The sequence below is a fragment of the Salmo salar genome, chromosome ssa13 (genome assembly GCF_905237065.1).
Source record: "Salmo salar chromosome ssa13, Ssal_v3.1, whole genome shotgun sequence".
Taxonomy (NCBI): Eukaryota; Metazoa; Chordata; class Actinopteri; order Salmoniformes; family Salmonidae; genus Salmo; species Salmo salar.
In genome coordinates, this window is record NC_059454.1 from 84,238,751 (window position 1) to 84,298,637 (window position 59,887).

General features: G+C 42.6%; 2 protein-coding genes and 1 long non-coding RNA gene across 4 annotated transcripts; 1 reads left to right on the top strand and 2 right to left on the bottom strand.

Annotated features, from left to right (window-relative positions):
• Positions 1-1,495: 1,495 nt before the first annotated feature.
• LOC106567834 (sodium channel subunit beta-4) lies at positions 1,496-29,000 on the bottom strand. The gene is made up of 6 exons (XM_014137608.2): positions 28,710-29,000; positions 28,064-28,395; positions 6,406-6,569; positions 5,971-6,193; positions 5,641-5,770; positions 1,496-5,452 (listed from the first exon to the last, which is right to left on the bottom strand). Exons 2-6 carry the CDS (start codon positions 28,164-28,166, stop codon positions 5,356-5,358), a joined length of 717 nt encoding a protein of 238 aa, XP_013993083.1. The 5' UTR covers positions 28,167-28,395; positions 28,710-29,000; the 3' UTR covers positions 1,496-5,355.
• A 4,050-nt stretch (positions 29,001-33,050) lies between these two features.
• On the top strand, positions 33,051-35,612 carry LOC123726089 (uncharacterized). Its single transcript, XR_006758370.1, has 3 exons — positions 33,051-33,124; positions 35,447-35,538; positions 35,585-35,612. It is a non-coding gene; the product is annotated as an uncharacterized lncRNA (long non-coding RNA).
• A 450-nt stretch (positions 35,613-36,062) lies between these two features.
• On the bottom strand, positions 36,063-58,316 carry mpzl2 (myelin protein zero-like 2). 2 transcript variants are annotated; one of them, NM_001141083.1, is given in 5 exon segments: positions 36,071-36,531; positions 39,673-39,860; positions 39,964-40,174; positions 40,372-40,541; positions 58,053-58,264. In NM_001141083.1, coding segments are annotated over 5 exon segments (786 nt in total). In that variant the 5' UTR covers positions 58,108-58,264; the 3' UTR covers positions 36,071-36,369.
• Between the last annotated feature and the right edge of the window lie 1,571 nt (positions 58,317-59,887).

Here is a 59,887-nt window from a genome sequence, read left to right on the forward strand (position 1 = left end):
ATATATATATATACACACACACACACACACATATATACATATACATACATATATACACATACATACATATACACACATACATGCATATACACACATACATACATACATACACTATACACACACATGCATATAATATACACACACATGCATATAATATACACATACATGCATACATATATACACATACATGCATACATATATACACATACATGCATACATATATACACATACATACATACACACATACATACATATACACATACATACATATACACATACATACATATACACATACATACATACATATACACATACATACATATACACATACATACATATACACATACATACATATACACATACATACATATACACATACATACATACATATATATACATATACACATATACATACATATATATAAACACATATACATATATCACATATACATACATATATATAAACACATATACATATATACACATATACATATATACATACACATACACACCCATTGATTCTTAAATTACATTCTTTATCAATGCCTCGTAAACTGAGTTTAACTGTTGTACCCCATCTGAGCATAATATACTTTGTTGCCAAAGATTAAGCTTGTTTTAAGCCAAAGTAAATATACACAAACATATAGTCTTAACATGGTTCAAAATACAATTATGATATCATGGAGGTCAGCCCCATCCCTCACCTTTTTACTGAAATGGGTGGGGATTTGGCTTTGTTATTGTTTCAACTGCCGATTGCCTCTAACGCATCCTCTTTCTTTCTCTCGGCTCAGTGTGGTTGGTGGAGGGCAAAGTGGACACGTATCAGGTAAAGCTCCTCCACCATTACACACAGGCCTACAAAATGTCTACCTTCAGTAAGTTAGCTAGACTATCACACTGGCAATGTAGTCACACTTCGCATTGATCTGTCTTCTAATGCCATTTCTTTCGCTTTCTCTCCCTCTTTCTCTCCCTCTCTCCCAGGGTGACAGTGGGGGTCCCCTCGTGTTCCTATCCTGGTTTTGGCAGCTGGTGTGGGTGGTGAGCTGGGGGGTGGGCTGTGCCCGCCGGGGCACCCTGGGGTCTACTGCAGAGTATGTGATGGATAACAGATACCTCATTGTGTTGCATTCCCACTTTTACAGGTGTCGTTGAAATTCCTTACCTGATATGATTTGGTTCTCTCTTTTTTTTTTCCAGAAGTACTAATGAAAATCCAGTTTCTCTCAGCGGTAACTACTGTAAACTGACTGGTATTCTCTCTCAATGAGCGCTGAGTGGTTCTGGAAAACATTCACACAGTCAAAGGACATACACATTGCACTTACTCACAATACTGACCTGTAAAGTTTTTGTATTCTTATTTTATATTATCTCAGAGATGTAAGTACTGTATGAGTTATGCATTTAAAATTTGTTAAATATTTTATGGTTGATTGATAATGATTTGTCCAATTTTGACAGGCAAAAAAAAAAAGACAACGTACTGTTGTATTCAAAAGTTTATTGGATTCTTGTGGCTTTTTATAATAAATAAAATTTGAGCGGATATGCATGATGGAGAGATTACATGGGAGGCATCATTTGAGGGAATAGGAGAAATATGGCTGTACATTCATATTAGTTGGAAGAGGAATATGGGACTAAGGGGTCAGTAATGTCTGGGTACATTATAGATTCAAACATTCTGTTGTCTTAAGTGCAATAATGGATGAGGTCACTATTTCCGCTACTACAACTTGGTACAACAAAGTGTTCTCAGAATTTCCAAACCACAAAGATTGAACTTTTGCTTCACCTATCCAGTTTTCAGTACAGTTGTCAAAATAAAGGGAACAAAGAAGACAGTTGGTACTAGGTCATCCAGAGCTGTGTAAGGGCATTTCAACAGAACATGAGTCACTTTCACAGTTCGGCTTTGTTTAGAGGTTATACATGTAACATTTCCACCTGCAACTAGTGCCAAATGTCAATGGATAGATATCACAAGAATAAAATCTACTTTTTAGAATGCTGCGTGACGCTGCAAATTAGTTGTGTACAACTTCCTGTATTACGATTGGTTCTCGTTTGTGAGGTTGACAACAATAGCAAGAACATTAGCAGTACAAAACTTATTCGTCCTTGTAACAATCTTTTTTGTATTGTGATAAGGTAAGCTGAACTATGTCATTTTTAAGCAGTCTCCTTTAAAAAAAAACATGATGCAATTGGATTTATGGCTTAAATCTTACATGTTGCTCCTTTAAATTACACTGTATATTGCATAGCTCCATAGGTTCCAACATTCAGGAACCTTTGAAGGTCTTTTCACACATCACAACAGACCTAAACTAGACATGAGAAAAGACACCACTATGTGCCTTCCAAACATTGACAAAAGGGCCACATACTGTAGTAACAGAAAAAAGAGGCTAGCTTCCCAGAGTGAGAAGGGGAAGCTTATACATCAGTGCATTACAGGCAAAATAAGTATTCAAATCTGAGCAGCGAGGTCTGCACTATGTACTTCTCCTTTGTACTTAATTGATTGGCCAGAATCTCTTTACAGGTGATTTCACAGGTCTGAACCAGACAGTCTCCGTTTAAAAACAATGAAAACTAGCAGTGCCGCAGCCCAAGGACTGAATACCCTTGCACTATAAGCCTATGTTTCCTCATCTACCCTGGATCAACTCCATTTCCCATATGCCACTTTGATTACTGTTGCTCTTGTCATTTTTATTGCTTAAATTATCACAGTAAAAGGAACTCAAAATGGTTTATTGGAATCCTGCAGTAGCTACAGTATAGTCATGTTGCTGTGATGTCAGGGCAGCTTTGAGAAAGCAAATCCCATTGAGGGAACTGCAGCAGCCTGTCCTACAGTGTGTGGATGTCTTCCTCTCAGTAGTGGTGTTTGTGTTTGCATAGTATCACTGTTATCTTAGGAGAGTATGAATCAGCCAGGGATTCAGTGCCACAAGCTCAAAGCCATGTCCAACCAGAGATAGTACATGTACTACTGTCGATGGCCTAACCATGGTGTCGGTCTGTTCTCATCTAAGACAGCAAAGGTCATTCATTCAACTTTACCCTCATGTTAAATATACATTTAGGTTCATTCACTCACTGCTCCACCGATACAACACATCTGTTTACACACGTCTAGCACAGCCGAAGAATATACATATCTAAGGTAAAGTGCCCAAAATATCCTCCTGCTATTGCTACAAGCCAGTGCATTTATTTGAAGGGCTATGCTATGGGAACAGCAACACCAGGGGTTGTCCACATTAGAAACAGGTTCAGCAAGTGATTGAGGGAGGTATATTTGTTATGTTTATACAATGACAGATTCAGCAAGTTCCTGGACAATGGACATAGACGTGAACTTCTTCCCTGAACATGGTTTTCCCTCAATTCTGTCACACACTGGAAGTATCTTCAAAACAAGACATTGTGTGTTAAAAACACCACTATTGTATCTTGACATTGTAGTTCACTAGCAATGGGTTTCCATAGTAACCCAATGACATTCCATTCCTGATCAGATATGGGTTTCTCAGGGTTATCCCAGTCCATTCCTAATCAGATGTGGGTTTCTCAGGGTTATCCCAGTCCATTCCTGATCAGATGTGGGTTTCTCAAGGTTATCCCAGTCCATTCCTGATCAGATGTGGGTTTCTCAGGGTTATCCCAGTCCATTCCTGATCAGATGTGGGTTTCTCAGGGTTATCCCAGTCCATTCCTGATCAGATGTGGGTTTCTCAGGGTTATCCCAGTCCATTCCTGATCAGATGTGGGTTTCTCAGGGTTATCCCAGTCCATTCCTGATCAGACGTGGGTTTCTCAGGGTTATCCCAGTTTGGCAAAATAATTGGCTGAATATGGGATATTAGTTATGTGTCTATTCTACACTGTCCAGTAAAGATCTGTTCCAGTCTTTCACTCTACCTGCAACTTAACTGCTGCCCCATGCATCTCTTTATGGTATAGTTAGTGGAGGTATCCATAATGACTGTAGCTGATCGATATCTGTTTTTTGCAGATGGTGAATTTGTGTTGAATCATGAGCCATGAATGAACCATCATAAATTCTGCTGAGTACTTATTGCAGTGTGTAAAAACATGAATGTGTGTGAATGTGCTCTGTACAGCAAAGAGAGATCCATTTGTAAATGACTTACTATAAGAAATGTGGCAGATATTTCTGTTGGGGGGGGGTTAATGTTCATGCCAGAAGACCCACTTTACCAAATAGTGTGCATAGCCTTGGCACACTGGATGTAGCAGGGGTTGGCATGATATGAGGAGATTTAGATCCAGGTTCAAAGCAGACAGAACTTACCACATTACATGTGGTTAAATCTTGGATTCCGGAAAGGAACACAAGAGAGAGTACATGTCTATTGTCAAGCATTGTGCCTCTAAATCCGCCCTGGGGTTTCACATGCTTATAAATGCATTAAAAAGGTTATTTGTCTTAAAAGCAGCATTATTAGAGGTTCATTTTTTCTAGGGGGTTGGTTTCAAGGGATTGTCTATAATTTCATTCATCAGCTTGCAGTATTATTCTCTTGCGTTTTTCTGCGTTAGGTAAATGGTTTTGCAGTATTTAGTCTTCCTATCAGCAGAGGAAGATAGAAGCGCTAACAGGCACCAGTGCTTTATATCAAGCAAAGAAAGTGTATTAAGTTCTGAACTGGATCCTTTCTCATGTCTCACCACAGCATCACCCTTTTAAAGACCTTTGTTTCTAAATATTATAAAATAGGCTAAATTAATCACTTTTGGATAGGCAGAGTTAATATCATTGTATTCTATCTAAACAACACTAAACTCAACTCTATGTGAATCAGAGCATTACTGAATAAGCTGAATCTGAAGTGGCAAAATGTCACTGGAAATTGAATTAGACTATGTGTTTCCACAAAACACAATATTTGAATTTGTAGACAGTTTCAGTTAAGCCCAGGGTAGTGCGGTTGGTGAAGAGAGGAGCAGGATCCAGCACAGTTTAAACAACATTATTACATCGCGTTATTCCCTGTCTCAAGCGTATATTCAATTCATCTCTTTTTCTTTTTTTTATTATCATATGAAAAACAGTCCTAGGTTTAAGATTTTTTTTAAACAATATATCAACTTAAACATATGTGGGAGGTTTCCCGGACACAGCCTAAGCTTATTGGACTAACAAACACTTTCAATGAAGACTCTCCATCAGACGTGCTTCTCAGTCCAAAAAACCTGCCCAAGAAACCTGCCCATGGAGTCACATGAGTGCATACACATGTTTGTGCATATAAATATATGCATAGATATAACTGTATATTTATATATGGTTGTACATACATGCAAGTACTCTCATTTCTTCTTTGGTGTCGTTGGTTTCGAAGTTTTGGATCCTGAGACATTGTTTGTTTCATCTGCTGAGGAAGATTGTACAAGGCACTCGATCTTTCTGTGGACGGGAAGAGTAGAGGGGAGAGGAGGGTTAAAAGAGACACCTGCGTTTTCTACGTATTTGATATTGTAGCCCGACTTTATTGATGCTTTGCTACAGTTTGGACGCACCAAGATGAGCTAAAGGTGTTTCTCTGTGTGGATGGCCAGTTGGCTACTCTCTGTGGCCCTATCGGTCTTACTCACTTCTTCTCCTCGATTTTGAAGAGAACGAAGAGGATGAAGTTCTTCACCAGCATGAAAGTCATCAGCAGGGCGATGGCTCCGCCCACTGCAGAAGCAATTATGATGGTGAGAGTGTTGTCCACCACTCGTACTGCCGAGAAGGAACCAGGGAGAGGAGAAGGTGGAGGCTGATCAGACAAACAGTACCTACCTACAGTGCATCGTCTACAGCACAACACATCTAGACGTTGTGGTCCATATAGTATCCGCCCTGCCCATTGGCAGCACCAGAGGACCTACAGTATATGATCTGCCTGCAGTAAAGCAAAGAGAACGCTAGTTAATACTCACACTCGTCCACCACGACAAGGGTAAAGATAGCGCTGTGGTTCTTGCCCTTCTCTTTGGGGTTGCGTCCGAAGCAGGTGTACTGGCCCTCGTCCTCAAAGGTGATGTTCCAAAGCAGGATAGAGATGTTGTTGTGATCACCGGTGCCGATAAACTCCACCCGCTCCCGGTAGATACTCACTGGATGGGGATCCATCCCGTCTAACGGAATCACAGACTCACACACCTGAGAGGACCAGGCAGTCGACAATCATCTGACACTCACAATATCTGACCACAACTCCAATCAAAACACTCACATTAGAGATATCACTTACTGATGCAGAAAAACCATTGGGTCTTCACCACAAATTAGAACACTTGAAAATATGATCTCCCCACACTGACTTTGAATATCCCTGCCGCTATCTGTGTGAGATCTGGGCAGCTCTGACCCACCTTCTGCATAGTGCCGTTGTCGTTGTACTGCCAGTTGAAGTAGAGGTTTTTGATGCCGATACAGCTGGCGTAGGTGCAGGGTAGAAGTACAGTACTGCCGTTCAACGCCTCCAGGAACGGGACCTTCCCTGTGGACATCTCCAGGCCCTGAGCAGACCACACACCTGGGAGGGAGGGGGCAGGGGGAAATTAAAAAGGTAGTACACAATACTACTTAGAAATACAGAAAATGAAAAGACAACACACACCTGAGTGAGAAATGAAAGTACACAGTCTACTCATGTGGTTTCAACATTTCAATGGATACCGTTTCCAGAATTAAATCCTTCCCGAAATATAATCTATTTTACTTAACAAGTGCATAACAAGCCAGCTCCTCTCTTTTACAATCCTGTCAAATTGTGCTGCATTTTGTGTGAGAGAGAGATGTACTCATCCCTGGCCCATTCCCAGGTTACTATAGCTCATCCATTGACATACTGTAGAGCTGTCAAAGAATGAATGATTGACGTCTATTGTAATCCCCTCTACCCCTATCCCTTCTTAACTGATCCTGCCAACTATCAGGGATTTGAAGACTACGGGCTCTATTCAACCTGTATCGCTGAAGGAAATGTAAAAGTAAATTTCCTATTGAGCCGACATCTGCAGCGTTTACCGTGAATGCAGTCTCCGCTAATGAGGGAACATTGCCTTTAAATTTCAATCACGCTGTAACACTGAATAGCAATACGGATTAAATAGAGCCCTACGTCTGACCTAAACTGAGGGTCAATATCATATCTGGTTCTGATGTCTTCCCTTTGACCTTAACCCAGATAGTTGCTGACAAAAGGATAGGAACAGCAAAATATATGAACAATAACCCATTTTACCAATGAAACATACACTTCGTTTTTTTCAATCGCTAATATGCATTGGTCAAAACCGAAGTCACATTGTCAAAACTCTTCACAGTCAGTGAAACAGAAGTGTATGTGGACCAAACTGTGAATCATTTTCATTGCTTTCACACAAAATGCATTCAATAACCACATTCTCCGAAATCAATGAACTTTTTTCTCAATCATACTCCACCACCTGCAAAACAAAACATTTGCAGCACGTTTTCAAATGCTAACACACTGTTTCCAAAACTGTTAAAAACACGATGGCAAATGTCATGCATTTCTGCAGTAACCAGATTGAAATATATAGAACATCTCAGCAGAATATTTAATCATTCCAAAACACAGCTTATTGCAATTTCAGCTGAAAGTCTACCCAAGTGTCCTGTTTTTAGTCTCGTTACCAAAACAGACAAAAGAGGACAGCTTCGGAATGATTTAGTTTGGAAACATGGATCAAGGTAGACAGGTTGGTGGGGAAAGAAGAGTGTCAGGGAGAGGGAGAATGCGTGGAGGACAAAGGAGAGGAAGACCAAGAGCAGTGGTCTCTGATGAGATAAGAGCCACAATTATTGATCATGTTGTTATAAACCATGGTCTCACTTTGAGAGAGGCCGGTTTAAGGGTGCTGTCAAGCCCTGATCTGTTTCACCTGTCCTTGTGCTTGTCTCTACCCCTTCCAGGTGTCGCCCATCTTCCCCACTTATCCTCTGGGTATTTATACCTGTGTTGTCTGTCTGTGCCAATTCGTCTTGTTTGTCAAGTCAACCAGCGGTTTTGTGTCTTAGTGCCTGCTTTACCCAGTCTCTCTTTTTGTCGCCCTCCTGGTTTTGACCCTTGCCTCTCCTGACTCTGAGCCTGCCTGCCTGACCCTGAGCCTGCCTGCCGACCTGTACCTTTGCTCCATCTCTGGATTATTGACCCCTGCCTTCCTTGACCTGTTGTTTGCCTGCCCCTGTTACAGTAAACATCGTTATTTCACACAGTCTGCACTTGGGTCTTACCTTGATACCTGATAGTACGAACTGGACATGACTGACCCAGCAGACTTGAACCAGCTCCACAATGCCATCTCCTCCCAAGGAGCCACAATTGGTAGGCACGAGGAGTTGCTTCGCGGTCTGATGGAAGGGTTCCAGGACGTGGCCTAACGTCACAACCTAGCCTTGAAGGAGCAATTCCGTGGGTTGCCTACAAGACAGCCTACCATGACGGTAACCTCCCAGACCCTCTGTAGCCCGGCTGGTAGCAGCACAATCACCCCGGTTTCCCGGGAACCCCGCTTACATCCCCCAGAGCACTACAATGGAGACTCCAGAATCTGCCGGGCCTTTCTCTCCCAGTGTTCCCTCATTTTCGAACTGCAGCCTTCTTCGTTCCCCTCAAAGATAGCGTACATTATTACGCTGATGTCCAGGAGGGCACTCACCTGGGCCACGGCAGTGTTGGAGCAAGAATCTGCCGTCTGCCTCAGTCTGGAGGTATAGGTGGCGGAGGGGAGAAAAGTTTGAGGCTCCGGTGTCCGGGAGAGAGGCTGACCGGAAGTTACTCCAGCTTCGGCAGGACACCCTCAGTGTGGCAGACTATGCGGTGGAGTTCCACACGCTAGCAGCGGAGGGTGCCTGGAACCCGGAAGCGCTGTTCAACACGTTCCTGCCGGCTTATCGGAGGTGGTAAAGGATGAGCTGGCAGCTACCGACGAATTTCGACTCACTCATCGCTTTTACCATCTGGATCGATGGTCGACTACAGGAACATAGGAGGGAGAAGCGGTCCGATTGGGGTCCCAATCACTCACTCAGGGATCCCAACTTGCAGCTGATGAACTCTGGAACTCTTCGGCGTCTACGTCCCCGAGAGGATCCGCGCTTACCCGAGTCCCTCCAAGAGCCTCCGGAGACTGCCGATTCACCTCTTCCCAAGCCGATGCAGCTCGGCAGACTTGAGACCAGAGTTGTCTGTATTGCGGTACTGCCGGTCATTTTGTGTCTACCTGTTCCTTCAAGAGATCTAGCTCATTCGTTGGAGTGAGTACACTGGTGGGTCTTAAAGATAGTTATTCTACTCTCCTTACTCGCCCCTCTCTCCATGCCACCCTGCTATGGGGTGACCAGTCCAAGTCTCTTGTCATGACGTTGCCCTCTTTGGGTTTTCTATGTACCATCCCCCTACCTCCCCCTACTCATGCCCTGTGAGCGAGGTCGTAAATTCCTAAGAAAATGTTCCGCCTCATGGCCACAGTATACAGAGAGAGTGGGTTTCATAGAAAGAACCCAGGAATTCTTCCACCTCACAGGACTGGAGAACCAAACAACATTTATGTTCTGGAGAAGGTATAAAAGATCGGTGAAGAATCTAGCTACGAACTGGTCCGTTTGGTACAATTTTGTGAAACTCATGAGAGACAATACGGCCACATTACCATGGCTCTGTTTATATCATAGCCTCAGTTGTGAGACTTACGTCTAATGGTTGTATACAATTAATGAATAAGGATAAAGCTATTTGGAATATGTTGGGATGCTTGTAAGATGTTAACCTCTCTAGGCTAGGCGGGTTGAATTCGTCCCACCTACGTAACAGCCACTGCTATCCTGTGGCGCGATTTTCAAAACCTTAAAAATCCTATTACTTCAATTTCTCAAACATATGACTATTTTACAGCCATTTAAAGATAAGACTCTCGTTAATCTAACCACACTGTCCGATTTCAAAAAGGCTTTACAACGAAAGCAAAACATTAGATTATGTCAGCAGAGTACCAAGCCAGAAATAATCAGACACCCATTTTTCAAGCCAGCATATAATGTCACCAAAACCCAGAAGACAGCTAAATGCAGCACTCACCTTTGATGATCTTCATCAGATGACAACCCTAGGACATTATGTTATACAATACATGCATGTTTTGTTCAATCAAGTTCATATTTATATCAAAAACCAGCTTTTTACATTAGCATGTGACGTTCAGAACTAGCATACCCCCCGCAAACTTCCGGGGAATTCGCTAACATTTTACTAAATTACTCACGATAAACGTTCACAAAAAGCATAACAATTATTTTAAGAATTATAGATACAGACCTCCTCTATGCACTCGATATGTCAGATTTTAAAATAGCTTTTTGGTGAAAGCACATTTTGCAATATTCTAAGTACATAGCCCAGGCATCACGGGCTCGCTATTTAGACACCCGGCAAGTTTAGCACTCACCATAATCATATTTACTATTATAAAAATTTCATTACCTTTTGTTGTCTTCGTCAGAATACACACCCAGGACAGCTACTTCAATAACAAATGTTGGTTTGGTCCAAAATAATCCATCGTTATATCCGAATAGCGGCGTTTTGTTCGTGCGTTCCAGACACTATCCGAAATAGTAAAGAAGTGTCACGCGCTTGGCGCAATTCGTGACAATAAAATTCTAAGTATTCCATTACCGTAAATCGAAGCATGTCAACCGCTGTTTAAAATCAATTTTTACGACATTTTTCTCGTAGAAAAGCGATAATATTCCGACAGGGAATCTCCTTTTCGGCAAACAGAGGAAAAAATCCCAAAGGCGGGGGCGGTCGGGGTCACGCGCATAAGCTAGTGTCTCTTGATGGGCCACTTGAGAAAGGCGATAATGTGTTTCAGCCTGGGGCTGGAATGACGACATTCTGTTTTTTCCCGGGCTCTGAGCGCCTATGGACGACGTGGGAAGTGTCACGTTAGAGCAGAGATCCTTAGTAAATGATAGAGATGGAAAAGAAGTTCAACAAATGGTCAGACAGGCCACTTCCTGTAAAGGAATCTCTCAGGTTTTGACCTGCCATTTGAGTTCTGTTATACTCACAGACACCATTCAAACAGTTTTAGAAAATTTAGGGTGTTTTCTATCCATATGTAATAAGTATATGCATATTCTAGTTACTGAGTAGGAGTGGTAACCAGATTAAATCGGGTATGTTTTTTATCCAGCCGTGTCAATGCTGCCCCCTAGCCCTAACAGGTTAACCTGTCTGGGCCAGTGGGACGCTTACGCTTGCGTCCCACCCTAATCAACAGCCAGTGGAATCGCTAAATGCAAAACCTCATAAATGCTATAACTTCAATTTCTCAAACATATGACTATTTTACACCGTTTTATGGATACACCTCTCCTGAATCGAACCACGTTGTCCGATTTCAAATAGGCTTTACAGCAAAAGCAAAACATTAGATTATGTCAGCAGAGTACCCAGCCAGAAATAATCACACAGCCATTTTCAAAGCAACTAGCATGCATCACAAATACCCAAAACACAGCTAAATGCAGCACTAACCTTTGACAACCTTCATCAGATGACACTCCTAGGACATCATATTACACAACACATGCATTTTTTGTTCGATAAAGTTCATATTTATATATAAAAACAGCATTTTACATCGGCGCATGACGTTCAGAAAATCTTTTCCCTCAAATGCTTCCGATGAATCAGCGCTACAATTTACAAAATTACTATTCGAAAACATTGTTAAAATGTAATGTCATTCAAAGACTTATAGATGAACATGTCTTGAATGCCATCTCTTTGCCAGATTTAAAAAGAACTTTACTGGGAAATCACACTTTGCAATAAACAACGTGGTATGCCCAGAAAAAAAGTCTAGGCTATAAATGTTGGAGCCATCTTGGAACGATCAACCATCAAAAATACTATTGTAAATAATCCCTTACCTTTGATTATCTTTATCAGAAGGCACTTCTAGGAATCCCAGGTCCATTACAAATGTAGTTTTGTTCAAAAAAGTGAATAATTTATGTCCCAATAGTGTTAGCGCGCTCCGAAGGCTAGTGAAAATGTACCGTGTGCGTCTGACTTGTCGTCAGGAATGAGCAAAAAAAATATATTTAAGTTCGTTCAAACATGTCAAACGTTGGATAACATAAATCTTTAGGGGCTTTTTCAACCAGGGCTTCAATAATATTCCATTGGGACGGTTGCATTGTCTTTCAAAACGTTTCGAAAAGGGAGAGTACCCATGGGCGCCGACGTCACAATGGTAATGGCCCATCCCCTGTGACCAAGATAAACATCCTCTCTTTCAGTCAATTTTGATAGTAGGAGACTCAAACCACTTTGTAAAGACTGGAGACATCTAGTGGAAGCCATAGGAAGTGCTAAATGATTCACAAGCCCCTGTGTGTTTCAATAGCAAATGTTTGAAGTGATATCCACACATCAGATTCCAGTTTCCTGTCAGGATTTGTCTCAGGGTTTTGACTGCCATATGAGTTCTGTTATACTCACAGACACCATTCAAACAGTTTTAGAAACTTTAGGGTGTTTTCTATCCAAATCAAACAATTATATGCATATTCTAGTTACTGGGCAGGAGTAGTAACCAGATTAAATCGGGTACGTTTTTTTATCCGGCCGTGCAAATACTGCCCCCTATCCCCAACAGGTTAACCTCTTAGGGCTAGGGGGCAGTATTTACACCGCCGGATAAAAAACGTACCCGATTTAATCTGGTTACTACTCCTACCCAGTACTAGAATATGCATATACTTATTAGATATGGATAGAAAACACCCTAAAGTTTCTAAAACTGTTTGAATGGTGTCTGTGAGTATAACAGAACTCATATGGCAGGCAAAAACCTGAGAGATTCCTTTACAGGAAGTGGCCTGTCTGACCATTTATTGGCTTTCTTTGACATCTCTTTCCAAAACAAAGGATCTCTGCGGTAACGTGACACTTCCCACGGCTCCCATAGGCTCTCAGAGCCCGGGAAAAAGCTGAATGTCGTCATTCCAGCCCCAGGCTGAAACACATTATCGCCTTTGTCAAGTGGCCGATCAGGGGACAGTGGGCTTAGGCGCGTGCACTGGTCGCCCCCGTCTCTTTTTTTTCCTCTATTTACCGAAACGCAGATTCCCGGTCGGAATATTATCGCTTTTTTACGAGATAAATTGCATAAAAATTGATTTTAAACAGCGGTTGACATGCTTCGAAGTACGGTAATGGAATATTTAGACATTTTTTGTCACGAAATGCGCCATGCTCGTAACCCTGATTTACCATTTCGGATAGTGTCTAGAACGCACTAACAAAATCCGCTGTTTGGATATAACGATGGATTATTTGGGACCAAACCAACATTTGTTATTGAAGTAGAAGTCCTGGGAGTGCATTCTGACGAAGAACACCAAAGGTAATATCATATTTGTTATAGTAAATCTGATTTTGGTGAAGGCTAAACTTGCTGGGTGTCTAAATAGCTAGCCCTGTGATGCCAAGCTATGTACTCAGAATATTGCAAAATGTGCTTTCACCAAAAAGCTATTTTAAAATCGGACATGTCGAGTGCATAGAGGAGTTCTGTATCTATAATTCTTAAAATAATTGTTATGCTTTTTGTGAACGTTTATCGTGAGTAATTTAGTAAATTGTTAGTAAATTCCCCGGAAGTTTGCTAGTTCTGAACGTCACATGCTAATGTAAAAAGCAGTTTTTTGATATAAATATGAACTTGATTGAACAAAACATGCATGTATTGTATAACATAATGTCCTAGGGTTGTCATCTGATGAAGATCATCAAAGGTTAGTGCTGCATTTAGCTGTGGTTTGGGTTTATGTGACATTATATGCTAGCTTGAAAAATGGGTGTCTGATTATTTCTGGCTGGGTACTCTGCTGACATAATCTAATGTTTTGCTTTCGTTGTAAAGCCTTTTTGAAATCGGACAGTGTGGTTAGATAAAGGAGAGTCTTGTCTTTAAAATGGTGTAAAATAGTTATATGTTTGAGAAATTGAAGTAATAGCATTTTTAAGGTATTTGAATATCGCGCCACGGGATTAGACTGGCTGTTGCGTAGGTGGGACGATTTTGTGCCACCTACCCTAGAGAGGTTAATGTGAGAGAATTGTATTTTCTGTTTAAAGTTTTACCAAGTCATCGGCACGCCTCCATGAACAGACGGGACCTGGCATCATGAGACAGCCTTTTTCTGTCATTCCGAATATAACCTCCACCCAGGGTTTCTATCACCAGACCAGCTTACCTCGAGAACAAGAGGGCCAAGGTTTGACCATGCATTCCTCGTTCTGAACTTTAACCATACCACGTGGTTAAACTCTTAGACTATTGATACCGACAGAATAATAACAAGTCTTTGATATTAATTACTAGTCTGCAGCTAGGAATTCGGTATCATTAAATGTGAAGACCGACGAAAACATCTGTCCTATAACGACATTAATGAATGTCACTTTGAAATATCCAATCTAACAGAGAGAGAGAGAGAGAGAGAGAGAGAGAGAACGCGAGGACAAAACTCTCCAACAGAACCGAACTGTTCAACAAAGATCCCAACGACTCACTGAGCGTAAATATATTGATTGATTGCAATTGTTCCCGAATGAGTGAGCGTTCATGTGCAAAGGATTAGCATTTAAATTGTTAATATTTATCAACTCTGTAGTGCCTTCTCAGCTGACCCACACTCCCCTTTTGTCTAACACGCCGCCATGCCGGTTTAGCCCACTAGGGCACATTCCTTTATCATTTCTTTGTAACGATACCTACTGTTTGTTATGCATTTCTGTGAATTACTTAGATTAGTAAATACATTATTTTAAGACAATTGATGTATGGATGACTCATAGCGAAGACTGGGTTCGTGCAGATAACCAACAATTTACGACGTTTGGAATGAGACTGACGAGGTAAATAACACATCATTAATCAGGAGACTAATCAATCAGATATTATAATATCTGAAAGTTATATTAGGTAAATTATAACTTTGTAATCTGAATATTTTCCTTGGTGCCCCGACCTCCTAGTTAATTACAGTTACATGATTAATCAGTTTAATCGTGTAATAATAATTACAAAGAGTTATTTGATAAACATGTCTTCCGTTTTAATGATGCCAAAGACACGACACTCTCCAGGTACTCATCGACTTGGGGGCCGATGTGAGTCTCATGGATGTTACCCTGGCGTCCGAGCTGGGCATCCCCACTCAACCCCTCCATTCCTATGGGTGTTAGAGCGCTGGACGGGTGCTCTGTAGGCCGGGTCACCCACCAGACAACTCCCGTCAACCTACGAGTGTCGGGGAACCACAGCGAGATGATCCAATTCCTTCTGGTTGAGTCTCCGCAGGTTCCCGTGGTATTGGGATTCTCTTGGCTCCAACGACACAATCCCTCCATTGACTGGGCTACTGGTGCCATCGTGGGCTGGAGTCCGTCCTGCCACACACATTACCTGAAGTCAGTTTTGCCTGCCCCGGGACGTCTTCCTGGTGGGCTTGGAAATTTCCCCGGACCGCTCTGCAGAGTACCAGAACCTCCGGGAGGGGTTCAGTAAGGCCCGGGCCACTTCGCTTCCGCAGCACCGACCGGTATCCAAGAAGGTCAAGCCTGAGGCGCTGGCACGCCGCTATATTTCCACGGCTACACCCCCAGATGCCAAGACCTTTCCCCCCTGCTCCAAGATCATTAGCCCCTCTGCTGTTCGTCCTCTGTAAGCCCCGTACCCTCTGTATTCTTCCTACCATTTGTGTCTAGAGTCAAAACCTTGTCTGACTGACCCTTGTCCTCTGTTTCTAGGCCCATCCCTCCCCCGTGTCATCGATGGCCAGCCAACGTGCACGGTGAGATGCCTCCTTGACCATGTTGTAAACCATGGTCTCTCTTTGAGAGGTCGGTTTAAGGGTGCTGTCAAACCCTGATCTGTTTCACCTGTCCTTGTGCTTTTCTCCACCCCCTCCAGGTGTCGCCCATCTTCCCCACTTATCCTCTGGGTAGTTATACCTGTGTTTTCTGTCTGTCTGTGGCAGGTTGTCTTGTTTGTCAACTCAACCAGCATTTTTGTCTCAGCTCCTGCTTCAAATCAAATTTTATTGGTCACATACACATGGTTAGCAGATGTTAATGCGAGTGTAGCGAAATGCTTGTGCTTCTAGTTCCGACCATGCAGTAATATCTAACAAGTAATTAACAATTTCACAACAACTACCTTATACACAAGTGTAAAGGAATTAATAAGAATATGTACATATAAATATATGGATGAGCGATGGCCGAACGGCATAGGCAAGATGCAATAGATTGTATAGAGTACAGTATATACATATGAGATGAGTAATGTAGGGTATGTAAACATTATATAAAGTGGCATTGTTTAAAGTGACCAGTGATACATTTATTACATACAACTTTTTATTATTAAAGTGGCTAGAGATTTGAGTCAGTATGTTGGCAGCAGCCACTCAATGCTAGTGATGGCTGTTTAACAGTCTGATGGCCTTGAGATAGAAGCTGTTTTTCAGTCTCTCGGTCCCAGCTTTGAGGCACCTATACTGACCTCGCCTTCTGGATGATAACGGGGTGAACAGGCAGTGGCTTGGGTGGTTGTTGTCCTTGATGATCTTTTTGGCCTTCCTGTGACATCGGGTGGTGTAGGTGTCCTGGAGGGCAGGTAATTTGCCCCCGGTGATGCGTTGTGCAGACCTCACTACCCTTTGGAGAGCCTTACGGTTGTGGGCGGAGCAGTTGCCGTACCAGGCGGTGATACAGCCCGACAGGATGCTCCAAATTTCTTCAGCCTCCTGAGGTTGAAGAGGCGCTGTTGCGCTTTCTTCACCACGCTGTCTGTGTCGGTGAACCATTTCAGTTTGTCCGTGATGTGAACGCAGAGGAACTTATAACTTTCTACCTTCTCAACTACTGTCCCGTCGATGTGGATAGGGGGGTGCTCCCTCTGCTGTTTCCTGAAGTCAACGATCATCTCCTTTTGTTGACATTGAGTGCAAGGTTATTTTCCTGACACCACACTCCGAGGGCCCTCACCTCCTCCCTGTAGGCCGTCTCATCGTTGTTGATAATCAAGCCTACCACTGTAGTGTCGTCTGCAAACTTGATGATTGAGTTGGAGGCGTGCATGGCCACGCAGTCATGGGTGAACAGGGAGTACAGGGAAGGGCTGAGAACGCACCCTTGTGGGGCCCTAGTGTTGAGGATCAGCGGGGTGGAGATGTTTCCTACCCTCACCACCTGGGGCAGCCCGTCACAAAGTCCAGGACCCAGTTGCACAGGGCGGGGTCGAGACCCAGGGTCTTGAGCGTAATGGTGAGTTGAGGTGTTAAATGCGGAGCTGTAATCGATGAACAGCATTCTTACATAGGTATTCCTCTTGTCCAGATGGGTTAGGGCAGTGTGCAGTGTGATTGCGATTGCGTCGTCTGTGGACCTATTGGGGCGGTAAGCAAATTGGAGTGGGTCTAGGGTGTCAAGTAGGTTGGAGGTGATATGATCCTTAACGAGTCTCTCAAAGCCCTTCATGATGACGGAAGTGAGTGCTACGGGGCGATAGTCATTCAGCTCGTTACCTTAGCTTTCTTGGGAACAGGAACAATGGTGGCCCTCTTGAAGTATGTGGGAACAGCGGACTGGGATAAGGATTGATTGAATATGTCCGTAAACACAATCAACCAGCTGGTCTGCACATGCTCTGAGGACCCGGCTAGGGATGCCGTCTGGGCCGGCAGCCTTGCGATGGTTAACACATTTAAATGTTTCTCACGTTGGCTGTGGTGAAGGAGAGCCCGCAGGTTTTGGTAGCGGGCCATGTCAGTGGCACTGTATTGTCCTCAAAGCGAGCAAAGAAGTTTAGTTTGTCTGGGAGCAAGACATCGGTGTCCGCAACGGGGTTGGTTTTCTTTTTGTAATCCGTGATTGACTGTAGACCCTGCCATATACTTCTTGTGTCTGAGCCGTTGAATTGCGATTTTACTTTGTCTCTATACTGACGCTTAGCTTGTTTGATTGCCTTGCGGAGGGAATAGCTACACTGTTTGTATTCGGTCATGTTTCTGGTCGCCTTGCCATGATTAAAAGCAGTGGTTCGCGCTTCCAGTTTTGCGCAAATGCTGCCATCAATCCATGGTTTCTGGTTGGGGAAGGTTTTAATAGATGTTGTCTGAGGCTATCTGGAACATATCCCAGTCCACGTGATCGAAGAAATCTTGAAGCGTGGAATCAGATTGGTCGGACCAGCGTTGAACAGACCTGAGTACGGGTGTTTCCTGTTTTAGTTTCTGTCTATAGGCTGGGAGCAACAAAATGGAGTCGTGGTCAGATTTGCCGAATGGAGGGCATTGTATGCTTCGTGGAAGTTAGAGTAGCAATGATCCAGAATTTTGCCAGTCGCGCATTCGATATGCTGATAAAATTTAGGGAGCCTTGTTTTCAGATTAGCCTTGTTAAAATCCCCAGCTACAATAAATGCAGCCTCAGGATATGTGGTTTCCAGTTTACATAGAGTCCAATGAAGTTCTTTCAGGGCCGTCGAGGTGTCTGCTTGGAGTGGATATACACGGCTGTGATTATAATCGAAGAGAATTCTCTTGGTAGATAATGCGGTCGGCATTTGATTGTAAGGAATTCTAAGTCAGGTGAACAAAAGGACTTGAGTTCCTGTATGTTATGATCACACCACGACTTGTTAATCATAAGGCATACACCCCCGCCCTTCTTCTTACTAGAGAGATGTTTGTTTCTGTCGGCGCGATGCGTGAAGAAACCAGGTAGCTGTACTGACTAACGTATCCTGAGTGAGCTATGTTTCCGTGAAACAGAGAATGTTACAATCTCTGTCTCTCTGGGAGGCAACCCTTGCTCGAATTTCATCTATCTTGTTGTCAAGAGACTGGACATTGGCGAGTAGTATACTCGGGAGCAGTGAGCGATGTGCCCGTCTACGGAGCCTGACCAGAAGACCGCTCCGTCTGCGCCATTGTTTTGGGTCACCTACTGGGATCCGATCCATTGTCCTTGGTGGTGGTCCAAACAGAGGATCCGCTTCGGGAAAGTCATATTCCTGGTCGTAATGTTGTTAAGTTGACGTTGCTCTTATATCCAATAGTTCCTCCCGGCTGTATTTAATAAGACTTAAGGTTTCCTGGGGTAACAATGTAACAAATAATACATAAAAAAAAACAATACTGCATAGTTTCCTAAGAACACGAAGTGAGGCGACCATCTCTATCGGTGCCATCACAGTCTGCCCTCCTGCTTTTCCCAGTTTCTCTTTTTTCACCCTCCTGGTTTTGACCCTTGCCTGTCCTGACTCTGAGCCTGCCTGCCTGACCACTCTGCCTGCCCCTGACCCTGAGCCTGCCTGCCGACCTGTACCTTTGCTCCTACTCTGGATTATCGACCCCTGCCTGCCTTGACCTGTCGTTTGCCTGCCCCTGTTACAATAAACATTATTATTTCACACAGTCTGCACTTGGGTCTTACCTTGATACCTGATCTGCAGCGTTCAATAGTTACAAATTTTCCAGCAAAACAGCAGGTGAGATGTGCATCCTTAAATAATAATTTAACTACATATTACAGTACAACATTTTGAAATATGCTGATTGTTGTGCTTTTCAGTAGGATCCAAAAGGTTACCTCCCACAGGAGGGAGAGGCAGAATACTATCAGATGAGCAGGAAATTGCCATTGTTGACATGGTAATTGGCAACGATACAATAAAACTGCGGGAAATTCGGGACAGAGTGCTGGCAGACAATATCACTTTTGGGAATGTGAATACGGTCAGCACAACGACAATTGCAAGAGTCCTAGAGAAACATAAAATAAGGATGAAGCAGTTGTACACTGTACCCTTTGAGAGAAACAGTGAACGTGTGAAAGAACTCTGGTATCAATATGTCCAGGTAAGATGTCTGTTCAATAACCAAAGAGGGTACATACACAGCTATGCATAATGTAAAGTACTGTAAACCTGTGGATTTACTGTATTTTAGAGAGTAATGGAGATGGAAGTCAGGCAAACTTCACATGCATTCTTCGTTGTGGATGAAGCTGGATTCAACCTGGCAAAAACATGCTGCAGAGGAATGAAATTTGATTAAACAGATCAACCGTGGATGTCCCAGGCCAGAGAGGAGCTAACATCACAATATGTGCAGCACTGTCCAATGATGGTTTGCTGTTACACAAACCACTCATTGGCCCCTACAATACAAAGAGGCTCATTTATTTTCTGGATGACCTGAATAATTGACTTGTGCCAGCGGAGGAAAGAAGGGCAAGAAACTCCCCTACCTTCATTGTTGTGTGGGATAATGTGGCATTCCACCAAACTGCTGCAGTCAGACTGGTTTACTGCACATCCCAGGATGTCAGTACTATTCCTGCCTCCATACTCCCCCTTCCTAAACCCCATAGAGGAGTTTCTCTGTGTGGAGGTGGAAGGTTTAAGACCACCATCCACATGACCAGATGTCCTTACTGGATGTCATGAATGCAGGGTGTGGAGACACTTCTCCTGAAGACTGCCAGGGTTAGATTAGACATTCCAGAAGATACTTTCCAAGATCGCCAGAGAAGACACAAGATGTGATGTTGATGAGAACTTGTGGCCAAATGCAGGAGAGAGGGAGAACTAGAACCCTCACAGTACTGTACAATGAGTGATTATACATGTTTTTATTATTATTGCAGCCCTGGAATTTCAGGAATGTTTTTTTTTTCAACTTAAGTAAATTACTATATGCAAAGATATAGAAAAAATAAAGGCTATTGACGCAAATTGCGGCATTTCTTATTCATTCTTGTTACATATACTTTAGTACAGTCAAAGTGAAAAGGTGTTATTCTTATTCTATAATGAAATATTGATTTATGTGAAATCATTCAAAGAGAAAAGTTAATTTATGTAATGCTCCGTGTTAGTGTTTTTAAGGTTAGTGTGTTATGAGTGACAATGTATGCTTTCTGAGTGAGAATTGTTGCCAGTTATGGTCGAACAAGCTTTTTTGAGACATGTACAGTATGAAGTGTTTTGAATTTTGGAGGTGAGATTAACTGTTTGGCCAAGATTCATGTTGGTAATGCAGACTGTAGAGTTTTGAAGTGGCTTCAGTATTGACCGACGCTTCTTAGCAATTGAAAAAAACTGCACGCTTAACTATTGTAGAGAAAATGTGCATATTGCAACAAGTATATACACTTCCGTACTTTCATTTGCATACACATCCGCCACAAACGCACGCACGCTGGCACACACAATTCACAGACCACACACACTTAGGTCTGTAGTACTCTTATGGCACAGACCCCCAGTCTAGATGTAGTGAGAGGGAGGGTGAAAGAGAAGGGGAAAGAAGAGCTATTCCTACATATTACAGATGTAGGATCTTCATTTGATCACCCTGTTGCAGGAGAACTCAAGTTAATGTTACAGTGAAATGCCTTTCTTGCAAGCTCTAAACCCAACAATGTAATACTAAAAATGACATAAGCAGGAAATGTTTAACTTGTGAGGTTTAAAAAAGGCGTCTAAAGTCTGTAATTTCCCCTTTGAAATAAAAGTATCAACCCCTACAAAAATGTCCATTGATTACTATCCACATCATTTACATTTCCTGTTGCTGCAGGATTATTTTCCTGCTATAGAAAACTTGCACAAATTAAGATCCTACATCTGTATGTACAGTTATTGTGTGTGTGTAGTATTTTATTACAGTGTTTGGGATGTTGTGAGGCCATTTAACTCAATGCAGGCTCATTAAACTCAGTAATTAGCAAATTACTTCAGGCTCATCTCCCCTTTAAGGGAATCCAAATAACGCAGGTCCCACCACCTCTTTAACACAATCCAGATAATGCCAACACCAACACTTCTCAAGTGGACCTACAAATGATGGATGCTTAGTCTGGTTACATGCCATCACTGGGACTATACAGTAATGCTGCTCACATACTTTCCCCCTCTGCCCAGTCTGTCCTCTCCTCAAATTCACTAAACAATAGTATTAACTGTCCTGGCTGTCCCTTTCTATCCAATTTTCTCTTGCTCTGTTTGTCCCTTTGCAGCCCCCATTCCTAAACATTTTTCCTCCCTCTCCGTTTTTACATCACACCTCGGCTGTGTGACACATCATCAATAACCGACTCAAGGTCAGGTTTAGACAAGCAGTTTGGGATAATACATGGCTGTAAACTCCAGGGAGGGCTGCACAGGGAGCAAAATGACTCCTTCACTCAGATTCCTTCCCTCTTTTTCGCTCGCTCTCTCACACACACACACACACACACACACACACACACACACACACCTGTCCCAATGCAGCACAGTGATGCTGCAGAAACTCACACACACATCTCAGATTGTTCTGAAATTGTTTCTGTTGTTAGATTAGCATTTTTGCAACATTGTTTTGTTGACATGAGGAATCCAAAGAAATGGCCAAAAGCCATCTCCCACAACCCACGCCAATCCCACCCAAACAAAAATAATATAGTATCAGTTCTCTATGTCTGACAAGTAGTATGGCGCCGCAGTATTGAGAATTGTTTCTTCATCCTCTAATCTATTCCCAATGAATTTGATGTATTTGAAGCTGTTAGGTTTACGTCCCATCCTACATCCTGATATTACTAGGTTTAGATTAGATTTAGTTTGCCTCCCGTGTGGCGCAGCGGTCTAAGGCACTGCATCGTAGTGCTTGAGGCATCACTACAGACCCGGATTCGATCCCAGGCTATGTCAACCGGCCGTGACAGGGAGTTCCATAGGGTGGCGCACAATTGGCCCAGCTTCGTCCGGGTTAGGGGAGGATTTGGCCGGGTGGGCTTTACTTGGCTCATCACGCTCTAGAAACCCTTGTGTGGCAGGAGTTGCAGGCTGACTTCAATCATCAGTTTAACAGTGTTTCCTCCGAAACATTTGTGTGGCTGGCTTCCAGGTGAAGGGGGCGGGTGTTAAGAGGCGAGGTTTAGCGGATCATGTTTCGGAGGACGCATGATTCAACATTTGCCTTTCTCGAGTGCGTTGGGGAGTTGCAGCGATTAGACAAGATCGCAATTGGGGGAAAAAAGCAGGTAAAATACAAAAATAATAATAATAACATTAGAGTTTGTTTAGTAGTGACATCTACAGGGACGCAGATGCTCCAGGCTCCAACAGTGCAGGTACTTTAAAACAAATATATATATATATAACTGAAGCATGCTGACACCTTTACAGGATAAGGAAACTAATATGTAAATTTGTAATTTGGGTGAACTATCCCTTTAACACTGAGGGTGGGGAGGGAACAGCACCATCTAGTGGTTAGAACCTGATAATATCAGGATGTACACTACCATTCAAACGTTTGGGGTCACTTAGAAATGTCCTTGTTTTTGAAAAAGCAAATTTTTTGGTCTATTAAATTAACATAAAATTGAGCAGAAATACAGTGTAGACATTTTTAATGTTGTAAATGACTATTGTAGCTGGAAACGGCTGGCAGCTTCATTAAATAGTACCCGCAAAACACCAGTCTCAACATCAACAGCGAAGAGGCAACTCCGGGATGCTGGCCTTCTAGGCAGAGTTCCTCTGTCCAGTGTCTGTGTTCTTATGCCCATCTTAATCTTTTCTTTTTTATTGGCCAGTCTGAGATATGGCTTTTTCTTTAAAACTCTGCCTAGAAGGCCAGCATCCCGGAGTTGCCTCTTCGCTGTTGACGTTGAGACTGGTGTTTTGCGGGTACTATTTAACGAAGCTGCCAGTTGAGGACTTGTGAGGCATCGGTTTCTCAAACTAGACACTCTAATGTACTTGTCCTCTTGCTCAGTTGTGCACCGGGGCCTCCCACTCCTCTTTCTATTCTGGTTAGAGCTAGTTTGCGCTGTTCTGTGAAGGGACTAGTACACAGCGTTGTACGAGATCTTCAGTTTCTTGGCAATTTCTCGTATGGAATAGCCTTCATTTCTCAAAACAAGAATAGACCGACGCGTTTCAGAAGAAAGTTCTTTGTTTCTGGCCATTTTGAGCCTGTAATCGAACCCAAAAATGCTGATGCTCCAGATACTCAACTAGTCTAAAGAAGGCAAGTTTTATTCCTTCTTTAAAATCAGCACAACAGTTTTCAGCTAACATAATTGCAAAAGGGTTTTCTAATGATCAATTAGCCTTTTAAAATAATAAACTTGGAGTAACTAACAACACGCCATTGGAACACAGGAGTGATGGTTGCTGATAATGGGCCTCTGTACACCTACTGTAACTTCAATGACTAATTTCTCTGAAGGGGGGGGGGGCAACAAATTCACTGAACACATTGCCTAGGATGAAGAAACAATACTCAGAGCTGCAGCTCCATACTACTTGTCAGACAGAGAAATTATTACTGTATACTCATTGTTAGGGTGGGATTGTTGTGGGGTGTGGGGGGTCCGTGGCTAGCTTTTGACAATATCTTTAGATTCCTCATGTTTTACTCATTGTTCGAGTAATGTTAGGTACTATATTTATTGAATATATGAATCCTATACATTTCAATGGCCAATTTGGATGCAATCAATTAGCTTAAATTCTCAGAGTTCAAATTATTTTTCATTAAAATAATGTTGCAGGAATGCTAATCTTATTTGTTTCTAACTACAGAAATTATTTCAGAATAATCAGAGATAGTGGGTGTCATGACTTGCTGAAATGAAACGACCCGCAGATATTCTCTCTCTCTCTCTCTCTCTCTCTCTCTCTCTCTCTCTCTCTCTCTCTCTCTCTCTCTCTCTCTCTCTCTCTCTCTCTCTCTCTCTCTCTCTCTCTCTCTCTCTCTCTCTCTCTCTCTCTCTCTCTCTCTCTCTCTCTCTCTCTCTCTCTCTCTCTCTCTCTCTCTCTCTCTCTCTCTCTCTCTCTCTCTCTGTCTCTCTCTGTGTGTGTGTCACTCTCTCTGTGTCTGTGTCTCTCTCTGTCACACTCTGTCACTCTGTCACTCTGCATTGTGATTCTGCATCTGGTTTTCAACTAGATACCACAGCCACAAAAATCAGATTCCACAGCTTAGTCAAAACTGGCTACAAAAATGTGCTTTTTGGTCTTAATTTAAGGTTATGGTAAGGTTGAAAATCAGATTTTAAAAAGATAAAATTGTAGAAGGAGTTTAGTCATACTTATGACTTTGTGGATGTGGAAACTAGTGACAACCCTGCATCTGTCTGTCTATATATTTTCTCTGCTGTTTGGTGACCATTGATATATAGTTGTAACTGAAGATAGTGCAGGTTCTACAGGATATGGCCATTAACTTTAATGGAAAAATAACAAGGTAAGAGACAAATCCAGTGAGGTTGACATAATCCAGCAAACACTCAGCCTCATAGCCTCATACCAAATCCCAATCAGAGCCAAACCAGGACATCATACTCCAGGACACTTCACATGGTGATTGTCCCAGAAAAATAAAGGCACCCTAACCCTAGACCCTCCTATGGATTCTGTCAGAAGCAGTCTCCACTGGGTTGCTTATGTAATTACTTTGTTTCCAAACTGTCATTTGTAAGGCTCTCCCTTGTGCTAGGCTTCTAACTGGAACAGTGATGCTCTACTTTCTAACCTACATGTGTCTCTTTCAAGAACAATTCTATCATGAAACCTCATAGACCTACCTGTACAACTATACCATCCATAGAACCAGAACTGAGCACACATCATGAACACTATCAACATTTTAGACAAAAATGTTGATAGACCAAGAAAATTGTCTAAACTATGAGCCTACAGTATTTCCTAAATGACCCAGCAATTGTGTGGACATTTAATAGTTTAATTGCAGACACCGAGGCATAATTTGGCTGGAGGGGAGGGACGGGGTGGACTTGTCTTGCAGTCCTGTTGACTCAGAGTGTGAGAACCTCAGAGCCTGAACCGGAGCCTGACTGAGCCTGGCTGAGAGCTCCTGGTCTGTCTAGCTGTTAATAATATGACCATGATATTTCACATAGCAGATGCTGCTGTCTTGATGCCATCCCTCACTTCATCTCAGACCAGTCCCCATTACCCCACTACACTTCCACTGATACCAGCCAACTGCATTGTTACTCTATTAACCTGGGTCTACAGAGGAGCTTCTCATCACACTGAAATGTTGTTAACCGGAATAAAATTGACACAGAGTTAAAAGCTAAAGAAAAATCAATACAGTAACTCAATGTTGCACAGAAGCTCTTGGTTTTGTGTTTACTGTAAAGGCAAAATAAAATGTGTTAAACTGGTAATGTCTGATATCAATAAAGTACTTACAGTGCATTCAGAAAGTATTCAGACCCCTTGACTTTTTCCAAATTTTTTACCCTTACAGCCTTATTCTAAAATTATTTAAATAGTTTTTTCCCCCTCATCTATCTACACCCAATACCCCATAATGACAAAGCAAAAACTGTTTTTTAGAATGTTTTGCAAACGTATAAGAAATAAAAATCTGAAATATTACATTTACATAAGTATTCAGACCCCTTACTCAGTACTTTGTTGAAGCACCTTTGGCAGCGATTACAGCCTCGAGTCTTCTTGGGTATGAAGCTACAAGCTTGCCACACCTGTATTTGGGGAGTTTCTCCCATTCTTCACTGCAGATCCTCTCAAGCTCTGTCATGTTGGATGGGGAGCTTTGCTGCACAGCTATTTTCAAGTACCTCCAGAGATGTTCGATCAGGTTCAAGTCCGGGCTCTGGCTGGGCCATTCAAGGACATTCAGAGACGTGTCCCGAAGCCACTCCTGTGTTGTGTTGGCTGTGTGCTTAGTGTCGTTGTCCTGTTGGAAGGTGAACCTTCGCCCCAGTCCGAGGTCCTGAGCGCTCAGGAGCAGGTTTTCATCAAGGATCTCTGTACTTTGCTCTGTTCATCTTTCCCTCGATTCCAGTCCCTGCCACTGAAAAACATCCTCACAACATGATGCTGCCACCACCATGCTTCACAGTAGGGATGGTGTCGACACAATCCTGTCGTGGAGCTCTACGGACAATTCCTTCAACCTCATGGCTTGGTTTTTGCTCTGACATGCATTGTCAACTGTGGGACCTTATATAGACAGGTGTGTGCCTTTCCAAATCATGTCCAATCCATTTAATTTACCACAGGTGGACTCCAATCAAGTTGTAGACACATCAAGGATGATCAATGGAAACAGAATGCACCGGAGCTCATAGCAAACGGTCTGAATACTTATGTAAATAAGGTATCTGTTTTTTATTTGTAATAGATTTGCACACAAAAAAAACCTGTTTCCGCTTTGTCATTATGGGTTATTGTGTGTAGATGGATGAAGAAAAAAAATGTATTTAACCCATTTTAGAATAAGGCTGTAACGTTACAAAATGTGGAAAAAGTCAAGGGGTCTGAATACTTCCCGAATGCACTATATATTATTTTAGTCCTTTTAATTCTTATGAATACTATTGCTATGATAGAATGCTTGTGCAATAGGCTGCCACTGATAGGTCCTGCATAATAATACTCTGGATGACGTATTTAGTGACAAACCTCTGAACTCGGATTCAGGTTATGTACACTGAGATGATAAAAATCACCATTCTATATGGTGACGTATGCTTAGTTATCCATCAAACATACTTCAGCATGCAAACTGACAGCAGTTTCTAGCCACCACACAAATGAAACTGATAACATTTCACCAATCAATCCACACAATGAAAAGCCAACTGCCACAATGTTGCCTACCATTCTGAAGTGAGAGCAAGATTTTAACTGTAATGAGTCTATTCTATGGAACTGGAGAATCTGCAAAATGACATCCGATCGCAAATGCAGTAAATGTTTCATAGCACACTACAGGGCAGTTGGGGTTGCGGAATTGGGGAAATTGTTAAAACTTTACTCAACAGAAAGAGAGCGAGGACAACCTGGGAGTGAGAGATGCAGAGAGGGATTGGATGAAAGAGAAGTAATATATGACTGAGACAGAAAGTCTTACTGAGCAGCAAAGTGATGATCAGGCTGGTCCAGGGCCAGGTGGTGTGTGAGGACAACAGATACTTGGACCTGGGCTCCTCAGGCCCATTCCCCTGAACCTCCATGGCACTATGATCCCGTCCAAAACACCCCCTGCTGTGGGATCCAGCCCAGGGTCCGTTGGGCTGGAGTTATCCCCTCAGAAACTGGTCAGGTCTGTGTAAACCTGAATCCCCCTGGTCTGGTTGTTTGTTGTGCCTGGGCGACTGATCTGGTCCCAACCGAGGCACCACGTCCCACTGTGTTGTTATCCAGTCCTGGTAGCGGTGCGTCTGCCTGCCAGCCCCGACACTCCTGTTATAAAGACTGTAGGTTAGACAGAGGGCGAGCAGGAGGGGAGAAAGAGGGAGCATGTGGGGGGGGGGGTAAGGGAAGAGGGTACAGACTTAAAAACAAACTCAAGACGAACTAAGTCAATCAGCTATAATCCTTCAGTAAGAGAGCACTCCTAAACTGAGAGAAAGACGAGCAGAAATAGTGAGGATTTATTAAGAGATAGAGAGAAGAGACACGAGAGGGACAGAGAGAGAGGAAGAGAGGAGAGAGAGAGGAGAGAGTAAAGGGGATGTAAAACAGTGTACGCAGTGTGAGACAGTACTGCACCGTACCTCTTCCTGTGGCTGTGTTCCCTGAGAAGCCGGACCAGCAGGCTGACTACACAGCACAGCTGAGTCAGAACACACGGCAGAGCAGAGGAGCTGAGCCAGGGGAGAATCACTGCGCACAGCCAGTCAGGGTGCAGTCAAGGAGATTCCACCAGCCAGCGATTCCTCTGCAGAGAAAGGCACGATGCAGTCCCAGTCAGAGAGAGAGGGAGAGAGAGAGAGCAAGCGAGAAGAGAAAGAAGAGAGAGAGAGAGCAAGCGAGAGAGAGAAAGGAGAGAGAGAGAGCAAGCGAGGAGAGAGAGAGAGAGAGAGAGAGAGAGAGAGAGAGAGAGAGAGAGAATGGACAGGAGGAGTGCTGCTGCAGTAACCCTGGTGGCTGGTGGTTCGGACGGTCCTTTCTCTTCTTCCTGGATAGCAGAGCCCCAGTTTCTTCTTCCCTTTCTTTGCCTGCAAGCCTGCCCCTCTGGCTCGCTCTCAACTTTCCCCTGCACCCTCTCTCATTGCTCAGTGCCTGCCTGTCCCTCTCTCTTTCTCTCCCTCCCTCCCCCACCCTCTCTCTCTTTCTTAGCCTTCTCCTCCTCTTTACCCCCCTCCCTGTCTGCCTTCCTCTCTCTCTCTCCCCCCTCCCCTCTCCTGACTGTGAATGCAGACGCAGGCACTTTTGCCATAGTGCTTGTGGAGATCAGAGAAAGTTCTGCAGTGCAGGTTGGAGGGGGTTCTGTAACAGAGCGCCAGGGACACGCCAGCCTCTACGCACTACCTTGTATTTATAAACATCCTGGATGTAGAAATAGATATGACATGTTCTAACATTGATATACGGTATGTGACAATGTCCTGGTAATAAAGAACTATATGTTCGTCAATCACTCCCTTGAGTTACACTGCATAGCTTCAAATCACAGAATTGAGAGTGAGGATGTTTGCTGTTAAATGTGAACATATTTTACTCCCGTTATATCTGACGTCTATACCTGAATAAATGAGGGTGTGTGTTTATCTGCAATGTGAATGTGACTTTGAGAGCTCTCCCGCTCTCTCCTCCCTCCCAGTCTCTGTCTGTACTCATCCTTACACTATGACAGAGTTGAGTTTCCTCTGACTGCATTTCTCTCCCCTCCTCTTCCCTGCCTTCTCTCTTCTTCCCAGGTTTTCACATGATGATATGGATATGGTGTTGGGGTCTGGATTAGTTGCTGTCCCCAGCCCTGCCTGGCCAAAGCAGGTCTAACGACAGTGTCATATTCCCGTACATCAGGATAATTAGCATCTATAACCATGAGTACACCATCTGGCAATCAAGGAGCCAGGAATTATGTGTGAGGGATGGGATGTGTGCCTCAGAAGGTCAAACCGGTGAACATAGTGTCACTGCAGAGTTATGAGAACGTTATGCTAACGTATTGTGGCTGGCAGTGCAAAGATGAGACGGTGTGAAAAAACACGGTGCCCCCCCCTCCAATAATCCTCTCATGTTGACACCCCTGACATCCTATGATAGATGTGCCCAACAGATGCCAATGAGAGAGGACCACTGGTGCCTGACTGAATGTACTTGGGAGTCATTACACTCTAGAAAACTGCTTGCCACTGCGTTCTCCGATTCGATCCTTCCTTTTATCACTGATTAGTCAGCAACTTGTAAAAGTAGAGGGATCACTACATTATTTTCATAAACGTATTACAGAATACCATTACAGCTTTCAGACACCCCCCATTATGTGCTATTAGACTGTCAGGACTTGTTCATTTGTGGCAAACTAAAAATGAAGCAATAAGATAATCTATTCTAAATGATTAAAACCTGAGAATAGCCCTTTATGGAATGAACAAGGTATCGATATTGAGATGTAGAGAGAGAGAGAAGCATTCTTACAACAGTGAGGAGAAATTAGATGATGAAGCAAAAAACAAAAACCAGGCCACCTGAGCCGGTCTACAGTTACAGTAGAAGAGAAGACACACAGCTAAAGATCAGAGAGAGCTACCCCCCCTCTCTTTTATACACATCCTTACTCTGTCTTTTTTCTCTCTCATTCCTTTGCCTGCCCTCACTCTCTCCCATTATGTTCCTGTACCTTTTGGATTGCAGTGTGGAGAGTCAGTACAAGTCTGGACCTCACAGCTCATGTCAGGAATCAGGAGTGGACCTACAGGTCTCTACTCTTCTACTTCAGCTGCTCGGCTCAATTGGACCTTTATTATTGTAATTATTAGCTAACCGGATGGGTACCTGACTGACCTTACTTTGAAAATAGTGACTGGACTTTCAAAAGTAGGCAGCTGCAGGTAATGGCCAGTACTGCATATTTCTGCTTCTGTTGCAATTTAGTTGCATTGTGATCTATTATTCATTAGGAATGTTATTTCCTGCGTCATGAACTATTTATAGAAAGTCTTTAGGAGGGGGTGTGGAGAACTTTTCATTAGCCATCTACACATTTTTCTTTCGGATTAAATATATTAGACACATGAGGTACTGTATGTATATGTTTTTTGCCTTTCATCTGTCAGTTAAGTACTTTCTGCTTTTGGTCTAAAACTTCTGCTAAGTGTATGTTCTGAAAAGTTTTCAAGAAGTACTGGGACACTTATCAGTGTGTTGGGACTGGGCCAAGTAGATGTGGTCTAAGGTGCAGTGGATAGAGCAGAGAGAGGTGTACTTTAACATTAACTTCATCCCAGTTAAAAGCATGATCAATGCAATAGGAAGTGGAGTGAATTGAAGTGTGTGTGTGTGTGTGTGTGTGTGTGTTCGTTCTGCTGTCCGGTCTCCTCCCCAGAGAATAACTGCAGCAGTGCTGGGAACGCTTCCAGAACTGAGAAAAATAAATAATATTTTACTGCAGAAAGAGAAGGGTGCTGCAGATCTCAGCCTGGGTCTACAGTCATCAGATATGCACGCATGCACACACTCACATGCACCACATTTATCACTCATACCGTATACATTCAACATACTTATATTCACAACCATGCAGCCTCAAGAGGCACTCTCAGTCTAAAACACACACACCCTTGGATGAGTAGGTGTCCTCTGCCGTTACTGCAGCACGGTGTCTGCTCCAGAGGGAGGAGATGAGCACACACTGATTTACTGCAGCCAAAGAGCACGCACAAACACGTATACACTCACATACACACACACCCTCATATATACACACACACTATTATAAGCACATTCTAGATGCCTACTTACAAATACGAAGTATATCACTTTGGGCTTAGGGCATGCAACTGCAAACCAGGCATTCCATCTTGAGGACACACACACACATGCACAGCTGCACACGCATAGACTTTAGCATTAGTACCGACAACATTAGCATTACTAGCTATGTACCTGCAACGTTAACATTAAAGTGTAAGCCATTAACACACTGTGACAAGTATGATTCAAGACTCTCACAAGATGAATGCATGACCTAAAGTGTTGCATCAGATCGCTGATTCCCTTTCCTCCCACTTTTCCTCGTTCTGTCTCTCGCTCCCTCTTCCTCTCTTTGCCCTTTACTCAAGGTCAAGGTCACTGACTAGAATAAATATTCAAAGAATTGTGTCTCATTTGCTTCTACTTTATAAATGATTTAGTTCTCAACAAAAAAACACAAGAACCTACACAGTGTAACTCACAATATCAGGAAAAGCATATTTCACAGTATATCAAGCACATAAGATCTTTAAAAAGTATATTCAGTGTAGACTGATTAAAATACTGTATCTTGATGGCTTCCTGTGTAATGTATTTATAATGATGTATAAATGTATTTCTGAGTGTGTACTGTTTGTAAAAGGTAAATCAAAGTTTATGGCAGGGTTGCCCAACTGGCAGCCTGCGAGATGAATTTGGCACACAGTTGGTTTTATTTGCTTGTGGCGTGTATTCATGGATGCCAAAGGAAGCCAGGTTTCCCTCCAAAAAAAATGTACCAAGAAGTAAATAACAAAAAACATATAAAATGATTTGTCTTTCATCTCTCTGTGTTTTCATAATTTTCTTTCACTTCGCAAGAGGCTGATTGTTTCTGACTGGAGAAAGCATCCAAGTGAGTGAAACAGTGCCCCTCTGTCTCTGTATGTTTAGACCATCTATCTGATAATGTTTGGTCATAAAGAGTATGACATTGTTGCCGCCTGTAGTATTTTTTATTACCTTTATTTAACTAGGCAAGTCAGTTAAGAACAAATTCTTATTTTCAATTACAGCCTAGGAACAGTGGGCTAACTGCCTTGTTCAGGGGCAGAACGACAGACTTTTACCTTGTCAGCTCGGGGATTTGATCTTATAAAGGGAGTGTCCTTAAAGTTACCGCATCAGCTTAGCCGGTATTTATAGGGTAGTGTTCATAATGTAACCTCATTAGCATAGCAGGTATTTATAAGGGAGTGTTCATAATGTAACCTCATTAGCATAGCAGGTATTTATTTGGTAGCATTTATAGTGTTACCTCTTAAGCATTGAAGGGATCTATTGTAATGTTTATAATGTTACCCTTATCAGCATAGCAGGTATTTATATGATAGTGTCATGTTCTCATTCACATAGCATCACACCTTATTAGCAAATGTGCTGACTGTCACACACCTATTAACTTCAGCCTATAAGCACGGCACACTAAGGCAACTTCACCACGCTTGCTGATTAACCTATGGGCTCACTCATGCAATAAACACTTTCCTTTCTTTCAACCAATGGGCATAAATCTGGGGGGGTATATGTCAACTCAAACCTTGAGTCCAACACTCTAACCACTAGGCTACCTGCCGCCCCGGGATTGAATGCAAGCATTTGGCCTCCCTTGATAAATAAGTCCAAAATAATAGCCAATCAGAGTTGAGCAAAACTGAGTGAACTCAACTGTGAATGGTCCTGGCACACCCCCCCCCCCAAAAAAAATGTCAGGGGAAGCCAGTTTGGATTTGGCTTCTCTCCTATCACATGGCATCAAGAGAAATGGTGTTTCTCTACAAGTAGGGTGAGTCAACATGTTTTTCTACTTGCACGAATGCACGCGCACACACACAAATCAGAACCATGGACAGCCACATCGTATTTAGCTTACATTGATTGGACTAAATTGTTTTTGGTATCTTTTAGTTGTCACTGTACTAGACTAAGCATAGGTGATTTGATTATGTTGAAATAGTGCTGGAATAGTGGAGGCAGTTCCTGTTTTCTTTGCGACTTGAGGTAACTCTCCGTAGTTCTAAATCAATAGTTATTTAGTAGTCCGAAAATGACGGAAACATTTAACTTGCTTGACCATGCTGTAGGTAATGTAACTGTTTGCTACATGCAATATCCTTTGCGGACAGAGGTTGCTCTCTAGTTTTGTGATGAAATAAAGGCGTGGTTGAATTTATTTTGCCACTGTGTCTTATTGTCTAAGCCTTAGGCCTATATAGATCACGGTCGCAATAAGGTATATGAATTAACAGGTTATAGAGCAAACAACGCAATTATCACAACACAGAGTGTAATAAAGTATGGCATTTTTTTCTGGCTTGGCTTCCCCCGTAATTTTACCCACGCACCGCTACTGATGTTTTTTAAACATTTGAATTTCTTTGAATTTATTGTTGGACATAAAATACTGTAAAATAAATCAGAAATCAGCTCCAAGTGATTATAATTTTGGAAATCTGTTCTCAAGTATTCCCACGCATAATAGAGATGCAAGTGATCGTATGCAAATATAAGCAAGGTTTGAAATTATTATATTTTAGAGAAATATATTTGTTTAGGGTTCTTGCGGTCAATTTGCAGTCTACAAATGATTTGTAATTATGTTCCGGGCCCCGGACCATCCACCCAAGAACAAAATCGGCCCGCGGCTGAATCTAGTTGATGATCCCTGGTTTATGGTGTTGTGTGAATAGAATCTTCTATTCCACCCCCAGTGTGTTAAGTGTCTACTGAATCAGAGTGAGTATCAATTGGCGACAGCTTTTATTTCAGCTCAACAAAGCCCTGCAGTCACAGAGCCAGTAGCAGGTCCTCATGTCACTGGGCTAGTCCAAGATACACTTACCCAGCTTTTCTCCACATTCCTCGCCATTACACAACACCTGCTTGCTGACACAACCAAGCCTGGCCTGAACCCAGTTTGTTGATGCGGTTGTCTCTACAACAGGAAAGCTACACACATGAAAGATGTGTACAGTAAACAGTAAACATTATACTTCTGGTGGTGTTTAAAATGGCACGCAACATGACACAAGGGGGCGCCCTCTTTCAGAAAACTGATCATTATCGACAGTGTACAGGTCTCCATCACTACATTAACACACCCACTGCCTTGAATGTTTATATGCCTTAAAATCCTGCACCATACTGCAGGAAGTGACATTGCTCAATCCGTCTCCAAGGTTAACAGTAGTGTAGCGTGTCATTGTTGCAATTCATTATTGTGTTTTCTGGTTTAGGAAGTTAGATCTGAGTGAATGAGTGACACACAGTCAGGCAGGATTCTGTGGGTGGAAGGTGACATGGTGTGGGGCAATGATAGGCAGCCAATGTTCTGAAGTGATAGGATCAACCATGGCTTATACTCCCTTTGTATCACTGTCATCTCTCCCTTTAATGCTTAGTCTGTCTTTAATGCCCCAATTTCTATACTGTATCTATCTTGTTAAAACAAATGTATGTTACAAAAGTTCAATGAAGAAGGCTGGTTTGAATGGCTTGTCACTAGTAAAAATAATAACTCACATTGCTTCCTATCTCATTAGCATAGCAGGTATTTATAAGGGAGTGTTCATAATGTAACCTCATTAGCATAGCAGGTATTTATAAGGGAGTGTTCATAATGTAACCTCATTAGCATAGCAGGTATTTATAAGGGAGTGTTCATAATGTAACCTCATTAGCATAGCAGGTATTTATTTGGTAGCATTTATAGTGTTACCTCTTAAGCATTGATGGGATCTATTGTAATGTTTATAATGTTACCCTTATCAGCATAGCAGGTATTTATATGATAGTGTCATGTTCTCATTCACATAGCATCACACCTTATTATTAGCAAATGTGCTGACTGTCACACACCTATTAACTTCAGCCTATAAGCACGGCACACTAAGGCAACTTCACCATTCTTGCTGATTAACCTATGGGCTCACTCATGCAATAAACACTTTCCTTTCTTTCAACCAATGGGCATAAATCTAGGGGGGTATATGTCAACTCAAACCTTGAGTCTCCCACTTGTTTTGCAGCAACAATCTTCCAACGACCTTCCACCTCCACCAACTGAAGGCCCGTAATCAGATCCCCGTTCTCCCAGTGGGGGAGGCAATCAGTCCTCAGCATCTGGCTCTGAGGCGCACTTCTCAGAGACGAGGCCTACCCCAAACTATTCAATAAAATTCCATATTGTATTTATTCTGTCTCTGTTGTCATTCAGTTAAGCCTGTGCTTAATTGTACTTCATAGTCTTACAGGCAAGTCTGATTTACACCGTATATATACACTGAACAAAAATATAAAGCACGTGAAGTGTTGGTCCTGTTTCATGAGCTGAAATAAAAGACCCTGAACTTTTCCATACACACAAAAGGCTTATTTCTTTCAAATTTGGTGCGCAAATTTGTTTACATTCCTGTTTTCTCCATTGCCAAGATAACCCATCCACCTGACAGGTGTTGCATATCAAGAAGCTGATTAAACAGCATGATTACACAGGTGCACCTTGTGCTGGGAACAATAAAAGGCCACTCGAAAATTGTGCAGTTTTGTCACACAACACAATGCTACAGATATCTCATGTTTTGAGGGAGCATGCAATTGGCATGCTGACTGCAGGAATGTCCACCAGAGCTGTTGCCAGATAATTTAATGTTCATTTCCTTACTATAAGCCGCCTCCAACATCATTTTAGAGAATTTGGCAGTACGTCAAACTGGCCTAACAAACGCAGATGGTGTGTATGGTGTCGTGTGGGCGAGCGGTTTTCTGAACAGAGTGCCCCATGGTGGCAGTGGGGTTGTGGTATGGGCAGGCATAAGCTACGGACAACGAATCCAATTGCATTTTATCGATTGCAATTAGAATTCACAAAAATACCGTGACGAGATCCTGAGGCCCAATGTGAGGCCCATCTTTTGTGACCAACAAATGCATATCTGTATTCCCAGTCATGTGAAATCCATAGATTAGGGCCAAATTAATTTATTTCAATTGACCAATTTCCTCATATGAACTGTAACTCCGTAAAATCTATGAAATTGTTGCATGTTGCGTTTATATTTGGTGCAAATAATACAATTAAAAATATACATTATTGAAAATGTTAGTAAATAAAATAAATCTCTACCTTATAAGATAAAATGTGTTTACATGTACGATATACATCTATAGGCCTGATCACCAATGATGATGAGACAGCCTATAGGGAGGAGGTCAGTGACCTAGCAGTGTGGTGCCAGGACAACAACCTTTCCCTCAACATCAGTAAGACAAAGGAGCTGCTCGTGGACTACAGGAAACGAAGCACGAGCACGCCCCTATCCACATCGATGGGGCTGTAGTGGAGCGGGTCGAGAGCTTCAAGTTTCTCGATGTCCACATCACTAAGGAATTAACATGGTCCACACACAAACGCAGTCGTGTTTGGGCCAGTGACATCTTCATGTTTCTCCTAAACTGAAAGCCATACTTGTGTGTACTGTAGGAGTGAGCGGCAGGCTCCACCGGGTAGGACCATATGACCATCTCTCAAACACTGTTAGGAGTGTTCGCTCTCTCTCTCTCAGCACAGTGTGATACAACATGGCCATCACAGTCACAATCCATGTCTATGTGCATCAGATGAGGAAGATTCAAACATAATACAGCCTTGACCTCCAGTGTCATTCAGAATCACATAGCTCTTCCAGTCTCATCAGTAGGTGAAGACGCATGATCGATTTAACCACCAAAATCAATAGCTACGTCATTATGATGAAAATAAAAGGATCGAGTACTGTACACTCATTGATCCTGACAATACTGATATTTAGTCTAATTGTGGCCAATAAAAGCTTTACTGCTAACATTCCACCCTCTTTGCTCGAGGCTTTTCCAGCCCTATCTATACCGAGCTTAGTCATCCTCCACACACACACACACACACACACACACACACACACGATAGTGTATTGATTTGGACAGCAGCGAGGGTCCTGCATTGATGTACCAGATTACCATAGCCAAACCTTTGAGACCACAACACCCATGATCCTCAGCATGGACCCAGAAAGAGAGATGGAACAGCTTCCTTCAATGGACACATTGGGCACATCAGATCACAAAAACTACATAACACATGGAAAACAGGCTTCTTGGAATTGTGGGGTTCTTCTTCTGCATTCAAAGGTGTATGACAGTTACTTTTTATGTCCAGCAGTAATAGGCAGTCATTTATGCTGTCATTGTTGCAGGAAGCAGGAGTGGGTTTGTCACTGAAAGCTCCTGGCCCAGGAAAGCTTCCACCAGCCCTATTGCCCTTTCCCTTACCTTGAGCTTAGCCCTTAGCCACCCCTAGTACAGGGCTTCCACCAGCACCGTAGCCTACCCAAGATACCACAGGTTTAAAAAAAATAAAAAGGGTTTCACTGACTAAATTCACAACGGGACCTTAATCATAAAACACACTCACATATCTGCTGCCAGATACACATACATTCATTTGGGAATAATGTAAATGTATGGGCCATTAGCTCAGTTATAATGTTGATTATTCAAGTGTTAAAATAATTCTGTATATTAATTTAGAACAAATGGCTACCAAACGTAATGTTAAGAAACAGATGACACCACACCAAGAGACTGCTGCTGGTGTCATTTCAGCCATATCTAATAAGAGTAGTCATACTACATAGTCAAAATACAATCACATAGTAGGATTTGGCGGTACGCCGTATATACAATCACATAGTAGGATTTGGCGGTACGCCGTATATACAATCACATAGTAGGATTTGGCGGTACGCCGTATATACCGTATCCCGGGGTATTTCGAAACATCAGTATGGTTTCCCAATACTGTCAATAATGTTTTTTGTTTTTATAAATTTGAATATTAGTACTTTTTAAATAAATAGCTGCAGTCAACTTGTGCACTAGGTAATAGATAAAGCAGACCGCGTTAACCATTATGAAGCTTACCAGTACTAGATCCCAAAACAGCTGTTTGAGCAAGTCAAGTGTGTTTGTTTACAAAGATAGACAATGAGCAAAATGGGAGCTTCATGAGGTGAGTCACCCCGACAGCGCAACTTAAGTGAGGTGATCAAGTTACAGCTGTTTGCCAGCTATGCATCTTATAACTATTAAGTTAACTATCTTAGATGTAGCAAATAAATTATCTCCAGCTGGGTTCTACAACTTTACTAATGCCAGCTAAGTGGCTAACCTTAGCTTGCAAGATCAAGCTTCTTGGTAACAGCAGCAGACACGATCCCGTCCTGAAATAAGATCCCTGCTGTCTAATTTATTTTGTGCATGCTGCGTTTCGAGATGCTTGCATAACTTTAGGAGCTGGGTTGTTAATAGTAAAATGTTCACAAGCGTTCGTTAGCATTGACCTAGCATCCGCTATGGGGATTCCTCAGTACTTTTTTGCATTTTGTTAGCATTCTAGTGATGTTTTTTTTTTTGGGGGGGTTTACATCCTAGGATGGCACAGGCACAGTCAACCCAATCACATAGTTGTCTGTAAAAAACATTAAGTGCATAAAACATGTACAGAGATCCCTAATACTCATAGTGAGGGAGTGTAGAAAAAGGGACACCGACCAAAAAAAAGCATTAGTCCCTCCAAATTGTGGTCCTGGACTGGCCAGCCCCTCCAGTCAGAGACCAGTCTGTCCAGACAGAACACCTCCCCACACCAATCAGCAGAGGTAGGGAGGGAGACACACCCCATCACCACACTGTAGGGTCCTTACGCTCCTTCTCACTGGCCTTCAGCTTTTTCTCCTGTAGGATGTTGGCCTGCAACTCTCGCTCCTGCAGCTCTCTGGTTTCCTGCAGTTTGCTCCCCTGCAGCTCCATGTCTGTGTTGGCATGGCGGTTGCAGTACTTGTACACCATGAAGAGACCCAGCAGCACCAGGACTATGGCGATGGTTCCCCCGATGGCTGCAGCCAGGATGCCTATATCTGAGATGGAGACTGGAAGGAGCAGCACAGCCAGCACACACACACAAACAACAATACATCAGTCCACGTTAAGGTTTCTATGCAACACACCAGTGTGAGTGAATGACTGACTGACCTTTGTGGACAACCCTGAGGGTGACCTCTCCATTGATGCCGTGGACGTCGGGCAGGTTGCGGACCTGGCAGGTGTAGGTGCCGTTGAAGGTGAAGGGGACTTCATGCAGGCTGATGGAGGCGTCCTGTCTCATGATGTCCCCTGACCACACTGCATGGCCCTTAAACCGCCCCTCTGTAGGGGGGTACGCCGTCTCCTGGTAGTAAAACACCTGACACACACACACACACACAATTATGCGCTGCTCTAAAATGTTGATGTTTTACATAATACTCTGCTCAAAAAAGCCTCCATGTCCATCCAGTAGTCAAGCTGGTTTACGAGGCTAACCCAGTCTCCCTCCTAATTCAGACACCTTCCTTGTATGGCAAGTGTTAGTTCTGCTTCCAGTGTGGAAAGGTCACCCACCGACTCCTCAGCTCCCTGGCTCAGGGGACGGAAGTTCCAGGAGACAGCCACAGAGGAGTGGGACACTGGGTGTTTGGACTTAAAGGTGCACTTCAATCTCACTTCTGTCCCGTTCAATGCCTCCACTTCATTGGATGTGAAAATCTCCATTCCAACGACTCGCAGCACACCTGACACACAGAGTAGACCCAATGAGACACGTAAGCACAGCTATATACACTACATTATATACACAATAACCCTGAGAGTAGCATAAGCAAGCACCTTATCAAAGTCCTTACAGAACTTTTAGAGCACACTATTAAACACAGAAAACTGTATTTCACAGCCTCATGTGTACACATGATGACCATGAGAAGGTTGATAGCGGTTTTAGCAACAACCGTGTCTGTTTACACATCTTCAGTCTAAACTCGGTCCGCTCTCTTCAGTAAACGCAGCCTCGACTTCCAAAAAGTCAAGTGGTTCGTTGACTACACTTTTCAAATCCCTGGAGCTGTAGCGTAGCTCAGTACTACGTGTACCCTCCCTCAAACGCTTCAACCTGTACTCAGTCAAACCCTTCAAGCATGTTCTCTCCTACTGTACTTTGTGCGGTCCAGTGTGGACCGATCTCCATAATGAGCTGAGCTAGAGTTATAAATCACACCCGAGTCAAACACAAACTTATTTTACATATAAAAACGATAAAAAATTATCAAATTAGAAAGCAGGTGGAGTGGCCCTGTATTGATTCACTCAGCATTAAGTCTTCACAGGTCCAACAGACCTGAAATTCTGAGATTTGGCCCGGGTTGGGTACGGGTCCTAAATTCAGACTTTTGTCTCTGATCTGGGTTGGGTCAAATAGAATTTCCGTGGGTCTTAATTTACTATTAAAATTGCCTACTGGACCCGATTGGACTCGTCCTCAGTTAATGGAATGTGTGTGAGGTGATGAGAACTGCACAAGCTTGTTATCTGTGTCAGCCATTTGCAACTCAATAAAACGTATAGCTTATGTCCAGCTGAAACTGCTTCTGGCTGCTCACCTAACATGTGCCTGCTGCTGAGGAGGGAGAGAGAGCGAGTGAAAGGAGCCTTGGCTACTGTTGATTGAGAAGATGGCAGCATTTTTTATTGAATTAAAACAAAAGTAAGAGGAGAAAGGGTATAGTGAAAAGAAAACTCGGCGACAAGTTTTATTTGTACTGTTTTTTAAATGTAATATTTAATTTGATATTTTATAAACAATACAAAACATACACATGACATCATACAAATATCAACTACATCACACCTGCCCAGACCCACTAGCACCCCCCATCTCCAGCGTCCACATCACTGTACGCCACATGGCCTCAAACTGTACCATTTTGTTGTTTCTCTCCGTAGCCCACACACTTTCAATTTTTAGATAAAGCATTTGGCTTTTCCATTGCGTGAATGACGGAGGATTGGTTGATTCACAGTTAAGTATATATGTTGTTTTTAGATGATTGACGAGATAAGTATCGTCCAACCCATCAGGTATCTCACTTCACCCTCATATGCCAGGTCTTGAAATGCATACAGGCGGATTAAAAGTCAATTGACATTGTAAAAATGTAACAACAATATTTCCTTCTGACAGCCAACTTTATAACTCCGCTCATAACTTTTGGACTTTATAACATTCCCTGAAGGCATGGATTATTGAGTCCTTATTAGTTTTACAGTTTTCATATTGTAGTAGACAAAGATGAGAAGACCGTTGGCATGGCCAAATGGACCGCGTGCAACTCACTATTAAGGTTAGAAGCAATTGAACTTATTTTCGTATTCATTATAATGATTATTATTAGAGGTCGACCGATTAAATCGGCATGGCCGATTAATTAGGCCCATTTCAAGTTTTCATAACAAAAACGGTAATCTGCATTTTTAGACGCTGATTATGGCCGATTACATTGCACTCCACAAGGAGACCGCGTGGCAGGCTGACCACCTGTTACGCGAGTGCAGCAAGTAGCCAAGGTAAGTTGCTAGCTAGCATTAAACTTATCTTATAAAGAAAACAATCTTAACATAACTTTAACTAGTTTAACTAGCTTGTCCTGCGTTGCAAATAATCAATGCGGTGCCTGTTAATTTGTCATCGAATCACAGCCTACTTTGCCAAACGGGTGATGATTTAACAAGCGCATTCGCAAAAAAAGCACTGTTGTTGCACCAATGTACCTAACCATAAACATCAATGCCTTTCTTAAAATCAATACACAAGTATATTTTTTTAAATCTGCATATTTAGTTAAAAGAAATGAATGTTAGCAGGCAATATTAACTAGGGAAATTGTGTCACTTCTCTTGCGTTCTGTGAAGCAGAGTCAGGGTATATGTAGCAGTTTGGGCCGCCTGGCTCGTTGCGAACTGTGTGAAGACCATTTCTTCCTAACAAAGACCGTAATTAATTTGCCAGAATTTTACATAATTATGACATAACATTGAAGGTTGTCAAAGTAACAGCAATATTTAGACGGATGCCACCCGTTAGATAAAATATGGAATGGTTCCGTATTTCACTGAAAGAATAAACGTTTTGTTTTCAAAATGATAGTTTCCGGATTTGACCATATTAATGACCTAAGGCTAGTATTTGTGTGTTTATTAGATTGTAAATAAGTCTATGATTTGATAGAACAGTCTAACTGAGCAGTGGTAGGCAGCAGCAGGCTCGTAAGCATTCATTCAAACAGCACTTTCCTGCGTTTGCCAGCAGCTCTTCACAATGCTTGAAACACAGCGCTATTTATGACTTCAAGCCTATCAACTCCCGAGATTAGGCTGGCAATACTATAGTGCCTATAAGAACATCCAATAGTCAAAGGTATATGAAATGCAAATGGTATAGCGAGAAATAGTCCTATGATAACTACAACCTAAAACTTCTAAACTGGGAATATTGAAGACTCATGTTAAAAGGAACCCCCAGCTTTCATATGTTCTCATGTTCTGAGCAAGGAACTTAAAAGTGAGCTTTTTTACATGGCATATATTGCACTTTTACTTTCTTCTCCAACACTGTGTTTTTGATATTTTAAACCAAATTGAACATGTTTCATTATTTATTTGAGACTAAACTAATTTGTATTTATGTATTATATTAAGTTAAAATAAAGTGTTCATTCAGTATTGTTGTAATTGTCATTATTACAAATAAATATAAAAATATATAAAAATCAGCCGATTAATTGGTATCGGCTTTTTTTGGTCCTCCAATAATCGGTATCGGCGTTGAAAAATCATAACATCGGTCGACCTCTATGATAATTGTTGGCCAACTTAAAATATGCAACAAGTGTTTTGTTTCATTGTTTTGAGCCATTTTCTTCCACCCACTAATGTTGTGTTTGGCACAATATAGGGCTACTAGCACTCAAACCATAAAAATGTAAAACCAAAGAGCGCGTGAGTTGCAAAAAACTTACACTGAACAAATATATAAAACGCAACATTCAACAATTGAAGATTTTACTGAGTTACAGTTCATATAAAAGGAAATCAGTCAATTTAAATAATGAATTAGGCCCTAATCTATGGATTTCACATGACTAGGAATACAGATATGCAACTGTTGGTAACAGATACCCAATTATAAAAAAATTTAAGTAGGGGGGAGTGAATCAGAAAACCAGTCAGTATCTGGTGTGACCACCAATTGCCTCACGCTACACAAAACATCTCCTTCGCATAGAGTTAATCAGGCTGTTGATTGTGGCCTTTGGAATGTTGTCTCACTCTTCAATGGCTGTGCGAAGTTTCTGGATATTGGCGGGAACTGGAACATGCTGTTGTACACGTCGATCCAGAGCATCCCAAACATGCTCAATTGGTGACCCCTTGACTTTTTCCACATTTTGTTACGTTACTGCCTTATTATATAAACCATTTAATCGTTTTCCCCTAATCAATCAACACACAATAGACAAAGCAAAAACAGTTGAGATTTCTGCAAATTCATAAAAAAAATGTAACGGAAATATCACATTAATATAAGCATTCAGACCCTTTACTCAGTACTTTGTTGAAGCATCTTTCGCAGCAATTACAGCCTTGAGTCTTCTTGGGTATGACACTACAAGCTTGGCACACCTGTATTTGGGGAGTTTCTCCCATTCTTCTCTGCAGATCCTCTCAAGCTTTGTCAGGTTGGATGGAGAGTGTCGCTGCACAACTATTTTCAGGTCTCTCAAGGACATTCAGAGACTTGTCCCGAAGCCACTCCTGCGTTGTCTTGGCTGTGTGCTTAGGGTTGTTGTCCTATTGGAAGGTGAACCTTCACCCCAGTCTAAGGTCCTGAGCACTCTGGAGCAGGTTTTCATCAAGGATCTCTGTACTTTGCTAGATCCTCCCAGTCCCTGCCACTGAAAAACATCCCCACAGCATGATGCTGCCACCCCATGCTTCACCGTAGGGATGGTGCCAGGTTTCCTCCAGATGTGACGCTTGACATTCAGGTCAAATAGTTCAATCTTGGTTTCATCAGACCAGAGAATCTTGTTTCTCATGGGCTGAGAGTCTTAAGGTGCCTTTTCGCAAACTCCAAAACGGGCTGTCATGTGGCTTATACTGAGGAGTGGATTCCGTCTGGCCACTCTACCATAAAGGCCTGATCGCCGACAGCTGAACCGTGACGTTTTTAATATGCTACACATCAAAACACAACCAATATTATTTTTGTAATTCGTTTCAGGCAGATTTTAAGGGCACGTAACTGTGGATCATTTGGCCAATAGGACTATCGCTCGTTTATTTATGGCACTGACAGCGCCCAGTCGGAGGTGTCTTTCTCTCTCTCTACTCTCTGATCTAAATGGGTCACTCAGACCAGAACCAGCACTGGTATGTTTGGGTCTTTTTCCCCACGTGCCTTTTCGGAACGGGTCTGACTGTCCTCGGGTCCACTCGCAACAGACCGCCGTTCTTTTTTAAATTCATTTATAGAAATCGGGTCAGGTGGGAAACCCACGGACAGGTCCAACTTTTTGGACCCGTGAAGACCTCTACTCAGCATTCCATTGTGTTTATATTTGGCAGTCTCTCTGTGTGTGTGTGTGTCTCTCTGTCTGGTTAACGATACCGGCAGGTGGCTGGTTAATGATTGTAGGTGTTCAGTCCAGAGGTCCACGTATGAGAGCCTGAACCAGCAAGGGAGTAAAAAAAAATTCTGATAAAAGGTATAAAAAAAAAACATCAAGCGTTCTGGCAAACATGAAAATCTTCCATCTGTACCCATTGGCACCACTCTGAAGCGTAGATTAGATTTATCTCCTTCAGGAGTTCGGTGTCCAGGCAGGGAGTACGGCAGGGTAGGGGCTCGAGACAAACAGGGATTAATACCAGCCATGAGCATTCCTTTTTCCTTCATGCTCTGTCTCATTGCCCTGATAGCCCTGTGTTATGGATTAAAACAGGCTGTCACTCTAAATCAGCATCCAGGTAATTCCTATCCATCCTGTCATGTCCATGGGCAGACAAGCAAAAGATCAGTAAAAAACACTGTAGAAAGTATCTGAGCTGAGGGAACCATCCTGGCAAATCGCTGTGTTGTAACAAACTACATTCACTACCCTAGAGTAGACATGACAGCACTAAATCAATCAACCCGATGGCTGAGCTGCACTTCCCCAGACAGACTTCAGAAAGGCCCCTCTCTGCGCTCACTGATTGGATGGAATTCATGTGATGACAGATGTGTTGTATTATTCAAACTAGAGCAGGAACACAGTACTTTGACTACAGGGAGGAGAGATAGTCCTCCCATGTCCTTGAAAGTATAACCCACATAAACAAAACAGAGACATTTACAGAACGGATGCTTTCAAATAAACACTGGGTGTGATCCACTAACCTTTGGCTGAGTTGTTTCAAGGCAGAGCTAGTCAGAGTCAGATCCAAAGAATAAATACAATCTGCAGCACTAAAGACACTCCCCTGCTTCATGATATCAGACATCCAGATAAAGCCCTCTCAAACACAGAGATATAGGGCGTATTACACACAACGGATAGGTACACAGTATAGACTTTCATATTCATACATCAATACCATGAGAAGAATATTCAGTATTTTCACACACTCAATGGTAGCAGAAAATAATAAAACAGTGATACTACTGGCTGTTGTTTTCACAACCTGATAGAGAACTAAATCATTCCTGGAGTAACCTGTCCTTCCATATCAATCTAACAATTATCCAAGAGGACAATAACTTATGATCACTATGAGCTTTGGCCTGGTCAACCTGAGAAACATGTCAGAAATGTCAATATATACTGCATGTCCAAGCTATTCTATAATGATAAAGTATAAATCAAGAGTAGGCTACTCATTATCAAGATTATGGAAATTAGATTGGGGTTCTGGTCACCTGACCTGTAGCCATCTGAGCCTGACAGTGGCAGAGACGGGACCAAGTCACTATTATTCGAGTCACAAGCAAGTCTCAAGTCACAAGGTCGGAGTTCTCAAGTCGAGTCCCAAGTAGAACGGGTCAAGACTCGACTCCAAGTCGTGCATTCTATCAGCAAGTCAAATCAAGACTCAAGTAAAAATAAAATCGATACATGCAACGACTTGTTCAACTACAAATCTTTGTCTATGTATTGAGACAGCCTTTTCGTAATTTTGTCTACAACGCATTTTGATTAGCATTTGTAATTGTAAAACTTGTAGCAGTCATAAGGGCATAGAATCAGCAGAAGGCAAGGCAGGTTGACGTGCTCAGAGAGTAGATTTATTTACAGGTCTTGGTGATCCAATGGTGAAAGCGCCATTTCATACGAAAAGGCAATTTCCACATCCATTGTTACATTGGTACATTCATCTTAACCAGACTTAATGATTATTAATGATGTTTCAACACAATACATACATGGAACAATACATTCTCTTATTCAATGTTCTGACTCCAAAGCGAAGGGTGCAGGCCACAAGCCTATTTCTATGCGCACAGAGGTGCGCGTGCTCCTATTACGCACAACGAGGATAACAGAGGCACGGAACTCCGACATAACCGAGGAAATATGAACAAAAGGAAACCATATATTGAATTAAATAAACAGAACTTCTACCCCATGAATCTTGTGAACGGTCATGTGCGCAATAAACATTGCGTCCACTCAGAGGTTGGCAAAATGAAAATATACTGCTCAAAAAACTAAAGGGAACACTTAAACAACACATCCTAGATCTGAATGAAAGAAATAATCTTATTAAATACTTTTTTCTTTACATAGTTGAATGTGCTGACAAAATCACACAAAAATAATCAATGGAAATCCAATTTATCAACCCATGGAGGTCTGGATTTGGAGTCACACTCAAAATTAAAGTGGAAAACCACACTACAGGCTGATCCAACTTTGATGTAATGTCCTTAAAACAAGCCAAGATGAGGCTCAGTAGTGTGTGTGGCCTCCACGTGCCTGTATGACCTCCCTACAACGCCTGGGCATGCTCCTGATGAGGTGGCGGATGGTCTCCTGAGGGATCTCCTCCCAGACCTGGACTAAAGCATCCGCCAACTCCTGGACAGTCTGTGGTGCAACGTGTCGTTGGTGGATGGAGCGAGACATGATGTCCCAGATGTGCTCAATTGGATTCAGGTCTGGGGAACGGGCGGGCCAGTCCATAGCATCAATGCCTTCCTCTTGCAGGAACTGCTGACACACTCCAGCCACATGAGGTCTAGCATTGTCTTGCATCAGGAGGAACCCAGGGCCAACCGCACCAGCATATGGTCTCACAAGGGGTCTGAGGATCTCATCTCGGTACCTAATGGCAGTCAGGCTACCTCTGGCGAGCACATGGAGGGCTGTGCGGCCCCCCAAAGAAATGCCACCCCACACCATGACTGACCCACCGCCAAACCGGTCATGCTGGAGGATGTTGCAGGCAGCAGAACATTCTCCACAGCGTCTCCAGACTCTGTCACGTCTGTCACGTGCTCAGTGTGAACCTGCTTTCATCTGTGAAGAGCACAGGGCGCCAGTGGCGAATTTGCCAATCTTGGTGTTCTCGGGCAAATGCCAAACGTCTTGCACGGTGTTGGGCTGTAAGCACAACCCCCACCTGTGGACGTTGGGCCCTCATATCACCCTCATGGAGTCTGTTTCTGACCGTTCAAGCAGACACATGCACATTTGTGGCCTGCTGGAGGTCATTTTGCAGGGCTCTGGCAGTGCTTCTCCTGCTCCTCCTTGCACAAAGGCGGAGGTAGCGGTCCTGCTGCTGGGTTGTTGCCCTCCTACGGCCTCCTCCACGTCTCCTGATGTACTGGCCTGTCTCCTGGTAGCGCCTCCATGCTCTGGACACTACGCTGACAGACACAGCAAACCTTCTTGCCACAGCTCGCATTGATGTGCCATCCTGGATGAGCTGCACTACCTGAGCCACTTGTGTGGGTTGTAGACTCCGTCTCATGCTACCACTAGAGTGAAAGCACCGGCAGCATTGAAAAGTGACCAAAACATCAGCCAGGAAGCATAGGAACTGAGAAGTGGTCTGTGGTCCCCACCTGCAGAACCACTTGCTAATTGCCTATAATTTCCACCTGTTGTCTATCCATTTACACAACAGCATGTGAAATGTATTGTCAATCAGTGTTGCTTCCTAAGTGGACAGTGTGATTTCACAGAAGTGTGATTGACTTGGAGTTACATTGTGTTGTTTAAGTGTTCCCTTTATGTTTTTGAGCAGTGTATATTGTAGGCCTATCAAACATGAAATGTCTACATGTTGTAATAAACGGTACCGGGATGGAATGAAACACTAGCAATTATTTTAGTATTAGATATAGATTTACCACACAGGGCCAATGAATTTAAACATGTGAAAGCAAGAGCAAACATTTCAACAAGAGAAAAAAAAACTCAATTTCCCGGTGTTTGGACAGCGGCGCCTATGCTGAGTCTTTGCCACAGTAATAACTCATTTTAAACAAATTCCAAATGAAAGCTTCATAAGTAAATCATCAATTTCAAGCAATTGTTACATACCAAAATACCAATAGGCCTATGCTAGTATTTGTGCCCCACTGCTGATGAGCTTGCAAAGTAAACAGTTAATATTCTTGATCACCAAACAATTTTTGGCGCTGCACATTTATTTATTATGGCAATCCTCTCTACCTATAATTTGACATTCTTCCTCTATGGATTATTGGCGATCACACAGGTATTTGCTCTTTATCAAAAAACAACAGGACCGACTGACTTTATTTTTCTCCATTCACCCAGTGGGTCAGACGCTGGGCACCAACCACATCACAAATTCTCTTCAGGTATTGAACCTGAACATCCGTCATTACCCCTGAGATGACTCCTTTAAACGGGTGCTCTACTCCGAAGTTCAAAACACAAAACTTCTGTCCGGATTCTTTTGAGGCTCACTGCAATCTTCCTCTGTTCTTCAGAAATACAATTCATCAAAATAAGCCCACTCCTGGTCACTGACTGACTCCACTTTTCCCAGCGCATACTTCACTATTTGACACCTCAAACGGGTTTCCCACATTCATCCTTACTCAAACGCATCTCGACAAAAAGCGATTCATTATCATTCATACACGTATCCTCCACTCCAGTTTTAGACAATGTCCTTTTTGTTCCAGCTTTCGCTACTACTGTTGTAGTGTCAGAACACTCGACTTCACCAACTTTGCTCAACACGCTGCTTGATTCAAACTGAGCATCCACTTCCGCCATCTTTTCCAAATTTCAACCGGAATCTCCAACATCCCTCATAATATGATGTTCGCGCTGCACCCAATCCTACAGCTGTACAGCAAATCAGCAATCCGTTCGCTCACCCGACCTTTGTTGATTGATAGTTTGCTTGTCAAATCAGAGTGCGGAGTGTGCATTGCACTAGCCAATCTGTTGCAGGTTTTTTTTCTCCAAGGGCGATGCTGAGGCTACTGTCTCTGGCTGCGTGTAGAGTGCAAGGTGCTGCATGCATGGTCAATCCGACATTTGCAGTGGCCTTACAGAATTTACTGTGATAGAGCCTATGCCGAAGTCAGGGCATTCATACTTCTTGCTCTTCACGGAGTAGAGCTGTTATGAAGGAAGTTGTCAACGAAGTGAGTTTGTGTTTATACAGGACCTACCGCCCCCACCGATCGTCAACCAATCATGTCAATGCAGAGCTATACGGAGCCCTCTGCATTGTTAGAAAATTTGAGAGGCAGGCGATGCGGTAAGGAGCTTGATTTGGATTTAGCCTCTGCAAGCCTCCGAAGGCCCCGAAATTGCGTCACACCCTCCATATGGAGCCTCCAACCACATTTTCGGATCAAGTATAAGGTACTAGGTAACTAGCCCCCTGTAATTCAGATTAAGACCACAAGATGTCACCAAATTATTCCACCAACACTTTCCCTGGCTGCCACCCCAGCTAGCACAGTGGATCTGGGCCGATTCCGGCTGAGAGTTGGGGCACTAGGCTGAGAGTCAGACTCGGCCGACGTCATGTGGCCCGAGTCTGGGCCGCCTTAAGCAGTATTACTTATGGCTAGGATGCGGGGATTGAGCTCGGGCCGATTCCGATGTGAGTTATCTGACCCAAATGTATTACTTGGGTCTCGGGCCGATGATTACACGGATTTATAACATTTCATTATTTATTTAGTTTTCCTTATTTTGTCATTGTTTCTGTGATTTCTTTTACACAGCATTTTATGTCATATAGCCAGCTATGTTTTTAAGAGAGAGCTTTTCAATTGGCATCTCTCCCCTGTTTTCAGTCACTGGATTAGGTGTGAGCAGTGCAGGAGGTAGGCTAGTGAGTTGTGCTCCAATTTGACTGGGAATAGCTTTATTTGTGACCTATGTACAAATTAGAATCGTGCAATAAATCCCATTTTATTTGTCATGTGCCAAATACAACAGGTGTAGACCTTACCATGAAATTCTTACTTACAAGCCATTAACCAACAACGCAGTTAAGAAAATATTTACTAAATAAACTAAAGTAAAACAATTTTTTAAAGCAACAATAATTCCGTACAAGGGGGTACCGGTACTGAATCACTATACGGGGGTACAGATTAGTCAAGGTACGTAGGTATGGGTAAAGTGACTATGCATAGGTAATAAACAGCGAGTTGCAGCAGTGTAATAGTCCCGGTGGCCATTTTATTAATTGTTCAGCAGTCTTATGGCTTGGGGGTAGAAGCTGTTTGGACCTAGACTTGGCACTCCGGTACCGCTTGCCGTGCGGTAGCAGAGAGAACAGTCTATAACTTCAGTGACTGGAGTCTTTGACAATTTTTTGGGCCTTCCTCCGACACCGCCTAGTTAGTATATAGGTTCTGGATTGCAGGAAGCTTGGCCCCAGTGATGTACTACGTACTACCCTCTGTAGCACCTCACAGTAGGATGCCGAGCAGTTGCCATACCAGGCGGTGATGCAACCGGTAAGGATGATCGATGGTGCAGCTGTAGAACCTTTTTGAGTATCTGCGGAGCCATGCCAAATCTTTTCAGTCTCCTGATGTGGAAAAGGCATTGTCATGCCCTCTTCACAACTTTGTTGGTGTGTTTGGACCATGATAGTTTGTTAGTGATGTGGACACCAAGGAACTTGAAACTCTCGACCCGCTCCACTACAGCCCCGTCGATGTGAATGGGGGCATGTTGGGCACACCCTCAGCAAAGCATAAGACAGTTGCCACATCAATGTTACACTGAATTAATGAGTTAAGTTATTAAAATGTTATATTCCATTCCAATATTATATTCCAATTCATCTTTTTTGAATTAATTATAAAACAACTATTTAAAACCTTTTGCTCCTGAATGTCATTTTAAAGACTACTGGGATATAAAATCTGGCATTATTCAAATAATATTTAGTGCAATTATACATAATGGATATTATGGAAAAGGAACAACAACGAAAAAAATCTAAGAAAATGTATGTGCAGGTGATTTAAAGAGGGACTTTACATCAAATCTCCTCATAGTTCAGATATTAATGTGCAACACCATTTCCCCCAATATTTTATTTAAATAATTAAAATAAGACAACTAGACTTAGCTTTTAAGTATTACTTACTAAAGTTACCCCGGTACTTAAAAAAAAAAAAACTTTTCTAAAAGCAACATTTCATGAAATGACAAAAAAAGTGTTAACTGTAGCCATTTATTTCCCTATGTAGTTTATTCGCCTTAACATGACCTTCATCCCATATATATTCTTTCCAAACGTTGCTTTGTGTCAGAAATTAGACATTGTTCTTAAGGGGGTTAAGGGGATAGTTACAGTGCCTTGCGAAAGTATTCGGCCCCCTTGAACTTTTCGACCTTTTGCCACATTTCAGGCTTCAAACATAAAATTACAGTTTTTTGTGAAGAATCAACAACAAGTGGGACACAATCATGAAGTGGAACGAAATTTATTGGATATTTCAAACTTTTTTAACAAATAAAAAAACTGAAAAATTGGGCGTGCAAAATTATTCAGCCCCCTTAAGTTAATACTTTGTAGCGCCACCTTTAGCTGCGATTACAGCTGTAAGTCGCTTGGGGTATGTCTCTATCAGTTTTGCACATCAAGACACTGACATTTTTGCCCATTCCTCCTTGCAAAACAGCTCGAGCTCAGTGAGGTTGGATGGAGAGCGTTTGTGAACAGCAGTTTTCAGTTCTTTCCACAGATTCTCGATTGGATTCAGGTCTGGAATTTGACTTGGCCATTCTAACACCTGGATATGTTTATTTGTGAACCATTCCATTGTAGATTTTGCTTTATGTTTTGGATTATTGTCTTGTTGGAAGACAAATCTCCGTCCCAGTCTCAGGTCTTTTGCAGACTCCATCAGGTTTTCTTCCAGAATGGTCCTGTATTTGGCTCCATCTTCCCATCAATTTTAACCATCTTCCCTGCCCCTGCTGAAGAAAAGCAGGCCCAAACCATGATGCTGCCACCACCATGTTTGACAGTGGGGATGGTGTGTTCAGGGTGGTGAGCTGTGTTGCTTTTACGCCAAACATAACGTTTTGCATTGTTGCCAAAAAGTTCGATTTTGGTTTCATCTGACCAGAGCACCTTCTTCCACATGTTTGGTGTGTCTCCCAGGTGGCTAGTGGCAAACTTTAAACGACACTTTTTATGGATATCTTTAAGAAATGGCTTTCTTCTTGCCACTCTTCCATAAAGGCCAGATTTGTCCAACATGTCTCTGGACCTACTCACTGCCACAGTCATACTCTGGACCTAGTTTTGTCCCATGGAATAAATGTTGTGGATCTTAATGTTTTTCCTCATAATCCTGGACTATCGGACCACCATTTTATTACGTTTGCAATTGCAACAAATAATCTGCTCAGACCCCAACCAAGGAGCATTAAAAGTCGTGCTATAAATTCTCAGACAACCCAAAGATTCCTTGATGCCCTTCCAGACTGCCTCTGCCTACCCAAGGACGTCAGAGGACAAAAATCAGTTAACCACCTAACCGAGGAACTCAATTTAACCTTGCGCAATACCCTAGATGCAGTTGCACCCCTAAAAATTAAAAACATCTGTCATAAGAAACTAGCTCCCTAGTATACAGAAAATACACGAGCTCTGAAGCAAGCTTCCAGAAAATTGGAACGGAAATGGCGCCACACCAAACTGGAAGTCTTCCGACTAGCTTGGAAAGACAGTACCGTGCAGTATCGAAGAGCCCTCACTGCTGCTCGATCATCCTATTTTTCCAACTTAATTGAGGAAAATAAGAACAATCCGAAATGTCTTTTTGATACTGTCGCAAAGCTAACTAAAAAGCAGCCTTCGCAAATGGAGGATGGCTTTCACTTCAGCAGTAATACATTTATGAACTTCTTTGAGGAAAAGATCATGATCATTAGAAAGCAAATTACAGACTCCTCTTGAAATCTGGGTATTCATCCAAAGCTCCATTGTCCTGAGTCTACACAACTCTGCCAGGACCTAGGATCAAGGGAGATACTAAAGTGTTTTAGTACTATATCTCTTGACACAATGATGAAAATAATCATGGCCTCCAAACCCTCAAGCTGCATACTGGACCCTATTCCAACTAAACTACTGAAAGAGCTGCTTCCTGTGCTTGGCCCTCCTATGTTGAACATAATAAACGTCTCTCTATCCACCGGATGTGTACCAAGCTCACTAAAAGTGGCAGTAATAAAGCCTCTCTTGAAAAAGCCGAATCTTGATCCAGAAATTATAAAAAACTATCGGCCTATATCGAATCTTCCATTCCTCTCAAAAAATTTTGAAAAAGCTGTTGCACAGCAACTCACTGCCTTCCTGAAGACAAACAATGCATACGAAACGCTTCAGTCTGGTTTTAGACCCCATCATAGCACAGAGACTGCACTTGTGAAGGTGGTAAATGACCTTTTAATGACGTCAGACCGAGGTTCTGCATCTGTCCTCGTGCTCCTAGATCTTAGTGCCGCTTTTGATACCGTCGATCACCACATTCTTTTGGAGAGATTGGAAACCCAAATTGGTCTACATGGACAAGTTCTGGCCTGGTTTAGATCTTATCTGTCGGAAAGATATCAGTTTGTCTCTGTGAATGGTTTGTCCTCTGACAAATCAATTGTAAATTTCGGTGTTCCTCAAGGTTCCGTTTTAGGACCACTATTGTTTTCACTATATATTTTACCTCTTGGGGATGTCATTCGAAAACATAATGTTAAATTTCACTGCTATGCGGACGACACACAGCTGTACATTTCAATGAAACATGGTGAAGCCCCAAAATTGCCCTCGCTAGAAGCCTGTGTTTCAGACATAAAGAAGTGGATGGCTGCAAACTTTCTACTTTTAAACTCGGACAAAACAGAGATGCTTGTTCTAGGTCCCAAGAAACAAAGAGATCTTCTGTTGAATCTGACAATTAATCTGGATGGTTGTACAGTCGTCTCAAATAAAACTGTGAAGGACCTCGGCGTTACTCTGGACCCTGATCTCTCTTTTGAAGAACATATCAAGACTGTTTCAAGGACAGCTTTTTTCCATCTACGTAACATTGCAAAAATCAGAAACTTTCTGTCCAAAAATGACACAGAAAAATTAATCCATGCTTTTGTTACTTCTAGGCTGGACTACTGCAATGCTCTACTTTCCGGCTACCCGGATAAAGCACTAAATAAACTTCAGTTAGTGCTAAATACGGCTGCTAGAATCCTGACTAGAACCAAAAAATTTGATCATATTACTCCAGTGCTAGCCTCCATACACTGGCTTCCTGTTAAGGCAAGGGCTGATTTCAAGGTTTTACTGCTAACCTACAAAGCATTACATGGGCTTGCTCCTACCCATCTTTCCGATTTGGTCCTGCCGTACATACCTACACGTACGCTACGGTCACAAGACGCAGGCCTCCTAATTGTCCCTAGAATTTCTAAGCAAACGGCTGGAGGTAGGGCTTTCTCCTATAGAGCTCCATTTTTATGGAATGGTCTGCCTACCAATGTGAGAGACGCAGACTCAGTCTCAACCTTTAAGTCTTTACTGAAGACTTATCTCTTCAGTAGGTCCTATGATTAAGTATAGTCTGGCCCAGGAGTGTGAAGGTGAACGGAAAGGCTGGAGCAACGAACCGCCCTTGCTGTCTCTGCCTTGCCGGTTCCCCTCTTTCCACTGGGATTCTCTGCCTCTAACCCTTTTACAGGGGCTGAGTCACTGGCTTACTGGTGTTCTTCCATGCCGTCCATGGGAGGGGTGCGTCACTTGAGTGGGTTGAGTCACTGACGTGGTCTTCCTGTCTGGGTTGGCGCCCCCCCTTGGGTTGTGCCATGGCGGAGATCGTTGTGGGCTATACTCGGCCTTGTCTTAGGACGGTAAGTTGGTGGTTGGAGACATCCCTCTAGTGGTGTGGGGGCTGTGCTTTGGCAAAGTGGGTGGGGTTATATCCTGCCTGTTTGGCCCTGTCCGGGGTATCATCGGATGGGGCCACAGTGTCTTCTGATCCCTCCTGTCTCAGCCTCCAGTATTTATGCTGCAGTAGTTTATGTGTCGGGGGCTAGGGTCAGTCTGTTACATCTGGAGTATTTCTCTTGTCTTATCCGGTGTCCTGTGTGAATTTAAATATGCTCTCTCTAATTCTCTCTTTCTGTCTTTCTCTCGGAGGACCTGAGCCCTAGGACCATGCCACAGGACTACCTGGCATGATGACTCCTTGCTGTCCCCAGTCCACCTGGCCGTGCTGCTGCTCCAGTTTCAACTGTTCTGCCTGCGGCTATGGAACCCTGACCTGTTCACCGGACGTGCTTGTTGCACCCTCGACAACTACTATGATTATTATTATTTGACCATGCTGGTCATTTATGAACATTTTAACATCTTGACCATGTTCTGTTATAATATCCACCCTGCACAGCCAGAAGAGGACTGGCCACCCCTCATAGCCTGGTTCCTCTCTAGGTTTCTTCCTAGGTTTTTGGCCTTTCTAGGGAGTTTTTCCTAGGGAGTTTTTCCTAGCCACCGTGCTTCTTTCACATGCTTTGCTTGCTGTTTGGGGTTTTAGGCTGGGTTTCTGTACAGCACTTTGAGATATCAGCTGATGTACGAAGGGCTATATAAAAATAAATTTGATTTGATTTGTGCAGTATACGACTGATTGTTGTCCTATGGACAGAGTCTCCCACCTCAGCTGTAGATCTCTGCAGTTCATCCAGAGTGATCATGGGCCTCTTGGCTGCATCTCTGATGAGTCTTCTCCTTGTATGAGCTGAAAGTTTTGAGGGACGGCCAGGTCTTCGTAGATTTGCAGTGGTCTGATACTCCTTCCATTTCAATATTATCGCTTGCACAGTGCTCCTTGGGATGTTTAAAGCTTGGGAAATCTTTTTGTATCCAAATCCGGCTTTAAACTTCTCCACAACCGTATCTCGGACCTGCCTGGTGTGTTCCTTGTTCTTCATGATGCTCTCTGCGCTTTAAACGGACCTCTGAGACTATCACAGAGCAGGTGCATTTATACAGAGACTTGATTACACACAGGTGGATTCTATTTATCATCATTAGTCATTTAGGTCAACATTGGATCATTCAGAGATCCTCACTGAACTTCTGGAGAGTTTGCTGCACTGAAAGTAAAGGGGCTGAATAATTTTGCACAGCCAATTTTTCAGTTTTTTATTTGTTAAAAAAAAGTTTGAAATATCCAATACATTTCTTTCCACTTCATAATTGTGTCCCACTTGTTGTTGATTCTTCACAAAAAATTACAGTTTTATATCTTTATGTTTGAAGCCTGAAATGTGGCAAAAGGTCGAAAAGTTCAAGGGGGCCGAATACTTTCACAAGGCACTGTACTTCCTAGTACCCTGAATTGGCTTTAATCCACAAGACTCTGTGCCACAAAACGAGTGACAAAGCATGACAAAACCTGGCAAGATCATTTCAAGTCAAGTCATTTTATTTTCTATTAAGTGGAGTCTCAAGTCATCAAATGTGTGACTCGGGTCCACAACTGGACAGTGGTGTCAATGTGATTCTTGAGCAAGACTGCTGGAGCCTCTGATCAATGTTTTGACTGAATAATAATAGGCCTAAGTGTTCATGTAAAACTATAAATTATCAACAATATTCGTTTGATTTACTTGATCATACAGAATAGCGACTAATTGCCATAGGACTGAACACATAAATTAATGAAGTAACTTCGTACTCACCTGGCACTGCGAATAAACCCATAAACGCGAGGAACTGTTGCCATGTCCGATACATTTGATTGTCAGTTTGTCCAGGCCTCAAATACACTGACAAACTTTCAACGAGTTACTAGAAACCTCCAAAAGCGAACGTTTTAAGGAAAATTCAGGCGAATACCTCGACAGGTTTTTGATAAAGAGTCCTAGCTCTAGGACTCGGAAGTTTGAAACGCAAAGGCTGTGTGTGCACACTCGGGCTGTAGGCGGAGTCAGCATTACGCACCTTTTGCCTTTGACGGACTGGTGGGAGGCGCACGCTGTTGTAAAACATGTTTGAGTAAAACCTGTTTTTGTCCCCCCAAAACTGTGCAAAGTATTAATACTGCTGGCCTGCCTTTACTTGTATCCAAGACTTGATGCAATTAGGATATGTCAAAACTGTCTACTGCTGCTCAAACGTCTTTGTTTTCATAAAAAAATAGGCTACTGAGGCAAAATCATCTTGAAAGTTTTCCGTTTTCTTCCCCCGTCATTTGCGCAGAGGCAACGCATTAAGCATAGCCTACCAATGCTGCCCTACAAAGTGAAACAGAAAAATGGCTTCAAAGTTGTTTTGCTAGCCAGCCAAATATATTGTAGGTAGATCATTGATAATGCAAAGATGTATCATCTTATTATGTAGTCATTTGTATTCATATCAATCATAACCACTGATTTGACCTATGACCCATAAAATGCAGATACTGCAATCTGCCTTTGAATGACCTTAAACAACTACACTGAACAAAAATATAAACTCAACATGTAAAGTGTTGGTCGAAAAAAAGCACAAAAAGCTTATTTCTTAAACATTTTGTGAACAAATGTGTTTACCTCCCTGTTACTAAGTATTTCTCCATTGCCAAGATATTCTATCCACCTGACAAGTGTGGCATATCAAGAAACCGATGACCATTACACAGGTGCACCTTGTTCTGGGGACAATAAAAGGCCACTCTAAAACGTACAGTTTTGTCACACAACACAATGCCACGGATGTCTCAAGTTTTGAGGGAGCGTGCAATTGGCATGCTGACTGCAGGAATGTCCACCAGAGCTGTTGCCAGATAATTGAATGTTAATTTCTCTACCATAAGGCGCCTCCAACGTCGTTTTAGACAATATGGCAGTATGTCCAACCGGCCTCACAACCACAGACTACGTGTATGGCGTCGTGTGGGCAAGTGGTTTGCTGATGGTGGTGGTGGTGGGGTTATGGTATGGGCAGGCATAAGCTACAGACAATGAACATTATATCGATGGAAATTTGAATACATAGAAATACTGTGACAAGATCCTGAGGCCCATTGTGAGACCCATTTTTTTAAGGTACTGTATCTGTGACCAACAGATGCATATCTGTATTCACAGTCATGTGAAATCCATAGATTAGGGCTTAAAGATTTATTTCAATTGACAGATTTCCTCATATGAACTGTATATCAGTAAAGTCTTTGAAATTGTTGCTTGTTGCGCTTATATTTTTGTTTAGTATATATGGGTAATGCAAAGGCAAAGTGCAGTATTTACAATCTAAACGTATTTCCCCAGCTTGTTGTTATTCTGTTTGATGGAAACAGTTTGAGAGTTCTAACTACATTCCAACTGTATTTAATGGTTTTATGTAGTAATGTTTTCATGTTTTGAATGATGTATTGTAGTAGCAACCCTCAAACATGTATACTGTAGTTAGACCTAAAGTGTATTTGGAAAGTTTTCAGACCCCTTCACTTTTTCCACATTTTGTTACATTACAGCCATGTTCTAAAATTGATTAAATCGATTTTTTCCCTCACCAATCTACACACAATATCCCA

What these genes read in the sequence shown, in the direction of transcription:
- mpzl2 (XM_014137438.2), bottom strand. Translation starts at nt 58,107, where the DNA reads ATGTATCGGACATGGCAACAGTTCCTCGCGTTTATGGGTTTATTCGCA. An exon ending in GGGTTTATTCGCAGTGCCAG is followed by an intron (nt 40,542 to 58,052) that starts GTGAGTACGAAG and finishes TCTGTGTGTCAG; the next exon opens with GTGTGCTGCGAGTCGTTGGA. An exon ending in GCCAGGGAGCTGAGGAGTCG is followed by an intron (nt 40,175 to 40,371) that starts GTGGGTGACCTT and finishes TGTGTGTGTCAG; the next exon opens with GTGTTTTACTACCAGGAGAC.
- LOC106567834 (XM_014137608.2), bottom strand. Translation starts at nt 28,166, where the DNA reads ATGGAGGTTCAGGGGAATGGGCCTGAGGAGCCCAGGTCCAAGTATCTG. An exon ending in GATCATCACTTTGCTGCTCA is followed by an intron (nt 6,570 to 28,063) that starts GTAAGACTTTCT and finishes CCTCCCTCCCAG; the next exon opens with GTGTGTGGTCTGCTCAGGGC. An exon ending in TTCAAAATCGAGGAGAAGAA is followed by an intron (nt 5,453 to 5,640) that starts GTGAGTAAGACC and finishes TCCCGTCCACAG; the next exon opens with AAAGATCGAGTGCCTTGTAC.